This window comes from Zalophus californianus, chromosome 1 (genome assembly GCF_009762305.2).
Source record: "Zalophus californianus isolate mZalCal1 chromosome 1, mZalCal1.pri.v2, whole genome shotgun sequence".
In the NCBI taxonomy this organism is placed as follows: Eukaryota; Metazoa; Chordata; class Mammalia; order Carnivora; family Otariidae; genus Zalophus; species Zalophus californianus.
The window spans coordinates 179,146,658-179,218,746 of NC_045595.1; positions in this window are offsets into that span (position 1 = coordinate 179,146,658).

Here is a 72,089-nt window from a genome sequence, read left to right on the forward strand (position 1 = left end):
GCTTTTCTTTTTCCTAGAATGATATCCTTCTAATTTTGCCATTTCTGGTAATTATTTTATCATTCTGTTGGCTATAAGTCCAAAATGGGTCTTAGAGGACTAAAAATCAAAGTGCCAGAAGGGCTGGTTCCTTCTTGAGGCTCCATGGGACAATCTGTCCTTTGGCTCTTCCAACTCCTGGTGGAATCTGGCATTCCTTGGCTTGTGGCTATATCTCTCCAATCCCTTCTATCTTCATATTGCCTTCTTTTCTGTTGTCCAAACTCCCTCTGAATCCATCTTATGAGGACCTCTGTGATTACATTTATGTCTACCAAGGTAAACCAGGATAATCTTTCCATCTCAAGATCCTTAAATTAGTTACATCTTCAAGGTCCCTTCATATAAAGTGATTCACAGGACCCCGGATTATGATTTTGGAGCTGTTGTTTAGCCTACAGTAAGAGAATAGAAAAAAAATTCTGAGCTATTTGGACATCTATATTAAAAATAAATTAACATGAAAATTAGAAGTTTTCAAACTATTCTAACCCATATATGATTACCCATCATGGATATTCTTTAGTTTTTCTTGATGCTAACCTTAAAATTGAACTCAGTACTTATAGATAAAGAGATAATCAACTCCACAAAATATTAGTGATAAATGTAGATATATGGGATAGAATAGTTCAAAAACTTCTAATTTTCCTGTGTATGTATTTTATGTATATATATAAAATATATGCAATATATAGTATATTTGTTATTTAACCATATTATATTGTGGCATAATTATTATTGTGTTATAATGTTATATATATTATATATGTAATTATAATTATTATAATGTTATATATTACATGTATTATATATGCTACAGATACATACATTATATACATATGTATAATATACACATATTATATATTATATATGTATATATAGATACTTTTATGGGGAATTGACTCATGTGATTATGGAGGCTGAGAAGTCTGAAGATCTGAACGCCTAGGATAGTGTATATATTCTTCCACACTGAACCCAAAGGCCTGAGAACCAGAAAAACCAATGATATAAATTCCAATATCAGTGAAACCCTTTAGGCCGAAGACTGAAGAAGAGCTGATGTTGCAGTTCAAGTTCAAAGGCCAGAAAAGACGAGTGTCCTAGTTCAAAGCATGTAAGCAGGAGGAATTCCCTCTTATTCAAGGGAAGGTCAGCCCTTTTGTTCTAGTCAACACTCAGCAGATTGAATGAGGCTTATCTGCATAAGGGAGGGCAATCTGCTTTACTCAATTTACTGACTCAAATGTTAATCTTATCCATAAACATTCTTACAAACATACTCTGAATAATGTATGACCAAATATCTGGGAACCCTCATGGTCCAGTCAAGTTGACACATAAAATCAACCCTCGTGGTTGACAAAGAAATTCATACTTAGCCAGGTTATCACACATAAAATGGCAAAATAAGAATAATTGTACAAATGCAAGGTTATGAAATATCTTACCACATGCCCTTGCTAAGATATTTAAAATAATCAATAAAGTGTCTTCACTTCAATAAAGTAACAAATAAAAATGTAAAACTCACTTTTTCATGGTTTGAGGAAGATATTCTATCCCCAAAGTAAGTCACCAGTGAAATTAGAAAAACTTATGATAGCAGAATAATGGAAATTAATTCAAGCCCCCCATATTTGCAAAAAACTAAACATGAAACAAGAAAAAAATAAAATAATTTGCACCTACAATTCAAAATTATTAAAATAACCCAGGAGATGGACAGAAAATATGATGGTGTAGGTGGAGAAGCCTAAGCTCATCTCGTCCCATGAACACACCTAGATATCTCTCAAATCATCCTAAATACCCAGAAATCGACCTGAAGATTGATGGAACAAATTCCACAACTAATGAGAAAAGAGGCCACATCAAAGAAGGTAGGAAGTGTGGCGATGTGGTTTAGGGGAGAGACAGATCATGTGGGTGCTGTGGAGGGGAAAGGCCTGTGGTCATGGAGAGAGTAGAGCACACAGAACCTGGAAGGCAATGTGTTGATCCTGGAGAGAAGACAGGAAAAAAACCCAGAGGCAGACAATGTGGAAATAGTGATCTGAACAATGCCTGTGACACACAAGGGGGACTATTCGTTCTTCTCAGAGTGCTTCCCTATTAGACAGCATTCATGGAGATGTCTCTCTGGGGAACAAAGGAGCTGGCTGATAACATTTCCTTCCTCTGACCCTCAGAATAAACACAGAGCCACCTGTAGGAAGCAGCATAGCACCAGCACAGGCTGCCTCACTTATTTACAACAAGTCATACACCCCAGCTCTCTGGTGGAACTGTCCTTCTCAGCCAAGCTTACTTCAGTCACAGAGTGGCAGGCCCTTTCCCAAGAAGATCAGTAGGAACCCCTGCCTACACAGCGTACCCTGACCAGAGAGTTCTTCAGGACTTCAATTCTAGTGGAAGTAGTATCAGGTCACATTTAACAAGCAAACCAGAGCACCCTTAGTTACAATTCACCACCTTCTAGCCAAGGAGCAAGCACTGCCTACCACAGGCAAGGAGAGCTTCTGCAGGTGACTGGCCTGAAGGATAAAACAACCAAAACAACAGCAGAGCACACACAGCACATACCAGAGACACTCCCTGAAGTGCCAGGCTCTGGACACTACTTGATATCTTCTTCATAAAGCCATTACTCTCAGGAGCAGGAAACATAGAAGGCAGAGACTTAGATAAAATGCCAAATAGGAGGAATTCATTCCAAATGAAAGAATAAGATAAGGCCATGGCCAAAGATCTAAGCAAAACAGATATAAGTAACATCCCTGATGGAGAATTTAAAGCTATTCATAAGAACACTCACTGGGCTTCAGAAAAGAATGGAAGACATTAGGGAGACACTATGACAGAGATACAAAGGTTAAAAATGAATCAGTCAGAAATGAGAAATGCAGTAACTCAGATGGAAACAGGCTCGATGCAGTGAACAGCAGGCTGGAAGACAGGGGAATGCATTAGTGATATAGAAGTGATATTAGTGATATAATGGAAAACAAATGAAGCTGAACTCAAGAGAGAAAGAAGAATTATGGAATATGAGAATAGACTTGGGAACCCAGTGACTCCATCTAATGTAATAACATTCCTATTAAGGAGTCCCAGAAGGAGAAAAGAGAGAAAAAGGGGGCAGAAATTTTATTTCAGGAAATAATAGCTGAAAATGTTCCTAATCTGGGGAAGGAAACAAACATTTAGATCAGCGGGCACAAGTAACTCCCATTGAAATCAATAAAAGCAGGTCAACAAGAAGATATAATTCAATTTCTAAATGTAGTGATAAAGAAAAAATCTTGAAAGCAGCAAGACAAAAGGAGTTCTTAAGTTATAAGGGAAGACCCATAAGCCTATCTTCAGATTTCTCCACAGAAACTTGGCAAGCCAGAAGAGAGTGGCATGATGTATTCAAAGTGCTGAATGGGAAAAATCTGTAGCCAAGAATACTCTATCCAACAAGGCTATCATTCATAATAGAAGGAGAGATAAAGGGTTTCCCAGACAAACCCTAAAGGAATTTGTGACCACTAAACTGATCCTGCAAGAAATATTAAAGAGGACTCTGAGTGTAAAGGAGACACCAAAAGTGACAAAGACTAGAAAGGATCAGAGAAAATATCCAGAAAAAATGGCAAAACAAGTAATAAAGTCACACTAACTACATTTCTATCAGTAATTACTTTGAATGTAAATGGACTAAATGCTCCAATCAAAAGATATAGGGTTTCAGAATGGATAAAAAAAATAATACCCTTCAATGTCCTGCCTACAAGAGACTCACTTTAGACCTAAAGACACCTGCAGATTGAAAGTGAGGGGATGGAGAAACATTTGTCATGCAAATAGATGTCAAATTAATAAAATCATGAATGAAAGAGGCGAGATCACAACCAATATCCAGGAAATACAAACAATTTTAAGAACATATTATGAGCAACTGTATGCCAACAAATTAGGCAATCTTGAAGAAATGGATACATTCCTGGACTCTTATAAACCACCAAAACTGAAACAGGAAGAAATAGAAAACCTGAACAGACCCATAATGCAAGGAAATTGAAGCAGTAATCAAAAGTCTCCTGACAAACAAGAGTCCAGGGCCGGATGCCTTCCCAAGGGTTTCTACCAAACATTTAAAGAAGAATTAATACCTATGCTTCTGAAGCCATTTCAAAAAATAGAAATGGAAAGAAAACTTCCAAACTCATTCTAGGAGGCCAGCATTGCCTTGATCCCAAAACCAGACAAAGACCCCATCAAAAACAGGAATTATAGACCATTATCCTTGATGAACATGGATAAAAAAAATACTCACCAAGATACTAGCCAATAGGATCCAACAGTACATTAAATGGATTATTCACCATTACCAAGTGGAATTCATTCCTGGGCTTCAAGTGTGGTTCAACATTCACAAATGAATCAGTGTGATACATCGCATTAATAAAATAAAGGACAAGAACCATATGATCATCTCAATTGAAGCAGAAAAAGCATTTGACAAAATATAGCATCCTTTCTTGATTAAAACTGTCCACAGTGTAGGGATAGAGGGAACATACCTCAATATCATAAAAGCCATCTGTGAAAAGCCCACAGTGAATATCATTCTCAAGGGCAAAAAACTGAGAACTTTTCCTCTAAGGTCAGGAACACGACAGGGATGCCCACTCTCACCACTGTTGTTCAACATGGTACTAATAGAAGTCCTAGCCTCCACAATCAAACAAAAAGAAATAAAAGGCATTCAAATTACCAAAGAAGAAGTCAAACTCTCACTCTTCACAGATGACATGATACTTCATGTGGAAAACCCAAAAGACTCCACTGCAAAATTGCTCGAATTCATACAGGAAGTCAGCAACGTGGCAGGATATAAAATCAATGCACAGAAATCAGTTGCATTTCTATAGACTAACAAGGAAACAGAAGAAAGAGAAATTACGAAGTCAATCCCAATTACACTTGCACCCAAAACCATAAGAAACATAGGAATAAACCTAACCAAACTGGTAAAGGATCTGTACTCTCAAAACTACAGAACAGTTGTGAAAGAAATAGAAGACACAAAGAAATGGAAAAACATTCCATGCTCATGGATTAAGAATAAATATTGTTAAAATGTCTATGCTACCCAGAGCAATCTACACATTCAATCCAATCCCTACCAAAATACCATCAACACTTTTCACAGAGCTGGAACAAATAATCCTAAAATTTTCATGGAATCAGAAAAGACCCCAAGTAGCAAGAAGAATGTTGAAAAAGAAAACCAAAGCTAGTGGCCACACAATGCCTGACTTCAAGCTATATTACAAAGCAGTAATCATCAAGACATATGGTACTGGCACAAAAACAGACATATAAATCAATGGAACAAAATAGAGAACCCAGAAATGGACCCTCAACTCTATTGTCAACTAATCTTCAACAAAGCAGGAAAGAATAGCCAATGGAAAAAGCACAGTCTCTTTAATAAATGGTGCTGGGAAAATTGGACAGCCACATGCAGAAGTATGAAAGTGGACCTTTTACTTACACCATACACAAATATAAACTCAAAGTGGATGAAAAACCTCAATGTGAGACAGGAATCCATCAAAATCCTAGAGGAGAACATAGGCAGTAACCTCACCCACAGCAACTTCTTTCAAGATACATCTCCAAAAGCTAGTGAAACAAAAGCAAAAATGAACTTTTGGGACTTCATCAAGAGAAAAAGCTTTTGCACAGCAAAGGAAGCAGGCAACAAAACCAAAAGACAAACAATAGAATGTGAGCAGATATTTGCAAATGTCTCATCAGATAAATGGCCAGTAGCCAAGATCTATAAAGAAGTTATCAAACTCTTGGGGTGCCTGGGTGGCTCAGTCCTTAAGCATCTGCCTTCGGCTTAGGTCATCATCCTGGGGTCCTGAGATTGAGCCCCACATCAGGCTCTGCCCGGCAGGAGGCCTGCTTCTCCCTCTTCTACTCCCCCTGCTTGTGTTCCTACTCCCACTATCTCTCTCTCTGTCAAATAAGTAAATAAAATCTTTAAAAAAAAAAACTTATCAAACTCAAAACCCGAAAAACAACTAATCCTGTCAAGAAACGGGCAGAAGACATGAACAGACACTTCTCCAAAGAAGACATACAAATGGCCCACAGACACATGAAAAAATGCTCAACATCACTTGGCATCAGGTAAATACAAATCAAAACCACAATGAGATACCACCTCACACCAGTCACAATGGCTATAATTAACAAGACAGGAAACAACAAATTGTTGGTGAGGATGCAAAGAAAGGGGAACCCTCTTGCACTGTTGGTGGGAATGAAAACTGGGACAGTCATTCGGGGAAACACTATGGAGGTTCCTCAGAATGTTGAAAATAGAGCTACCCTATGATGCAGCATTGCACTACTGGATATTTACCCCAAAGATACAAATGCAGTGATCCGAAGGGGTACCTGCACCCCAATGTTCATAGCAGCAATGTCCACCATAGCCAAACTGTGGAAAGATCCCAGATGTCCATTGACACATGAATGGATAGAAAAGGTGTGGTATATATATATGTAATAGAATATTACTCAGCCTTCAGAAAGGATGAATATTTACCATTTGCATCGACATGGATGGAACTGGAGGGTATCATGCTGAGTGAAATAATTCGATCAGAGAAAGGCAATTATCATATGGTTTCACTCATATGTAGAATATAGGAAACAGCACAGATGATCATGGGGGAAGGGAGGGGAAACTTAATGGGAAGTCATCAAAGAAGGAGAAAAATCATGAGACTTAACTATAGGAAACAAACTGAGGGTTGCCGGAGAGGAGGTGGTTGGGGGATGGGGTAACTGGGTGATGGGCATTAAGGAGGGCTCATGATGTGATGAGCACCAGTTGTTACATGCAACTGATAAATTGTTGAACACTACATCTGAGACTAATGATGTAATATAGGATGGCTAATTGAATTTAAATAAATAAATAAATAAATAAATAAATAAATAAATAAATAAATAAATAACAGTTGTGAGAGGGGACAGCATTGTCTTGTTCATGACTCTAGAGGGAAAGCTCTCAGTTTTTCCCCACTGAGGATGCTATCAGCTGTGGGTTTTTCATATATAGCCTTTATTATTTAAGGTATGTTCCCTCTAATCCTACTTTGTTGATAGTTTTTATCATGAAAGGATGTTATACTTTCTCAAATGACTTTTCGGCATCAATTGACATGATCATATGGGTTTTATCCTTTCTTTTATCAATGTGCTGTACGTGTCATATCAGGGTTATCCTGGCCTCATAGAATGAATCTGGACGTTTTCCTTCCTTTTCTCTTCTTTGGAATAGTCTGAGAATAGTAGGTATTAACTCTTCTATAAGTGGTTGGTAGAATTCACCTCTGATGCCATCTGACCATGACCTGAGCCAAAGGCAGTTGCTTAACCAACTGAGCCATCCAGGCACCCAAATCTGTTGTATTTCTATACATCAATAATGAAACAGCAGAAGGAGAAATTAAGGTACCTATCCCACTTACAATTGCACCAAAAACTGTAAGATACCTAGGAATAAACCTAACCAAAGAGGTGAAAGCCCTGTACTCTAAAAATAGTAAAACACTGATGAAAGAAATTGAAAATGACACAATTGAAATCCTAGAGGAGAACACAGGTAGTAACCTCTTTGATATTGGCCATAGCCACTTCTTTCTACCTATGTCTCCAGAGTCAAGGGGAACAAAAGCAAAAATAAACTATTAGAACTTCATCAATATAAAAAGCTTCTGCACAGCAATGGAACAATCAACAAAACTGAAAGGTAATGTATGGAATGGAGAAGATATTTGCAAATCACATATCTGATAAAGGGTTCATATACAAAATGCATAAAGAACTTATAAAACTCAACACCCAAAAAACAAATAATCACATTAAAATATGGTCAGAAGATATGAATAGATATTTTTCCAAAGAAGACATACAGATGGCCAACAGACAAATAAAAAATGTTCAACATCACCCATCATGAGGGAAATACAAATCAAAACTCCAATGAGGTATCACCTCACACCTGTCAGAATGGCTAAAATCAATAACACAGGAAACAACAGGTGTTGGTGAGGATGTGGAGAAAAATGAACCCTCATACACTCTTGTTGGGAATGCAAACTGGTACAGCCACTCAAGAAAACAGTATGGAGGCTCTTCAAACAGTTAAAAATAAAACTGCCCTATGACCCAGCAATTTGCACTACTAGGTATTTACCCAAAGGATACAAAAATACTAATTCAAAGGGATACATGCCCGCTGATGTTTATAGCATCATTATCTATAATAGTCATATTATGGAAACAACCCAAATAAATGTCCATTGACTGCTGAAGAGATAAAGAAGGTGGTATATATACATATACATATATATGTGTGTGTGTATATATATGACACATATATATCATAATATACATATATAACAGCCATTAAAAAATGAAATCTTGCCATTTGCAGAGATGTGTGTGGAGCTAGAGAGTATTTGCTAAGTGAAATAAGTCAGCAGAGAAATACAAATACCATATGATTTCATTCATATGAGGAATTTAAGAAACAAATGAACCTAGGTGAAAAAAGAGAGAAGACAAAGAACTAGACTCCTAACTATAGAGAACTATCTGATGGTTAACAGAGGGGAGGTGGGTGGGGGAATGGGTTAAATATGGGGATTAAAAAGTGTACTTGTGGGCGCCTGGGTGGCTCAGTTGGTTAAACGACTGCCTTCGGCTCAGGTCATGATCCTGGAGTTCTGGGATCAAATCCCACATCGGGCTCCCTGCTCAGTGGGGAGTCTGCTTCTCCCTCTGACCCTCCTCCCTCTCATGCTCTCTGTCTCTCATTCTCTCTCTCTCAAATAAGTAAAATCTTAAAAAATAAATAAATAAATAAAAATAAAAAAGTGTACTTGTGACAATCACTAGGTGTTGTGTGTAATGTTGAATCACTAAAATGTACACCTGAACCTAATATAACACTGTATGTTAACTAGATGATATTTAAATAAAATCTTAAAAAAAAACATCAAAACAAAAGAAAAATGCACAAATGAATAAAAATAACAATTGTTGTAGAGGAGTAAAATAATGTTGCATTTCTTCTGTTAATTGGCTATGTTAAAATGTAGAATAATTAATCAGTAAATTGTAAATAATCTCTTACTGAAATAATATATTGAATCATTTTTAAATTAACTAATAGTGACAGAAAGGTAACTAGTAGTGAAAAAAATGATGTACAATTTAAAATGAACTAAAGAAAAATAGAAATGAAATCAAATCAAGACAAAAATAAAAATAGTAAGAATAAAAAGAGATAACATAGACTAAAAATTATAAAATATGTTGTCAAAAATAAGGTCAAATCTGTTATTAGTAAAAGTAACTAAAACTGGGTTAGGTAAGTATTTTGTAAAATCAATAAATCACATATTGGAGGAATAAACAGACTACTTTGCTCCAAAAGTCATATTTTTAAACCCCTTAGGAATATAGGGGCTGTGAAAAAACATTAAAACATAAATAAAAGAAGGTTAACTCTTTTTTTTAATTTTATTATGTTATGTTAATCACCATACATTACATCATTAGTTTTTGATGTAATGTTCCATAATTCTCTGTTTGTGTGTAACACCCAGTGCTCCATGCAGAACGTGCCCTCTTTAATACCCATCACCAGGCTAACCCATCCCCCCACCTCCCTCCCCTCTAGAAACCTCAGTTTGTTTCTCAGAGTCCATAGTGTCTCATGGTTCAGCTCCCCTTCCGATTTCACCCCCTTCATTTTTCCCTTCCTACTTTCTTCTTCTTCTTCTTCTTTTTTTTTTAACAAATAATGTATTATTTGTTTCAGAGGTAGTACAGGTCTGTGATTCAACAGTCTCACACAATTCATGACGCTCACCATAGCCCATACCCTCCCCAATGTCTATCACCCAGCCACCCATCCCTCCCACCCCCCACCATTCCAGCAACCCTTAGTTTGTGTCCTGATTCCATTTGAAAATCATAAGTATTTGTTAAATGATAGTGCTTATTTTCTGGGACTACCATAAAATAGTACCACAAACTGAGTGACTTGAAACAACAGAACTTTATTTTCTCTAGTTTTGGAGGCTGGACATCTAAAATCAAGGTGTTGGCATGGCCATGCTTCCTCTGAAACCTATAGGGGAGGATCTTTCCTTGCCTCTTAGCTTCTGGTGGTGGTGATCAGTCCTTGACATTCCTTGGTTTATGACTACATCACTGCATTATTTACTGCTGTCATCACATGGCATTCTCCCTGTTTGTGTCTGTCTTCTCTTCTTATAAGGAAACCAGTCTTATTGGAGTAAGGCCCAACCTACTGTATTCCAGTATGACTTCATCTTAATATGATCACATGTGCAAGGCCTATTTCCAAATATGGTTACATTCATAGGCTCTGGAGATTAGGACTTCAACATATCATTTGGAAGAATACAATTCAAGTTACTAACTTTTTTTTTGTATCTGTGAGATAATGAAAAAAATCTCTTACTTTGTTAGTATACAAAGGTAGACTTTACATGGGAAGAAATTATCATAGAAAAAAGTCACTTTATAATTTAAAATGTAAATTAATCAGGAAGATACAAAAGTTACAATTTATCTCATAAATATAGATGAATTTTTATATTTTGTTTATGCATTTTTCAATCCTTTGGAATTTTTGATGCTTTCTGGCCAGCATATAGTCAATTTTTATTAAAATGTTTACTTTTTTTAAGTTTTTATTTTAATTCCAGTTAGTTAACATCCAGTGTTATATTAGTTTCAGGTGTACAATATAGTGATTCAACAATTCCATACTTCACCTGGTGTTCATCATGACAAGTATACTCGTTAATCCCCATCACCTATTTAACCCATTCCCCCACCCACCTCCCTTCAGGTAATTATCAATCTGTTCTCTATAATTAAGAGTCCATTTGTTGATTTATCTTTCTCTCTTTTTTTTTCCTTTTGCTCATTTGTTTTTTCTTAAATTCCACATATGAGTGAAATCGTATGGTATTTGTCTTTCTCTGACTTATTTCGTTTAGCTTTATAGTCTCTATCTCCATACACATTGTTGTAAATGGCAAGATTTCATTCTTTTTTATGTTTGAATAATATTCCATTATACCACATCTTCTTTATCCATTCATCAATTGATGGACACCTGGGCTGCTTCCATAATTTGGCTATTGTAGATAATGTTGCTAATTGGAGTGCATGTATCCCTTTGTATTAGTGTTTTTGTATTTTGGGGTAAATACCCAGTAGTGCAATTAATGGATCATAGGGTAGTTCTATTTTTAACTTTTTATGGAACTTCCATACTGTTTTCCACATGGGCTACAGCAATTTTCATTCCCATAAACAATGCATGAGTGTTTTTTTTCTCCACATCCTCACCAACACCTGTTGTTTCTATGTGTCTCTGGTAATGCCTCTTGTCTTAAAGTGTACCTTGTCTGATATTAGTACTGGAACACCAACTTTCTCTTGATTAATCTTTTACAAGGTCCATCATTCTCCAAAATTTTATTTTCAAACTTTATCTTAATATTTAAGGTGTGTCTGTTTTAGACAATAATTTTTAATACAGTTTTAAATGAAATGCAGATTCTGTCTAGACTGAAGACAAGTAAAACATCTGAGAATTCACAAAACAAAACAAAACACATACTGGTTGGAAAGCATGGTTTTATGAGATACACACAACTGGATCAGTACTTTTTCCAATACTATTGGTTCTGATGACATAGAAACTTGATTTTTTTTTAGGCAGTGAGGCAGTCAATAATTTAACATAATATGAGATTTTATGAATATCTCTTATTGTACAAATAAACAGAGGGAAGAAATTGGTGCCATTGAGAAAAATTAAGAACTATTGCAGTGGGATCAGAAATGGTTTTATTTTATCAATGCACTACTGCAATGATTAAGATCATTATTAATAATGTGAAAGTAGAAGGACAGAAGAAATGATAAATCCATTCTGACACAGGGGAAACAGAAAGAGGGATTTATTATATATTTTCTTTTCCAAAATTTAGTGATTTGGGTAGAAATGATGATTTTGAAGATGGTAAGCACAATGTATTGAGTTCAATTTTAGTTTAGTTATTACTGACTGTGAGATCACCAGAAACAAACAAAAAGTGCAGATCAAGCAAAGTTAAGTTTATTAGACTTCCTATAATAAAGGAATACAGCACCTTAAATTTAATAGCACCTCAATATTACCTTAAATCAAGGAAATAAAAGGATATTTACAAGGTCTAGGATGCGGGCTGTGGTATTTTAATGTACTCTTAGATGTGAAAAAGCTGGTAGAGTTTGTCTATAGTTTATGGCATATTAGCTTTAGATTGGTGGGCATATTGAAGCAAATTCAGTTAACAGGCTGTTAGTAGATAAATGTTTAGTTCATTTATAGAAGTTGATGTAACTCAAAAAAAAAGAAGTTGATGTAACTCATTATATGTATTTTTCATTATTTTAATGCTTCATCTCAGGTGGCTACTGGTTTTCTGGCAAAAAGAACAAACAAAAGACAAACAAATGGAAACACATATACACATAAAAAAGAAACACAAACAGAAAACTTGCACATAAATTATTTTAGGACTCAAAATAACTCTTATCAGACCTAACATTTATTCTCAAAACAGCCAAGTTTGTCTTTTGCTGTGGCAAAGAGGTGTCCTAGAACAAAGAGAAGCCATGTGTACCACAGGGATGGGACACCTGAATTGGGGGGCAAAGTTTAATGGGGAAATAAAAAGGGCAAATAGAACTAGGGACTGGGGAGTCCTACAATTCTTAACTGTGGATTTAATGTGTGCTTTATTTTCCTATCTGATTCTCGGAATAGATTTACTGATGGGCAGGTTGAATTGAATGATAGGGCTTGATTTTGAAAAAAACTGAAGTTCTAACCTCCCCCCAACAATTGTTTTTTTCTTTTTTTTCTTTTCATTATCTGGTTTTCTACACTACAGTTAGTCCCATAATATAAGACATTGCCCTAGTCTAAAATGCAACTACCAAGGAAAAATGACACTTCATGCTTTATGATTTTTTTAATGTGAAATGTGAATGATTTTTTAAGATCCTTTTCTGGCAGAAAACAAATTATTCCATAACCTAGTAAGTGAAGTTCAAAAATTTCAATCACACAAAATAACAGTGTATATCACTTCAAGATTAGGGCGGGGGCGCTTGGGTGGCTCAGTCGGTTGGGTGTCTGCCTTCCACTTGGGTTGTGATCCCACGGTACTGGGATTGAGCCCCGCGTTGGACTTCCTGCTCAGTGGGGAGTAGGCTTCTTCCTCTCTCTGTCTTTTCCTCCACTTGTGTTCTCTCTCTCTCTCAAATAAATAAAATCTTTAAAAAGAAAAAAGAGATTAGTGCCATAAATATTGTTCATTCTTCAAGTAACTATGTTAAAAATGAGATTTATTTATTTGTTTTCATTTGTTAAACTATTAAGAAATAAATCTCTTAATCTCAGAATGTCAAAATTATCAGAGACCATCTTTTCTGGGGGAATCTTAAGCAGGCTCCAGGTGGAGCCTGATACAGGGCTCAATTTCACGACACCAAGACATGACCTGAACCAAAATCAAAAGTCCCATGCTTAACAGACTGAGCCACCCAGGCACACCCAAAGGCTATCTCTTCTTGACCAGACCCAGAAGATATCAACTTTAGTGAACCTCACCTCTGTTTGGTGATGGGATCTGGGAAGAGAAACCAGCAAATCTTATTATATGCAAATTAAATTACTGTGGAGTTCTGTTGAGAAAAGTTTATCCCCTAGCTACATAACTTACTATGAAAGAGCTGCTTAGCCATTCAGTTCTTATATTCTTCATCTATAAAATGCAAATAGTGTGAGTGATGCTGAACAATGGAACAGTTTCCACTGATGCTTATAGTAAGATCTTAGCTTCCAAACTCTTCCCCCTACAACCTTGCTAAACTCAAATTGACTAACCAATGGGTCTTGCTGTCCATGCATCCTGTTCTAAGATTAACAAAAACTGTTTCCACACACCTTCTGAGATATTTTTTTTAAATTGAAGATTAATTGACATACAATATTGTATTAGTTTCAGGTATACAACATAGTGATTCAATATTTTTATACATTTTAAAATGTCACCACAGTAAGTCCAGTTACTATCTGTCACCATACAAAATTGTTACAATATTATTGACTATATTCCTTATGCTGTATATTATGTCCCCATATCTTATTTATTTTATAACTATAAGACTGTACCTCTTGTGAGTCTTTTTCTATTTTTTTGTTGTTTGTTTTGTTTTATATATTTCACATACAAGTGAGATTCTACAGTATTTCACTTAACATGATATATTATAGATGCATCCATGTTGTCACAAATGGCAAGATTTTATTCTTTTTTTATGATTGAATAGTATTTCCTTGTATATATTAATTACATCTTCTTAATCCATTCATTTATCAATGGGCATCTAGCTGCTTCCATATCTTGGCTATCATATATAATACTGTGATGAACTTAGGGGTGCATATATCTTTTCAAATTACTGTTTTTGTTTTCTTCAGATAAATACCCAGAGGTAGAATTGCTGGATTGTTTAGTAGTTCTATTTTTAATTTTTTTGAGGATGCTCCATACCATTTTCCATAGTGCTGACATAATTTACATCTCCACCAACAGTGCACGAGTGTTCTCTTTCTTCTACATCCTTGCCAACACTTGTCATTTCTTGTCTTTTTGATACTCGGCATTCTGACAGGTGTGAGGTGATATCTCATTGTGGTTTTTATTTGCATTTCCCTGATAATTAGTAATATTGAGCATCTTTCTGTGTGCCTGTTGGTCGTCTGTATTGTCATCTTTAGAAAAATATCCATTCAGTGGACACATATATCAAACTCTATACAATTAAGTCAGAGCTTCCTACAGATAACTCAGAAACCACTAAAATACCTAAAAGACTTTTAAAGTAGGCTTTCTCTTACGTTTGATATTTGGAAAAATCTGTAAGAAATTTGAAAACATCTTACAGAAAAGCTGTTAGGTGTATGTAGGCCATTTAATCACTGAATATCTTGACCTGTCAACCTCTCATTGAGTACATTAACCATCGACAATTTGCCTATTTAAATGGTCCCTGTTTAAACTCTCATTCTTTGGGGACATACCTGTTCCAGAAGGTAGCATTGAAAGTGCCACATTACACTTCTGTGGGATCTCTGCTAATAGCACTTGGGAACTGTTTTAGTTAAGTCATTTTAGATAAAACATTTATTGTCACTGGATCCAATTGTCGGGTATTGAGTTATCAGTTCTTAGAAGATAAAGATTTTGAAGAGGTATGGGAGGAAAGAGTACATTTTATAAAATGTTACAATGAAGCTGAGAGTGACCTTTGAATAGTAGGAGTGTTAGTATGTTAAAAATCTGTAATGGACAGTTAAGGGAGTTACCAGACAGAGAGAGAGAGAGAAACATGTGAGCTTGCCAAGAAAGGATTGCAGTAGAGATTTTGTCTTTATCAAATAAACTTAAAGGAACAAGTTACAGTTAAAGTTTGAATGGGAGAGCCTGTCATTGTTGTTCCACATTGGATTGTTGCTGTTTACATTCCTTTGTTTAGCCTACATCTTCATAAGCTCTTTAGCAAGTGTATGTAGAACACCTACGTCTTCATAAGCTTTTTAGCAGGTATATGTTGAACACCTCTGTTCATGGTCAAGATAGCATCAGAAGCCATGGATACTGACAATTGATTTGTCTGTTTTCCTCTGTCTTTTTCCATGACTATATCTACTGCCTTGTCTTGATTTATAAACAAAACCTGGAAAATCTACAAAAATAAGTGTTTTGTGGTTTATCTAGGAATAATACAGAAAATACTGCTGTTATTTTTGTTGAAGAAAATCAATTTTGTATAGTTTATTTCAACCTAAATAAAATGTGAATTTTGTTAAAAAAAAAAAAAAGAAAAATATCCATTCAGGTCCTCTGCCCACTTTCTAATCAGATTTGTTTTTTCATATTGAGTTGCCTGAGCTCTTTATATATTTGGGAAGTTAACCTTTTATAAGGTATATAATTTGCATATATCTTCTCCCATTCAGTATGTTGTTGTCTTTTCCTTTTATTGATGGTATCCTTTGTTATGCATAAGCTTTTCAGGCTGATATAGTCCCATTTGTTTATTTTTGTTTTTGTTGTCTTAACTTGAAGACACAGATACAAAAAAATATTGCCAACACTGCCATCAAAGAGCTTACTGTCTGTTTTCTTCTAGGAGTTTTATGGTTTCAGTTCTCAATAAGTCTTCAATCCATTTTCAATTTATTTTTGTATGTAGTGTAAGAAAGTGGTCTAGTTTCATTCTTTTGTGTGTAGCTGTTCAGTCTTTTTCCCATAATACATTATATCTTCCTTCATCATAGATTAATTGACCATATGAGTATGGTTTTATTTCTGGGCTCTTTATTTGGTTCTGTTGATCTTTGTGTCTGTTTTATGTGCCAGTACCATACCATTTTGATTACTATAGCTTTGTAGTGTAGTTTGAAACCCAGCAGCATGATACCTCCACTTTTTTTTCCCCTCGAAATTGCTTTGGCTATTCAACATCTTATGTAGTTCTATACAGATTTTAGGATTATTTTGTCTAGTTCTGTGAAAAACTGTCATTGTTATTTTGATAGAGATTACATTGGATCTGTAAACTGTTTTGAGTAGTATGAACATTTTTTTTTGAAAGATTTTATTTATTTATTTGAGAGAGTGAGAATGAGAGATAGAGAGCACGAGAGGGAAGAGGGTCAGAGGGAGAATCAGACTCCCTGCCGAGCAGGGAGCCCGATGTGGGACTCGATCCCGGGACTCCAGGATCATGACCTGAGCCGAAGGCAGTCACTTAACCAACTGAGCCACCCAGGCACCCCGAGTAGTATGAACATTTTAACAACATTAATTCTTCTAATCCATGGGCACAGTATATCCTTCTATTTATTTGCATTACCTTCAGTTTCTTTCATCAGTGTCTTCCAGTTTTCAGAGTACAGATCTTTTACCTCGTTGGTTAAATTTATTTCACATATTTTATTTTTTTGATGCAGTTGTAAATGGAATTGTTTTCTTAATTTTTCATTCTGAGAGTTCATTATTAGTGTATAGAAATGCAATAGATTTCTGTATATTGATTTTTTATTCTACAACTTTTCTGAATTCATTTATTAGTTCTAAGTGAATAATTCTGAGAACAAAACTAAACCTTGGCTGACCTTCCCCAGCTTATAAATCTGTATGCTAATTATTCCTTCACAATATCCATCTTACAGTGTTCTCACATTGAAAAGTTTTTAATGAAGGCTTAAACTAATTGATTTTGATATAGTTTTTCTCATCCCATAGATTTAATGCCTAGGAAGTATTGATAAGGATAGGACATGCCAAAAACACTATTTCTCCCTTATTTTAGGCCTCTGTGGCAGGAAACTGGGTGAGTTCTTCACCTGTCTGGTCTACCCTTTTGTGTTAGTATGCTACTTAAGCCTTTATATCATCACTATTGTCATCATCATCATCCTTGAATGAGATTCCTCTACTTGTTTTTTTCACCGCTAGGACACATTAAGGTGAGGCAAGAGTGTTAGGATTTGATTAGGGGGAGCATACTTGTATTTTTCATTTCTCACCACTGGAAGGCAATAGACAATTGTCAGCTGGAATGCTTACACCAAGCTGGTGCCCTATTTGTATAGGTGCCCACACCCCAATTATTGAATGCTTCAAGGCATTTCACAAGAAAATTTAAAATCAAAATAACCACTGTGAGGAACTTTTGGTGTAAAAAAAGTTTTGTTTATTTGAGAGGCATCTTAAGACAAAAATGGTAGAAATCTGGTGGGAAGATTGCATAGCCAGATGTATCCAAAAGATAGATCACTTGAGAGATTATTTTACTTAAATAAGCTCTAATAACTCTTCTGTATGAGTCAGTTTTTGCGTGTGTTCAGGTTTCAAAATAGGCTTTCTGCTTGTAATCATTCTTTCTTGCAGAGGGAAGATAATTAGCTTGTAACAATGATAATTCCACATTTGTCTAAAATAAGATCCTTTATTTTCCTTATCTTTGGATATTTTGAATATTAATCAGATTCTTTTGTTATTATGGTTATAAACTAAGGATATATACATATTTAGACACATTTAAAAGTTTAATAAAGAAAACAAAATTATTTTGCTGTTATATTTTGTTTAAAAAATGATCTCTTTAAAAAAATCTTTAGCTGAGCATGTAATAGATAGCCTTGTTAGTTACTAGATGAGAAAAAGAGCTCTCTATCTAAATAAGAGTACTTTTAAACATGATGTAAAGTGTCACTCACTTTAGTTTATGTATACTTGTAAATTATACTAATAGTTTGCATCCTATTTCTGATAAGTATATGAATCTTTGAACAAATTAGCATTATTTAATTATATTGATGTAAAGATTGCTGTCATCTTCTACATCTTATGTAAAACTAATGTCAACCTACTTTTCTAGTATATGCAACACCAAGATTAAAACTCTTATTTAAATTTAATAAATTTTGTACAATGATTTCTGAGAATCTAATGAATTGTCATTTTTTCACAAATATTTAAGATTTTGGAACATAAAAAATTTTGTTCAAGTAAACTTGTGAAAATGGATCTTTTAAAAAATAATCTCAAGGCTCCTGGGTGGCTCAGTTGATTAAGCATCTGCCTTTGGCTCAAGTCATGATCTGGGGTCCTGGGATCAAGCCCCACATTGGGCTCCCTGCTCAGCTTCTCCCTCTCCCTCTGCCTGCTCCCCCTGCTTGTGATTTCTCTCTCTCTCAAATAAATGAATAAAAGATTTAAAAATAATAAATTAAAAAAATTTAAAAGGTTAATTTCATGAATAAATTCTTAAAACATTACAGATAAGAGCAGAACTTTTTATTTCAATTATAATTTTCATATTTTAATTAATTTTAAGTCATTACACTAATGTAACGTACTTTCTTTCAAAGTAAGAAAAGCATTATAAACTTAATGTCTCAACTTTTTATTTACCCTATTCTTATATATTGTAGAACATGCAAATGCCTTTTGATAATGCTATATTTGTGTGTTTATTTTTCTTGTCACCTTAACATTTGTATAGTTGATTTAAAATGTATGGTCACAAAGATAAAAAATAAAGGAATTTTTGATTTTCTGTCTTCTAGTTTTCTCTGTCTTTGATTGGAAGAAACAAGAATTGATAACTGGATAAAGGTGTTATTTAATAAAAAGTATCTGAGACTATGCTTAGTATAATAGTTACAGAGAGACATGAATATATGCAAGATAATAGATATGGTTTGTATATTTCTCAAAGAAATCATTACAGTTAATTGATATGGGAATTGTACTATAAATATGCATTGCTTTAATATGTTGATAAAGTCATTTATATGTTAAGCTAAAAGTATGATTTACAAAGGTATGATTAATATACCTTAATATAAAAACCATGAATATGGGCACCTGAGTGCCTCAGTTGGTTAAACGTCTGCCTTCGCCTCAGGTCATGATCTCTGAGCCCTGGGATCGAGCCCCACGCTGGGCTCCCTGCTAGGCGGGGAGTCTGCTTCTCTTTCTCCCTCTCCCTTTGCCTCTCCCCCTGCTCACGCTCTCCCCCTCTCTCTCAAATAAATAAAATCTTTTAAAAAAAGGAATATGTTAAAATTTTGATTTTTTTAAAGATTTTTTTATTTATTTTACAGAGAGAGAGAGAGCAAGTGGGGGGGAGGAGCAGAGGGAGAGAATCTTCAAGCAGACTCCCCACTGACCACTGAATCCAATGCAGACTCCATCCCACAAACCAAGAGATCATGACCTGAGCTGAAACCGAGTCAGTTGCTTAACCAACTAAGCCACCCAGGTGCCCCTAAAATTTTGATTTATTTTTATTCAATATTATTATCTTTATTCATAAGGATAAGTATATATTTTTTTAATGTAAAATATTTCTTGATATATAGAAAAGATTAGAATTTGTTTCTTTCTGTAAAACAAAGTTATTCTCTGCCAAGAAAATAATGTTGTTTTTTAAAGTTATGTTCCTAATAATCATTGTTCCCAATGCTGTGATTTTCCAGTAACTATTTATTCTAGTTAATTTTTCTCAAATATTACTTTCCTATACTCAAGACTAAATTCAAAAGGGTATGAAGGGTAGTAGAGTATGTCACCCCAAAATCTGACTGTAGGAGTTCAGGACATGCCACCCTACAATATGCCACTTTGGTATATTATTTTCAGATGTGGGTCTTGGAAAACAGCAAATGCGGGGAGAGGCTTTCTCTGAATTCCACTTATCTGCCTAAAGACAGCACCTCCAAAAGGAACTCAATTGTCAGAATCCCCTCCTCTGGAGATTGTCAACCAGGGAAGACTGTTATCAAAGGAGAGGAGACTAGAAGTCAACACTGTCCTCAGACAAATACTGTTACAAACTATCATATTCCCCATCTACTTCTCCAAGGGCCCATTCAGTTTTCCTAAAAACCATGTCCTCTCTTCAAGAAGCCTATACCCACCCCCCACTTTCCTTTCCCTATTAAGATAGTAAATACTATCCTAAATTTTAAAGCTATCTCTGAATTATTCCTTTTTTTTTCTGACTATCCCCTAGTGTAGACAAGTGGTATACATGTTATTAAATTTCTGTTGTTTTCCTCTTATTAATCTTTTTTTTTTGTAGGAGTCTCAGCTAAGTACTCAGAGAGTAGAGGAAAAATTATTTTTCCTTCCCTATTAAAGGTACAACCATTAAAATACTCTTTATTTATAAATCTCTTTTTGGGTTTCCTGAAATAGTCACCAGGTAACAAGAAGATTTGCTTCTTTGCTTTTTAAAAAGAAGATTAAAACGATTAATTTGTTTGTTATTCTCCAAATTTTAAGTAAGTTCTAACTATGGTGAGAATTCTATCTTTACTAAATGGGGGGGGACTAACAGATGATGAGAGAAATGCAGTCTTCATAGTTTTATTATGTGAAAGTAAGATATATTAATATAAGTATGTTTCAATAATTGTATATTTCAATAAGTGTATGCTTCCCTTAAGTTAAAAGAAACATACTCAAATTCAAGTATACAAACTGGTACAAAAACTGTCTATAAGTTAAATTTTGTTTCTAAATATTCATAATGTATCGTGTGAACAATAGTGACAATTATTTATGTATGTTTTATTATTACATCAAAGGCCCTGGAGATTGGTCAGTGTCTTCCCTGTTTATACCTGATGACTTCCAGGGTAATTATTGACTGAATCATAATAAGTTAATTGCATGTTATTCCTCTACAGAGGATTCCTTACTTCTCCATGCTCTTAATGCTGGATAACAAAATAATAGAAGGAAACTGGCTAAAATCTTAAATTAGCATTGATAGGGCAGTTTCACTTAAAAATTTTGAGACTAGTTCTACCAGGTTTTCCATCTACCAAACTTACCTGACAAAATTGTCAAGATGAGACATAGTAAGAACCAATGCATAAAGATCATTTGAACATTTGCAAATGCATTTTAAACAATTGCCTTCATCCAGTGGATTTGTTTTCTAGGTTGGGACTAGGAAAGATAAGTGGGAAATTAAGGTGACATGTCAGGGTCTATTGATGATCCTACTTCTAATGTTTCTTAGCAGAGTAGTCCCATATTTTATGCTGCCCAAAGTCTTAAATGTTTCTGTGTGACTGCTAACTGCTAACTCAAGAGATGATCTCGCCACCATCATAGAAAATCAAAATACCGTATTTGAGTCATCCCTCAAGAATCTTAACATCCGACTGCTTCTCCTTATCTCCTATTCCTAAATGCAAATTAAGTAGCCAATAGTTGTTAAACTAAGGTCCCATCTTCCTGTTCCTACATCCTGTGTCATGACTAACATAACTCATTTTCCCCCTATTTCCCAAGAATCTGAGCAGTGAACAACTCTCAGTACAATATTAAACTTTAAGTGGCCCTTTTCAATCAGCCCTGTAAAATCTTTCGGCTACTTGCTCCCTGAAAAATATTCATTTTTAGCTGCTCTCCATTTTGCAGCATTCTTAAATGCTTGAGTTAATGACTTTTATTTGTTTCTTTTTCTTCTTTCAGTGTAATATTTACCTTACAGAATTGTTGTAAATGTAAAATATGTATACACATTATTTAGCACAGAAGAGGCTTTATAGATGATCTTCCAAAGACGGTAGTAATACCGTTGCTGCCAATAATTAAAACAACATCCGTAACCTGATTTCATTGGATGGTGATGATGATGGTACCAATGAAGTCTAGAAAGGTAAACAGTAAATAATTAGGTAGCAACTCAGAACAGTGAATTTTTTGAGTATAAACCAAACCCAAAAAGAGGGCAACATTGCCAACAGCAAATTGAAACATAAAATAGCAGATTACTTAGGAGATTTTAAGTAATTACTTTCATTAGTAATATTGTACAGTGTTGCAGATTTCAAGTCATTGTTTCTTTACTTCACTCCTCCCTAAGTGTCCTGCAGACATTTTTAGGGAGAGTGAATTTTATAGATTTGTTTCCATGCCAAACCTGTAGAAGCAAACCAGGTCTTTTCTGCCATTATAAGCCTCTGACATTTGATTAGAAATAATAACAAAGCAATTTTTTTTCTTCATTGTAACAAGGAAAGTCTAAAAATTTGTAGTCTTGTCCCTGGATAACAAGTTTTGTAGTGTTCAGTAAAGGACTTGCACATTTTTGAGAAAATGTTTAGATTCAGAGAGTGGATTCATTTTTTAAAAAATTCTCAAGGAAACTTAGTCTGTGAAACTCCAAACCACTGAAAAGTCAACCTTGCCTTGAGGGCACAGACCCATTAGCACTTGTTCAGGATCCCATTCTTTTCCCAGGAGATCAGGCTTGGCAAAGAAGAAATCAGTGATCATTCTTTGCATTTGTAAGAGAAATTGCTTCTGAACTTCATTCTTAACTCAATCCACCTGAGATCTAGATTTCTTAAGTGAATTGACCTTTAGTGTGGTAGCCAGTCTTTAAAGAACTGTATACCAGTTCAAGTTTTAGAGAGGTTGGATCTGTTCTTAGTGGAGTTATCTCTTGACTTCAAGAGGTAAATGTGGGTTAAAATTTACTAGGGCAAGCAGTTTCTAAAGGACCTTTTGAATTTGATTGTCTGAAGATTTACTGGGAAATGTTACCCATATCTCTTTTTATTATAAGTTAATTGAACCACATATGTAAGTGGATTGAGTTAATTCATATTATTCAAATTATTCAGATAAAGTGATTGCAAATTAAACAGTAAGGTTTTTGTTTGTTTATAAGTACAAAATTTTGTTTAGGTTTTTGATGCCAACAAGATTTGTTAGCTTCTCTCTTACATGACTATAATTAGTTACCTTCTTTCCTGTAAATGCATACTATTCCTTCATTGAAAGGGTGAGGTATTTTTTTTGTTTTTTGTTTTCTGTTTTTTACCATCTTTGAATGTAGACTGACCTTGGCAGCTTGCTGGACCAATAGATTCTGCAGAATGACAGTGTAGCTAGGTCATAAGCAGTTTCACAGCTTTTGCCTGGACCTCTTGGAATGCTTTTTCTTGGAAAACTTGTACTAGGAAACATAGCCAGCATATTAAAAGTTGGAATCATTCAGGCCATTTGGAAGAAGAGATACCATGTGGAGAGAGAAAAAAGCCAAGAGACAACAAGGCACTAGATATAAGAGCTAAAAAGTTCTCTTATTTTTTTTTTAAGATTTAATTTATTCATTTGAGAGCAGGAAAGAGAGACAGAAAGAGCACAAGCAGAGGGGGAGGCAGAGGGACAGGAAGAAACAGACTCCCTGCTGAGGTGGGAGCCCAACACAGGCCAGGATCCCAGGACCCCAAGATCATGACCTGAGCCGAAGGCAGACGCTTAACCATCTGAGCCATCCAGGGTCCCCTAAAAAGTCCTCTTTTAGGTGGATTCTGAAGCCTCAGCCACAACAGAAACCCAATCCCTGAGCCACAAAATTATGAGCAAAATAAAATAGTTACATAGAATGACTAAATGTTGGGCTGATTTAATGAGATTGATAACTGTAATAGAATTTGGTAGTCAGCCTTATTCTATAACAAAAGCTAAAACAAGTTGCATTGCTTTGAGATTGTCAGTCAGAATTTGTGGGCACTTTGAGGATGCTTCTGATGATTATTTTGAAGATGAGTGAGGAAATGTTATTGGAGACTGGAGAAAAGGGGACCTTACAATGTAGTAGAAGGAATTTTGGCAATACTGTCACCTGTGGTACAGTGGAAAACAGAAAGGGTAAATAATAAACTTTTGTTCTGGCTTGGGAAATTTCCAGGTAGTATCTAGAAGGTTCCAGTTGTCTCTTCTAGATGCCTGTTTATAAAATAGGGATGAGAGATCAACTAAAGAAGGAAACGTTCCATTTTTGAGGAGAATTTTAAAAAAAATATACAGAGGACCCAGGACTTGTTTGTTTTAGAAAATTTTCATCTCCATTACCTCTTAGCTAAAAATTATCAAGGTAAAAAGTACTCTCACAGAAAGAATCAAATTTAATATGGTACAAATAGAGCAGGCTTCGGGGTCAATTTTATAAAAGAATGGCTCCAAGATCCTGTGTTGATACCTCTGGAAGATGTAAGGCCATCCCTGTTAGGACTTCTTAGAATCTTACAAGAGTATTCTTAGGCCCTCTTTGCCATTAAAGCATGCCTCTAAGAGTCTTAAGGACATGCCACACTGACCCTTTTAACTAGACAAAAACAATTGTAAGAATCTTAAGGAAATATTGCATAGCAACTTGACTTTTGAGCTAAGGCAGAGCAGAGCTTGTCTTGAAAAGAAATGTGGATATGATTTTCATATAATGGAGTAGATTAAAATCTGATACACTACAAGCTCACAAAGTCTTAAACACATTATATCAGCTTAGATGAAAAGGAGCAGAGATAATATAAAATTCAAATAAGTCTTTGAGCTCTTAAACTTCTTTATGCAGGAAACAAGTTGAAAAGCTTATTTCATTATGATTATGGTCTCCATTTCTTATGGAAAAGGACAGAATCAAGAACTCAGAACATGGAACAAAGAAACATGGAAAATTGTCACTGGAACCATAATCAAGAAATTGGAAACACACAAGATTTGGAGTAATTTATTATACATCAATAAATAAATATGTAATTGGAGCTTTCCTTTCTTCTTCCTCTCTTCTACATTTAGTATAATTAGTATGATTATGAATTAATCTGGGTTTCTCCCTTGAATTAGTAGAATATAAAATTTAAATCAGAGCTGTAATCCTCAACCCCCCTCAGGGTTTCACAGCATAAACAAAGTTACTATATGTTCTCAACAAAGGAGTGTTAAATGAATGAGCTCCTTGAACTTCTGCTTTTGAGAAGACATTCACAGCATAGTTATTGGTTGTTAACTCTTATCATCCTAAAGATAGGCCCTTTGATAAGTCATTGGGAATTTGGTGCTTACTATGTTCCAGGCACAGTTTTACTATTATCCTCACGGTAACCCTTGTTGACATTATTATTGTTGAAAGTTACGTTCCTTGGGCTAGGTTAGCAAGACGGATGTCTATAAAAGACTGTTCTTAAGATCAGCATCTCTGAAAGGAAGAAAATTGAAGCAGGAGTGAAGAGAGAGAGAGATGACATATACTTTCACCAGCAGTGTTGGTTCACACCATGGAGAGCACTGGAGTTGACTTCATCTAGTCAAATCAACCCAGTGCTTTCTGAGACTATTGTAATTATTTATTATAATTATTTGTGAATACCAAATTAATTTGACAAGACCAACCAGCATAAATGTTATCAGAAAAATTGATAAATTCCAAAAAAAATCACAGAAAAGTCCCAAAATATGCAAGTGAAAAGAACAATTGAATACCAAGATTCATGGTTTTAAAATAACTTCTGTATAATATTTTCTAATTTAAAAAGAATTAATAAAATTGCTTGCCATCTGGAAAGCTTCATCTTATTTGTAATAAATTTTAAATTATTATCACTTTCAGTCAATTGTCTCTATATTTTTTATAATTGATGAAACAGTATGTAGTTCTGAATTACCTGGAAATCTCAGGATTGTGCTAATTAATAATTGTGCTAATATTCTCAATCCTAATTTTTAATCATACAGAAATGCAAAAAATTCAGCTCAGCATTTTCAGGCTTTTTACCTTTATTCAGAGAATCTTTTAAAAATGGTATATTTTCAACCTAAAATTTTTTTAATAAGCTGTTTTTTTAATATTTGTTTTTAAAGTGTTGCCAAATTTGGATGTGACAAGTTTTGGGCCACCTCAATAGAATTCTGTCTTACTAATATAAATTTATACAGTTAAAAACTAGAACCTATATCAAAGTTTTTTTCTCAAAATATATGGCAAAGAACAGTTATGGAATTTCAGAATTAAAATTGTATCTTATTTAAATTCTCATCAATCATTCAATTTGTTTCCTCTCTTACATTTTGTGGCAATAAACTTCAGTGTATTTCTATAATACAGTCTTGTTTACAAGCTTTATTTTCAATAATTAAGTCTCTAAAACTAAAAAGAATGACTTCTTTTGATTTCTTATTCATTGAATTCTTTGAAGATTTCCAACTGATTTTGAAACAAATGTGATCAAATGTAGAGGACTCACTTATAAAAGGTTCAATAGAATTATTGTCTACTCAAGTTGATTTACAAAATACCTTTTTGCAATTTCGAACCTTTCTAAAATTTAATTGATGCCAGGAAGTGAAGTGTTAAAGTGTATTGGCGAGCTAAAGAAATGATGATGATGGTGATGATGATGATGATTAAACATCAGCTTCATTACAAAAAGTTACGTATTTCAGTGACTTGTATATGCAAATTTTAACAATTATAAGATCTGTTTCAATTGCAAAAATATCACTGCTCATTTGGATGTAGTTATGAATTATTCATTCACATGACCAATTTCAACAACATTGGCCACATAGAATTTGTAATTTAGAAAAAGAATGTTCTTACCATAATTCTGTGAGTCACCAAAATTTGTTTTGTTAGTGTCAATATTATTACTGATAGTGTTACTACATATACAATGAATTTTATTCACTGTACAACTTTTTACTGAATTTATACAACTTTAAAACCATGCTCAGTGAATTTCCAAAAGTTTTACTTTTATTTAATTTATTGGATAAAACATTAAATTATTATTTGAATAATCTTATATGTTTTTCTATTTGAAACGTCTATTAATATGAATCTGACACAATTTAAGTTTTGTGAATAGCTTCTGTTGCTAATATAATTGATGCTATAGCAGTAATTAAGATTTGTATTTTTACTTTCAAAAAAACTGGGAGTCAAAAAGACCAAAATTAGTTTGGAAGAATAATTATTTATTAAGAAATAAGTGATAATTTATAGTGATACAGAAATGCATATTCTGCAATTGCATATGTTAAAATATCATTTTTCATGTTTTCAGGTTTCATACATTTCTGTTTAGTTCTTAATTTTTATTTGATTTCATCATGTTTTTTAACTACTGACACTTGAAAGCCAAATTAAAAAAATGACATCAAACATAAAACATTGCAGATTTACACACTCATAGAATTGACTAAATTGCTTTTACAAAAGCATTTGTATTTGTTCTATGGTGGTACTACTCACTTTGTTTCCCACATATTTTTCACATATGTCTAATGTATGATTTTCCACATTTCCTACTGACTGCACTAACTGGTAGCTTGGCAGCTTCCTGCATCTCACAAGCTGTGGCATAGGCCATGGCAGAGTTGGCTGGTACAGGTGGTTTACAAGGACATCGTGTTTGAATCATTTTCCTACTGCTATATAAGGAATTGGCTGCTCCTAGCTTATCCTATCACTTAGCACTATATTTTTATCAGCAAGTGCCCTCAGGAAAAGAATGATGAGTTATCTTTGCTCATTTTTCAAATTTAATCACGCTAAATTGATGACTCTTACTGCACATGTATCATATACACTACTAGATGATGCCATTTGATGAGTGGAATAATTAATGGTCTACTAAGCCAATTCTGGATAATTTTATCTAATTCTTAATACTACTACTTCATTTTTTTAGAAAATGAAAAATTTGGGATAATTCCTAAGGTGGACAAATGCTCTTCCAGGAAAACAGACATAAACTAGGACTTTACAAGGCAAACAGAAAATCCCATCAGACTATTTATAAAAAACCTGCAGAGTATCATAACTATTTGTAAAAGTATAATATTGAAGAGAGATGAGATTTAGTCAATGTATGTTCTCAGACATTGAACAAAGGGGAAGGGCTAGGAACTATGTATTTAAGTTTTGGTTAAAGGAATGAAATACATTCTAATAGTTGGAGCTATCCGAACATAAAGTTTAATATGTTGAAAGTTAACATTTTATATTTGTAGAAATATTCAGGTAGAGGATACATGAACATCTACTATCAATGCTGTGGAGGAGATTACTAGTTTGGGTAGGAGTTTGGAAACGGTGCCCTCTGCACAATCTACAGGTTTTTATTACCTACAATGAATAGTAATGTGCATTGGTATCCCACTACATTGCAATTTACTTTACAGTAGATTCAGTAAAAGTTATTCAACTATGGCTTCATGCTAAAAGGTAATGAGGCAATCAAATGAACCTATTCTAATTTGTCCTGCTTATAGAATCACCTTATAGCATGGAAAACCAAGGACAGAAAAAGGGCATGAAGCTCCGTGCAGGAAATGGCAGAATTAAAGAGGAATACTGGTAGTTGAATCATTATGAAATAGTGAACTGCAATTTTTTTTACTATAAAATGCAATTCAAATTTTGTAACTTTATTCTCAGTGTCAATATGTAGTCATCATTATCTTTGTCAAAATTATTTATTTAGCACCCACAAGTACATGCCAGGTACTAGGTCCTGAATGAAGAAAGTTGTACATATATATATTTTTTTCATATATATATATATTTTTTCTATTGTCTTCTAGGCTCTCTCCCATGTGGTGCTCTTTGATTTTCAGATAGAGCATATGAAAATTTGAGGAGAGAGAGAGAGAGAGAGAGTGTGTGTGTGTGTGTGTGTGTGTGTGTGTTTTACTTTCCTCAATATGGATACAAGAAAAGATATGTTTTGTTGTTTTAATTTTGGATTTTTAAAATCTTTGTTAAAAAATGTGGACATTTTGGTTTATTCTAAAATATATTGAAGATTCAAATTGATTTAAGTACCATAGGTCTAATATGTTCTATTATATTTATATTCCTATATATACTAATGGTTATGTACTGAATGTGTCCTTACAAAATTCATTTGTTGAAACCCTAACCCCCAAATGTGATGGTATTAGGTGTAGAGCATATGAGTGGTGATTAGTTCATGTGGATGGAGGCCTTATGAATTATTAGTGCCATTATGAAAGAGACCCCAGAGAGCTTTCTAGCACCTTCTTGAATGAAGGACACATCTAGAACTTGGCAGTCTGTGAACCAGGAATCAGACCAACAGACAACAAATTTGCTGACTCCTTGATCTCGGACTTTCCAAACTCCAGAACTATGAGAAATTTCTGTTGTTTGTAAGCTATCCAGTCTAAGCTAATTTGTTATAGAAGCCCTAATGTTCTGAAGCACTATCTTTTTATCTATACCATAATTATGGTATAGAAATCACTTTTTCCTCCAAAAAAACTTTTGTTCTTCCCCTCCTAAATCATCATGCAACATATGATATTAGAAATCATATTTATAGATACTAAAATGTTTATTTTTTTAAAGATTTTGTTTATTTATTTGAGAGAGAGAGCACACAAGTTGGGGGAGGAGCAGAGAGAGAGGGACAAGCAGACTCTCTGCTGAGCGGGGAACCCGACAACACAGGGCTTGATCCCAGGACCCCGAGATCATGACCTAAGCCAATGCTCAATCGAAGAAGTCACCCAGGTGCCCCATAAAATGTTTCTTGAACAGTTATAGCTTTTAGGTTTGTTGACTGTATGTTTAATAAGCTCATGAAAATAACATTTGTATATATATAAAAAATTGTCCTTATCTAAGCAAACATGGAATGATAGTTATTTAGAAGATGAATATGTTTAAAATAATAGATTAAATGATAACTGCCTTCTTAAGTCATTTCTATGGTGTTATTAGGTCTATTGATATATTTAAGCCAGTTTCAAATAGAGGCACTGACATGTGAGGGATAAATGGAGAAAATTTTTAAAATAGCCAATTCCCAGACTTCAAAAAAAAAATCACTTTAAAGACAGTATACAGAAGTGAAAGATAAAACTTTAAGGAAACATATTTTCTTCAATTTAAAAAAAATGAAAAAAGAAATTACCTGCTAACTTCAGTCTTTTCCTAGACCCTCTTTCTCCTATTATTCTAGGCATTCTACACTAACAAATTGAGTCTGAACTTACTCTTGAAACATAACATATATAACTTACCTCATTATATCATATTGGTTACATGAGTATAATTATTATAAATAGGTATCTTCCCACCGTTGCTTATCTTTGAAAATAGATGATTATGGCTAAGTATTTAATGATGAGTTCTTAATATATGGTATAGAAATGCCTTTCTGGTTATCCGTTTTGCTTTATTCTTGAAAGTTAAAATTTTAAGCTCTATTTTTATACATTACAAACTTTTGACATTACAGAAAATTGTACCCATTGGCAAAATTTCTCAGAAACCTGATCACGTGAAATGAAGTAATTCTAACACCTTTATTCATATTCCAGTAGAAGAAACTTTCTTTACCCTCTCTACAGCTAATTCTGCCATCTGTACAATGAATTCTTTCCTCTTCCTTTATGTAAAGGACAACACATCATGAAGTACCTGCCTTCCTTTTTTCTATAATTTCTTCTTCCCCTTCAGCACATAAACCTGCTTTAAAAAAAGTATTGTTTTAAAAGCATCTGTTCTTTTAATTTAACTTCCTTTGAGATAACCATGTTCACTTTCTTCTTAATTAAGAATCTTCTGATAAAAGTGCTCTATATCTAGTATTTCTGCCCTCTCTATTGCCTTCCATTCTCTTCTTTGAACTTTCTGCAATCTAATTTTTATTATTTCAGCTTCACTGACAAACCTCTCATAGGGCAACTGGCATCCTCTTCTTGTTCAAATGAATGGAGATGATAACTCTCTGTACATCTTATTTTCTTTTCCAAAGCTTGTCCGTTCATTCTTTAAATTTTGGTGTTAGTTCCTTTATTCCTCTAAACTTTTTCCTTTATTTCTGTAAAAACTCTTCCTGGATGATCTCATATACTTGACTGTCAATTTGCTGAAGGTCACTTACATAGAAGATGTTGAAACAAGATCTGTCCTATTTTTTTTTTTTTGCTTAACTTCCTATGAATTTCAGTAAATTAAAGGAGAGATAGAATATGTTTTTCTTTTAATATCAAAATATTGGAATGTGCCTCTTCAAAACAAATATGTGGAATAGTTTTTCTTGTTCTTCCTTTTTATTACAAGATTCAGGAAAATTAGCTCAGAAAAACATAGAAACTTGAAATCACAACTAATCTAAACATAATTTTGAAGCACATGGAAAGCATTACTCCAGCTTCCCTTCCATTGCTTGACCTTCCTCTTCAACATCCAAATATGCCCAAAGATTTTCAAAGATGGGGCTCTTTCTTGGACAACAAATATTATGTTATTTAACTAAACAGCTTTCTCTTTGAATATTTAATTTTTTGATTTTTAACATTTTTGAACTTAATAAGTGCCAAACAAAACAAATCTAATTATTTGTATGAAATTTTTAAATAGTTGAAAACAGAATAGATGCTGCTTTCTCAACTCATGTTTGGTTCTTCTGTTGATGTTCAATCAATAATTTTCCCATGGCACAATTTTTGGTAAGCCACTAAATTTGTGGTAATTTATTACACTAGCAATAGAAAACAAATTCAGTCTACAAAAGCTGGATTCATATTGAACTGTTCTGTTGTCTACAAATCAATGATTTTTAATAGTTGACTTCATTTTATTTTATTGACACATCTAATAATCTTATCCAAAATGGACATTAAGTTTTCCAATCAATATTTTATGTAATCCACTTTATTCCCTTGGTGAAAATTGGAACATTTGCTCATCTGCAGCTTTTGTTACCACTTTTTCTTGACCTGGCAAGCCTTAGATGATGACAACAATAATTTGGCCATTTTATACACCTAGTTCAGTACATTGGGGTCTAATTTGTTGAGATAAATAAATGTACTTTGATTTAGATTCATTTTATAATCAATATACTTAAATTGGTTTCCATAAACCAATACTGCTTCAAGTTTGGGTTTTTTTTGTTTGTTTGTTTTTTGTATTTGTTTTTCAGGATAAGTATCATTCTTAGGAAAAAAAGAAAAGAAAGAAAAATAAGTGTTGAGTCATTCATCTTCCACCATTTTCCACTGTCAGCCACACACCACTTGTAATAAGCAATCAGCCATTCTTTCCTTGATATTTTTTTCTTCTAAATTTAATCAATTACTTAATTTTTCTATTTGAGTCTTTTTCCATTACCTATTAGGCTTTAGTAATTCTTACATTGTTATTAGATGTCTTATCAGCTCTTTTATTTTATTTTGGAAATATGTGGATTTTTAAATTTTATTTTATTTTTTTCCAAGTAACAGTTAAACTAGATAGGTTCTTCTGTGTCCATATTGTGTTCTTCCTATGATGGATTCAGTCAAAATTTTATAGTCTCAATTTCACATTTAGGACTTCTCTCCCTTAACTTGTTAAACTTGTTTTTCACTTCTGGAGACTATATTATTCTCGAAAAGTAAATTTCAAGCTCTATTTTCTGGCTGTCCCAAACAGAATACCACTACATTATAGTCATAATAGTTTTCTCCTTTGTGTAACATTATTTATTAAATGTCCTTTGTTATTAGAACACATTAATTATTTAAATAAGATAAATATAGTAAATTTAGGAAAAGTGATGAGCAAAATATGTACAGGAGAAACTTTGAAGACTATGAGTTATCCACCCTGCCTGCTAGAATTAAAAACATAGTTCTATTTAAATTTTCCAAGAGTGTTCACAGTTTTCATAGCTTTTGTTTATGTTTTTGTCCCTCCCAAATCTAAAAGAAACACTGAGATCGTTTTTTTTTTTTTGATCATGAAATTATTAATGTTATTTACTGTTGCAAATCTGTGAAAATTTACAGAGCGTTTTTTTTTTGTTTCACCTTGTTAGGTATTTCATGAAAATATGTTTGTTCTTCTTGCTGTTGCTGCTATTCTTTTTTTTTTTTTAAGATTTTATTTATTTAACAGAGACACAGTGAGAGAGGGAACACAAGCACAGGGAGTGGGAGAGAGAGAGAGGCAGGCTTCCTGCTGAGTTGGGAGCCCGATGTGGGGCTCGATCCCAGGACAGTGGGATCGTGACCTCAGGCAGATGCTTAACGACTGAGCCACACAGGCACACCCGTTGCTGCTATTCTTGATACTGCACGAATTTAGCCACTCCTGAGAGCATTCTCAGAAGTTGCTGCAAATTTTTTAAGTATAAAAATTACAGAGCAATGCAGGGTGATAATCATGATTTATTTTCACTTTTCTAAGAAAAACTAAAAAATACCACCAAAATTTCAAGGTCACTCAGCAGTCTTTTCACATATAATAATATTACCTCTAGTGTTGGAAAAACAAATATGTGATAAATTAAGAATATGACTATAGTCATATTTTTCAACACTAATGTTGAAATAATGTTGCAGATATCTCATTATATCAGTCATAGAAATATATATTTTAAAATTTATATCTGTATTTATTTTTGCAGTAATATGAAGCTATTATAGAAGTTTGTGTTAAATTTCCATGTCTCTGTCCAATTTCAGAGACACTGTTACATATTTGGAATATCTTAGTACATAAACAGTGCTATTCATCGGGCTAAATATTGAAAACATTGTCTAACTCTGTCAGTTGTTTTCTTTCTTTGAACTTAGAGGAAATATTTCACATCTCGTCATTTCTAGTTGCCCTCTTGAAGAAAACCCAAAACTTTACTTACTAGCCAAAGGTAATATTGATTTCTTTAAGTCTAGATTTCTATGTCAGTTTTTATATTCAGCTTATTTCCTCAAAGCATACCATATTTTGGATATCCCATATCCTATATTTGAAAACTTCCTCATGGTGATCTACTGAAAGTCAGCTCTTGACACAAGGATTTCTAAAAATAACAATAAATAAATAATAAGTAAATAAATATTTAGAAAATAAGCAAAAGTTTTTTTCTTTAAAAACACAAAATCAAATTTAACTATAGCAAAGATCAGAAATCAAGTGTACCCACTTCACAATAACTCCTACCCCTATTTAAACTCTTCCTTTATAATAGCTGCATATGCACATATATTTATCCCATAATTATATTATTAACACTAATTTCTAAATTTTGAATTCTACTTTTTCAAATATTTCACGATCACTTTGAATATATAAACAACATTAATAGTTTATGTGTTCATCATTATGCTTGACATTATTTGAAAGAACATAAACAGATATGTCATCTTTTCTAAAAATATTACTATATTAGGCATTCTGGGTCCCAGTAAGATAATATAAGGATCATCCGTCAATGCTATGATTACCTTAAATTTGAACTCTCTCAGATCCTTTTGGCCAGCACTATCTGTTTGATGCTTTGTTTAATTCAATGAATTAATCTATGGTTTTAAGGGAAGTTAACTATGTATAAATGGAAATTGACTACTTTGGAAATCTATACATGCTACAGAGTCTATGGCTATAATGTCAAAATGAGATATAGATGTGTTCACAAATAGAAGAAGTAAGTATGTAAGTTTGATGATGAAATAACCTAAAATAAACCTCCATGTGTGTCCATGTGCATTAGGTTAAAATGAGATCAACTCATTTTAACATTCTGGAGTCTAGTCTCACAAATTTAATTTACTTCCAAGTTGCACTAGATTCCAACTAAGCACCATTTGTTCTGACAACCAAGTGGGAAAAATCAATCCTTTTGAAATAATGGAGAAGACCATCTTGAAAAAAAAAAAAAAAGGCTGTGTGATATCTTTATTTCTACCATTTTTACCAGGTGTTGCTCTAAAAGATGTTATTTATAGTGAAATAATTATTTCACTTCCAGTGATGAAAATTTAGCTTTTTATTATCCTGGACACTATAGCTCATCTCCTATTTCCTGTGTTGGCTCAATTTTCATGGTAATATCTTTATAATGATCAAAAGAAATGGCTCAGTTAATGGGGTTATCAGTACAATTTTAGACTGTTGCCAAAATCTTTTGGCACAAAATTAATTGCTATAACTGTGTCCAATATCTTTTCATATATATCATAACATATAAAGGAAAAGAGCAACACTTTTAAGATCTAGAAATAAAAGGACTCTATAGCATGATTATACATGCAAAACTTTAATGTATAATTGTTATCTAAAAAGTTAACTATTTTTTCCTATTTACACATAACCACCTATTTCTTTTCAAATGAATCAAGGATTAAAGTATGTGAGGATATTTGATATCATAAATAATCAGATAAAATAACACTTACCTAACTCTATTAAATATTAATTAGAGGGAAATATTTTCTTATTGAATAAACTGAAAAGAATTACCATATTAACAGATTCTTTTGTTAATCATTTTCGAGAAAATAAGAAATAAAAGTTTATCTCCCTTAGGTTTTATCAAGCATGGGCGGAACAGAATCGAAGAGGCTTTCCACCGAAAGCATAGGAAGAAATCATTCCTGTTTATGTGATTGATGTTTTAGGATCCAATCAAGAATAAAGAGTCTTAAGTCTAAGAAAAAAAAAGGTGAGAATAAAACCTTTTCAGAAAATGTAGCAGATATTTGTTCACTTTGAACAAATAGGAAAGCAAAATCTTAGGGGAGATATTGATAATAAGTTAGTTATCTTAATTTTATCTTAGATCATTAGGTTTAATCAGGCTAGTTGCAAGGAAGGATGCTTTCTTTTTGTGCGTCCTGCTGATCTGCTGAATCCTTGTAATCTTTTTTTATGCCACAACTCAGTTGGAATTCTTGTCTGAAGCCATATTACTTGATGCAGGAACGGGCTTTTGAGAAAATAGGATAATGTTATTCACATTGAATCTTTGAACATTTTTTTTTCAAGAGGGAATTATTGATTCTGTCAACATCCTTCATACTGCATTGCAAAGATTCAATGTGGACCAACGATTCATTCTATAAAGGAACACAGGACATGATTGCCCTGCCTCCCACCCTATTAGTACTTTAACATTGGACTTCATTACCTAGCTGTTTTGACATACAAATTATCCCAATTGGTTTCTAACAATATAAACTATATTTTTGTACACTGCTGTCATATTATTTTATCCTATTACATTCACAAACCTTATTTAGGTATTGAAGCTTGTGACCGGATCTCTTGATACAAGGTTAATTAGAAAACAAAAACAAAACCAAAAACCCAGGAAACAATACCTATCCATGATCTGGTTCAAAACTAGAGCTTATTGTAGCTTACATGAGAGACCATTTTTGTGTGTGAATATAAACTCAACAACAGAGTGCAAGATTGAGGGCACATAAAATCTGCATGCCAGCGATAGACATTTCTTGTCTATCGTTATGTGGCTATGTGGCTATAGTTCAAGATTTTTTAAAGTATGTGGTCATACTTTGAGTAAATGATAACAAAAAAACTATTTTGCATTAAAATGTGTATTTGTAATAGCTTGTATGCAACATAGAAAATTAATTAAAACCTATTTCTGTATCCAAAGTATACTGCTCAATGATGGTAATGAAAATTCAAAATAAATTTTAATTGATTTTTCTACAGAGGATTCTGTTTATTTATTAGTTATATGTCTACATGGTTTTAAAATTGAAAAAACCCTTTATATTCCAGAATTTGAATCACTGCTTTTCAAAGGCCCTTTACATATTTCCTCTTTATATAGGACAAAAATTTATTAACTTTCACATGTTTTTATACTAATTCATAATTTAACATAGTATCATCAATTCTAGTAGTGTTTTACAAAAATACATTATCATACTAATATCCCAGGTAACATAAATAACAAAGTTAAACAGAAAATTCCCACTTCCTCTCATGGGATATATGAAGTCATGAAAAAAAATCAACAGTATTTGTAGACTTCCCCAAAAATTCACTCAAAAATTCAAGATTAAATGGTTAGTTTGAATAAAAAGAGTGAAGTGTTGGAGGAGTTAGTATATGAACCTTCTTTTAATCATATAACTATGTATTTGATCTTATAAAATAGAATAAGTAATTTCAAGAGATACAATTTCAAGAAATACTTTCACTACTCATTTTTGGTTGTGTATATGCTTCTGCTTGCATATGTGAGAAGATGTTAAAGACTTCAGAGACTATGAGTCAGATCAAGAACACACTCTTGCTAGTAGATAGGACATTCATTCTTGAGACAGCCAACTAAAATATTTTTCAGGAAGTATAAAAGCTTTATTGGGAAATTACTATTTCTTTTTTAAAATTTAATTAATTTATTTGTTTTAATATTTATTTTTATTTTAGGACAGCTAGTAATATTTAATTTTGCTAAAGAAAAGTAGCATTTTATTTTACTTCATGTGTGTGATGATGCTCTACAGTAAATGAACTACAGCCAAAATGATATTCAAAATGACTACTGTCATAAACTTATGATTCTGGATCAAGGTTCTATTTATGATGAGGAGATACAGTCTAGTTCATTTAACAACATGCTCAACACAGAATTTGCTTCGAAGCTTTAGCTAGCCCAAGGGCAAATTTATAGAATTTTTTGTGTGTGTGTGGTAGGGAAATATACAGTTTCTGTTTTAACACCTCCAAAGACAGAAACTATTTCACAAAACTGTCAGATCCTTTTCAAATATTCTAATAATGATTTCTTCCTACATGTGAATCACATAAAATCTTAGTTCATTGTATTGAATCACAGCTTCGACTAAAGTGCACTTCTCACCACATTTTTACATGCACCTTAAAAAACCTTAGTTTTGGCTTAACCCAAACTGTTTTCTTCATACATGATATTCTTCTAATCTGTTCTACATGTTTCCATAGATTCTTCTATTTTTATTATTAATCTAGAATGTTCATGTATGGATTGATGTATATCTAACATAAGATTCAGAAGTCAACAAATCCAGGAAGACTTCCTATCAACCTCCTATACCTAGGTACGCCCTGAGGCAAGGCTTGACACCTGGTGTGAACTGTGTAGTATACATGGGTGTACCACAAATGGATTGCAATTGTGCTGAGCTAATCTTTTTCTTAGCATCCAGATGGAAACTGGTATGGCCACAGGTCCTGGACTGGTTCAGCTGCAAATTGCCACTCCCTACTTTTATGTGCCATAAACATCATCTTACATGTGTGTTATGTGAAAATATTTTGAATATAGTGCTATAAATACTTGGTCATATAAGTTTCAGCGACTTTCATTTATTTTATTGAATGTTTAAAAACAGCTCTTCCTTTTTTCCTGATACATATATTTTATCTCCCTAAAAAAATGTAAAGATCACAAAGGGTGGAAACTTATCTTCTGTACTTTTGTATATATGGGAAGATCATGATAATGCTCATTTTAGTTGTTAAATGCAGTTTTATATTTCGTGAATGAAGAAATGAATGGAAGAAGATTCGAATAGTGGAGATGAAATGAAACTTTTATACCACTCTTTATATTCAGAGAAAACATTGGAAATATCTTAATTATTTGTATGTTTTTCTAACCTGGTGTCACCTGAGGATAATAGTACGACTTCAAAAGTTATTCATAACTGAGAGAGGAAAAATATTCTGCAGTTCAGATTTTTATGTGTTTGTAGTTCTTTCTTAAGTTGATTTATATAGAGTTAATCCAGTTTAAGATTTTATGATTGGGTATTTTCTTTATTTGGTATCCTAAAATAGCCACAAATCATTATCCTACTTTGGTAAAATAAAGAATCAGAATTCCAATTTTCACTTCCTATGTGCAACCAGAACTAATTTACATTCTTAATACCGAATTTATTTTTCAACTTATGCATTTTTAAATTTGATTATATACTCCTTTCTCTTTTTGATGATGAGCAATTTAATCATGTGAAAAGCCTAACTTTGCAGCAACTCTCTTTAATTTTCATTATTTTCATATTATTGAATATATTTTCAAAGATGAAAAAGGGGGTCAGTTGTAAGAATTGAACTGTATCAAGTCTTCTGAGATGCATTTAACACCTTTGTTGGAAGTCTCAGTAGAGAGGCATATCATTTGATGGGTATGTAAACTGGCATTCTTCCCTTCTCAGCCAGAACTGCAAATAGTTTTTGTCTTACTGGTGTGGTTGCTTCCTTTATTAAGTAAAAGGAAATTAATACCAATTATATTTGAAAGAATAGTTGATGTGTGACCACTGACAACTTGGAAGTTTCATGATTTCAGGAGATTTTATTTGTACTATGTAAAAGAATTACAAATATGATGTGAGAAGCAATATCTCATAATTGTTCTTTCAAGTCTAGGATAAGAATTGGGAACTGACTATTAATTCTTGGCAGAAAGTTATACTCAGCCACAATATTTACCAAAGGTGAAGCATGCCAGTGAGGGAGAAAAAAAATCCTAGAAATTATATAAAGAACTTTAGACACAGAGACCTCAACTCTTCTTAACTGTTGGGCATCAATTGAAGTAACTGTTAGCCAGTTAGAGTAAAACAAAACAAAAGATAAGTCAAAAATAAATGAAAGTATTATCCTGTGATAGTCGTGGAGGCAAGCATATCTATGAATTAATGTGTTTGATGTTTTATTGATGCTTTTGATTTATGTCTATTTTTATTTTGAGAGGTTTCTTTTTTTTTTTTCATTAACAGAATGCATCTAATAACCAAATCCAAAGTTACCTTCCTGTTGCATAAAACTCTGCATTACCAGACCTTGCAATATTTGCTCCTTGTCAAAGAGTTTCTGGGAATAGATGGTGAAAGAAGAAATTGAAATAATTGTCTGTTTGTAAACCCCGATTTTTCTCTCTCTTGATCTTTTCTCACTTCTCCTTCTTTCTACACTCCCATCCTCCATCTAGCTGCATTTTTGTGTTTTCTACACACAACTAGCCATAGTTAGAGGGAAGTAGATAAGAGAGAATGAAGGGAAAAGAAGTGATGTTCCACAAAGTACATAACAGCTGGGGCAAAGTATATGTTTAAAATGGTGGTGGGATGGTGGATATGCTAAATCAAGTTTGTTAAAATGGGCAGATGAGAAACGCAGATGAGAAAATAAAAGAATTGAGTACAATTGTTCATGACGCTTTACTAATTGGATTTTTTAAAGTATGGTCTTTGTTTATACAGTAATTAATTCAATAAATTATTTATTCAGTGAATATTTACTAAGATTAGCCAGATATTTTCAAGGTATTGGAGATAGAATGATAAATAAGACAACGATTCCCACAGGAAACTAACATTTTAGCGAGAGCAACTGAAATTAAGTATTAAGTAAACAAATACATAACAATGATAGCTGTGTGTTATTTATCTAAAAGTATTATTATATATCTTTAAAAATTAATTTAAAAATTTTAAAATACTTTAAAAATTAATTTACAAAATGTCATATTTTAATAAGATACTATTTGCAATATCACCAACAATATTAATCTAGGAAACTACGTAGAACTATCAAGAGAAAAGATAATTAAATGGAGAGATAGACCTTGTTCATGCAACAGATTATCATTACTTTAAAGATGTAAGTTTTTCTTCCTTGATTTATGGATAAAATACAATCACAATTAAAATCCCCCCCCCAAAAAAAGCTAAACATGGTGATTGCAGAATTCACATGGAAGTGCAAATGACCCTGAATAGCTAAGACTGTCTTCTAGTAGGAAACAAGGAGGAAAGATTTATTTTACTTGATATCCAAATTATAATAAAGTTATAGCAATTAAGATATACTGTCTGAGGATAGGAGAATAAACAAAAGTAACAGAACAGAGAGCCCATAAACAAACTCAAGCACATTGTGATTTATGACCAGCATGGCTCTGCCTGGTAGTAGGAAATGGAATATTATTTTAATAACTCATTCTAGGGAAATTGAGTAGATAGAGAGGAAAGAATGAAATGATCACTATCTCACACTCTACAGAAAAAATAATTCTAGGTGGAATGTAAGTCATCCATACACATGATACATCTGTCCATTTATTTATGTCTTAATAATTATTGTCAAATTATTTTCATTTAATGAAATTATATTCTAATTTTACTTTTTTTTGCTTTCTTAGTGTTAGTTTTGCTCATGTTCTTTGGATTTTTGTTCTCAGGTTTATCACGAATTAATGTTTTTCTCTTTCCATTGTTTTATTAGTTTATTTTTTTGTTTTGTTTTACTTTATTTTTTTTTCCTATAGCCTCTCCCTAGCTTCTGATAACACTAGTAAACAATGAGTTGATTTTTAGGTGCTTTTACATTTCTTGCAGTGGTAAGGATATATTACTGAAGATATACAGTAAGCTGAACATGGCTTCTTCCAACTCATATAGGCATAGGTTATAGGGACAGTTGCCTACAAATTTTTTGGACTCCATTATGAACAAAGTTCAACAGCAGCCTCTGCTTTAAAAGTGGTAATCCTGCTTCCAGTACTCTGAATAATTAGAAACAGTTTTATGCCAAAGGGAATAAAACTCTTAACTATTTATGTATGAACCCAGGGTCTGACAAATCTACGGCTGCTATCCCAGTTACTGCTTTCATTTTCATTCTGAATCTTTGCCACAAAGACATTTATTTTGTGTTTGTTGGCAGCAACATCTTTCTCTCATCCCTCCCTCTGTCCCTCTCTCCTTCCCTCCCTTCCTCTGTGATGTGTGTGTGTGTGTGTGTGTGTGTGCATTTTTCTAGCATCATTGTACTATCCACATGTCTAAGCAGTTTCATCAACTACATTTACCTTCACAGACTTCTGTTAAGCAATGACCTGGATAAAGAAACCATGTCACTGATCATTTAATATAAAATTAAGGCTCTGAAATGCTATGGTGTTCAAATGAAAAATCTAAGTACCTCAGGTATAATAAAAGACACATTATTTTTAGTCTTCCATTAAAAAGCCAATACTAGTTTGTTCTTACCTTAGTTTAAAATCTCAAGTGCTTTCTGTTGATACTACTGCCTTTTGGATACCTCAGATTTGAATAATAGCATATCAATTCTTTCTACAATAGGATTTGACTTGGAATTTATATTGCATAAAAAATACACCTAATTTAATTTAATTTTTTCAGTATTAATTTGCAGATTATGTCAAGAAATAATAAATAATGATCAAAGCTCAGCTTTTTAAAATATTATCTATAAATATAGTTCCACCTTAAAATGAACTAGGTTATAAATATATTTGGGTAATAAGGTATTAATAACAAGCAATAGAAAACTTTAACTATGGTCATTATACTTTATTATTTTCTTTTTAAAATAAAAATTTTAATTTTTTTTAATATTTATTATCTGGACAAGTTTTCAATTTTCACACTCATTACATTACTATAGCAGATAATCTGAGCTAAGCTAAAATAGTCATTATCTATTTAGGAATTCTAAGAATAGTGTGTGCATGCTTTCCTTCCTAGAATCATTTGCCATTTCAGTAGAGCCTTTATTTTATTCTTTATTTTCTAGGACTTCATTATCTATGCTAAGCCTGACATTTTCCAGATTAAAGATACTAAATTTGTCTTTTTTGACCATCTGTGTTAATTCTTGTGCTATAACCATCACTTATCACTTTGCCCTAATTAAATCCAACTGTACATATCATTCAATGCCCTAATAACTCCTTCTCTGCAATCGTTCCTCCGTCTTTGACAAAACCAAGTTGTATCTAGGCTGGCAGTGACTCTAGCTCAGTGTCTCCAGGATAGATGAGCACATGTTGCAAAAAGGAAGCTGCCTTGAAAAGGGCCTTTTTACTTATCACCTTGATTGAGCTTTTCCATTTTTATCCACCATAACGAGTTTTAATTTTGAACTTCCTCTTTTGCATTTCTAATGAAAGTATATAGCTATGATCACTTTCAACTTTGTCTCATTTGCAGTTCTTTATCAGTGCCCTCTGTAGTCTTCTTTCACACATTTTACTTTGGAATTGTTGTCTTTTGTATTCCATCTACTTGACTCAAATATCCAAAAGGCAAAGTGCCTGATTTTTTAAAATTTTATATGTAATGGTTTACATGATATTCTTTAAGAAGTGCAACTCACTTGTGCAATGATTATTTTTCATGTTCGCTAAAAATTTCCAGATAAATAACTCTCTGTAAGAAATATTATTCTTTCTCCACTACCTCTGATCCCCTCATAGCCTGCCTTTGAACACATGGTTGCTGACTCCCTGCTCTGATGTGTAAAGAATCATTCCTATACCAACATGTAAAATAACTAATCCCACTGACTTTCAAGTCATATTGCCTTTTTTTAGGTTAAGCATTTTTTTTTAGAACTGTTCCATTCTTGTTTGTATGTTATCAGTTTTATTTTTACTTTGACAAAGCAAAATTGTACCTATGTTGAATGTGATTTTATTTGTCCAGCAAACCCCAATTTTCTTTTTTAATTAATAGAATTTTTTCAAGCAGTTTTCGGTTTACAGAGATAATGTGTGTAGAGAGTATAGAGAGTTCCCTTAATACCACTTCTTCCCCATCTCATTTCCCCTTTTATTAACATCTTCTATTATCACTGTTAAAATTGAGAAGCCAATACTGATACTTTATTATTAACTAAAAACCATAGGTTACATTAGGGTTCACTCTTTGTATTGTGCATTCTATTGGTTTTGACCCATATATAATGGAATGTATCCACTATCACTGTATCATATACAGAAGTTCCACTGCCTTAAAAAACTCCTTTGTTTTACTCATTCATCCTTTCTTCCCTCCCCCAGAGCCCTGGCAAACACTGATCTTTTTACGGTCTCCATAATTTTGCCTTCTCCAGAATGGAATATAATTGGAATCATGCAATAGATAGCCTTTTCAGATTGGCTTCATTCACTTAGCAACATGCATATGAGTTCCTCCATGTCCTTTCATGGCTTTATAACTCATTTCTTTTTTATACTGAATAATGAACCACAGTTTGTTTATCCATTCACCCACTGAAGGACATCTTGCTTCCAGGTTTTGGCAATGATGAATAAAGCTGCTTTAAACATCCATGTGCAGATTTTTATGTGGACATATGTTTTCAACTCCTTTGAGTAAATACCAAGGAGTATGTTTGCCGGATCATATGGTAAGAGTGTGTTTAGTTTTTTTTTTTTTTTAATTTAATTTTATTATGTTATGTTAGTCACCATACAGTACATCATTAGTTTTTGATGTAGTATTCCATGATTAATTGTTTTGGTATAACACCCAGTGCTCCATGCAATACATGCCCTCCTTAAGACCCATCACTGGGCTAACCCATTCCTCTACCCTCCTCCCCTCTAAAACCCTCAGTTTGTTTCTCAGAGTCCATAGTCTCTCATGGTTCATCTCCCCCTCCGATTTCCTCCCCTTCATTTTTTCCTTTCCTTCTCCTAATGTCCTCCTGCTATTCCTTACATTCCACAAATAAGTGAAACCATACATATGATAATTGACTTTTTCACTTAGCATAATCTCCTCCAATCCCATCCATATTGATGTAAAATCCCATCCTTTCTGATGGCTGAGTAAGATATGCACCACATTTTCTTTATCCCTTCGTCTGTTGAAGGACACCTCGGCTCTTTCTACAGTTTGACTATTGTGGACATTGCTGCTATGAACATTGGTGTGCATATGGCCCTTCTTTTCACTACATCTCTGTCTTTGGTGTAAATACCCAGTAGTGCAATTGCTGGGTCATAGGGTAGCTCTATTTTTACTTTTTGGGGCACCTCCACACTGTTTTCCAAAGTGGCTGTACCAACTTGCATTCCCACCAACAGTGTAAGAGGGTTCTCCTTTCTCCAAAACCTCTCCAACATTTGTTGTTTCTTGCCTTGTCAATTTTAGCCATTCTAACTGGTGTAAGGAGGTATCTCAGTGTGGTTTTGATTTGAATTTCCCTGATGGCTAATGATGATGAACATTTTTTTCATGTGTCTGTTAGCCATTTGTATGTCTTCTTTGGAGAAGTGTCTGTACATGTCTTCTGCCCGTTTTTTTTTGACTTGATTATTTGTTTTTTTGGGTGTTGAGTTTGAGAAGTTCTTTATAGATCTTTGATACCAGCCCTTTGTCTATAGTGTCACTTGCAAATATCTTTTCCCATTCTGTGGGTTGCCTCTTTGTTTTGTTGACTATTTCCTTTGCTGTGCAGAGGATTTTTATCTTGATGAAGTCCCAATAGTTCATTTTTGCCCTTGCTTCCCTTGCCTTTGGCGATGGGTCTAGGAAGAACTTGCTGTGGCCGATGTCGAAGAGGTTACTGCCTATGTTCTCCTCTAGGATTTTGATGGATTCCTGTCTCACATTGAGGTCTTTCATACATTTGAGTTTATCTTTGTGTATGGTGTTAGAGACTGGTCGAGTTTCATTCTTCTGTATATAGCTGCCCAATTTCCCAGCACCTTTTATTGAAGAGACTATCTTTTTTCCATTGCATATTTTTTCCTACTTTGCCGAAGATTATTTGACCATAGAGTTGAGGGTCCATATCTGGGCTTTCTATTCTGTTCGATTGGTCTATATGTCTGTTTTTGTTCCAGTACCATGCTGTGTTGGTGTTCATGGCTTTGTGATGTAGCTTGAAATCCAGCAACGTGATGCCTTCAGCTTTGTTTTTCTTTTTCAACATTTCCTTGGTGATTTGGGGTCTTTTCTGATTCCATACAAATTTTAGGATTGTTTGTTCCAGCACTTTGAAAAATGTCATTGGAAGTTTGATCAGAGTGGCATTGAAGGTATAGATTGCTCTGGGCAGCATAGATATTTTAACAATGTTTGTTCATCCAATATATTACCATGGAATGTTTGTCCATCTTTTTGTGTCTTCTTCAATTTCTTTCATGTTCTGTAGTTCCTAGAGTATAGATCCTTTACCTCTTTGGTTAGGTTTATTCCGATGTATCTTACGGGTTTTGGTGCTATTGTAAATGGAATCAATTCTCTAATTTCTTTTTCTACAGTTGCATTGTTAGTGTATAAGAAAGCAACTGATTTCTGTGCATTGATTTTATATCCTGCCACATTACTAAATTGCTGTATGAGTTCTAGTAATTTGGGGGTGTGGTCTTTTGGATTTTCCACATAAAGTATCATGTCATTTGCGAAGAGAGAGAGTTTGACTTCTTCTTTGTCAATTTGAATATGTTTTATTTCTTTTTGTTGTCTGATTGCTGTTGCTAGGACTTCTAGTAATATGTTGAAAAATAGTGGCGAGAGTGGGAATACTTGTCGTGTTCCTGATCTTAAAGGAAAGGCTCTCATCTTTTCCCCATTGAGGATGATATTTGCTGTGGGTTTTTCATAGATGGATTTTATGAACTTGAGGAATGTTCCCTCTATCCCTATACTCTGAAGAGTTTTAATCAGGAAAGGATGTTGTACTTTGTCAAATGCTTTTTCTGCATCAATTGAGAGGACCAGATAATTCTTCTCTCTCCTCTTATTAAAGTGTTCTATCACACTGATTGATTTGTGAATGTTTAACCACCCTTGCATCCCAGGGACAAATCCAACTTGGTCATGGTGGATGATGCTTTTAATGTATTGTTGGATCCTATTAGCTAGGATTTTGTTGAGAATTTTGGAATCCATATTCATCAGGGATATTAGTTTGAAATTCTCCTTTTTGATGGGGTCTTTACCTGGTTTGGGGATTAAGGTAATGCTGGTCTCATAGAATGAGTCTGGAAGCTTTCCTTCTGTTTCTATTTTTTGAAACAGCTTCAGGAGAATAGATATTATTTCTTCTTTGAATGTTTGGCAGAATTCCCCTGGGAATCCATTAGGCCCTGGCCTCCTGTTTTTTGGGAGGTTTTTGATCACTGCTTCAATCTTGTTACTGGTTATTATTGGCCTATTCAGGTTGTCAATTTCTTCCTGTTTCAGCCTTGGCAGTTTATAGGTTTCCAGGAAGGCATCTTTTTCTTCCAGGTTGCTCAATTTATTGGCATATAGTTGTTGATAATAATTTCTAATAATTGTCTCTATTTCCTTGGTGTTAGTCCTGATCTCTCCCCTTTCATTCATAATTTTGTTAATTTGGGTCCTTTCTCTTTTCTTTTGGATAAGTCTGGCCAGTGGTTTATCGATCTTATAAATTCTTTCAAAGAACCAGCTTCTAGTTTCATTGATCTGATCTACTGTGTTTCTGGTTTCTAGTTCATTGATCTCTACTCTAATCTTAATTATTTCTCTTCTAATGCGTGGCTTAGGCATCATTTGTTGCTTTTTCTCCAGTTCTTTAGGGTGTAAAGTTAGTTGGTGAATTTGGGATTTTTCTTTTCTTTCTTTCTTTTTTTTTTTTTTTTTTTGAGTGAGGCTTGAATGGCTATGTATCTCCCCCTTAGGACTGCCTTTGCAGTATCCCATAGGTTTTGGACTGCTGTGTTTTTGTTCTCATTGGTTTCCATTAATTGTTTAAGTTCTTCTTTGATTTCCTGGTTGACCCAAACATTCTTGAGCAAAGTGATCTTTAGCTTCCAAGTGTTTGAATTTCTTCTGAATTTTTCACTTGTGATTGAGTTCCAGTTTTAAAGCATTATGGTCTGAGAATATGCAGGGAATAATCTCAATCTTTTGGTATCATTGAGACCTGATTTGTGACCCAGTATGTGGTCTATTTTGGAGAAAGTTCCATGTGCCCTCTAGAAGAATCAGTGTTCTATTGTTTTAGGGTGCAATATTCTGTATATATCTATGAGGTCCATCTGGTCCATGTGTCATTCAAAGCTCTTGTTTCTTTGTAGATTTTTTGCTTAGATGATCTGTTTTTGCTGAGAGTGGAGTATTGAGGTCTCCTACAATTAACATATTATTATCAACATGACTCTTTATTTTGGTTAACAACTGGCTTATGTAGTTGGCTGCTCCCATGTTGGGGGTGTAGATATTTACAAATGTTAGATCTTCTTGTTGGGTAGACCCTGTAAGAATGATATAGTGCCATTCTGTGTCTCTAACTATACTCTTTAGCTTAAAATCTAATTTGTCTAATATAAGAATTGCTACCCCAGCTTTCTTCTGAGGTCCATTGGTGTGGAAGATGGATTTCCATCCCTTCACTTTCAGTCTGGATGTATCTTTAGGTTCAAAATGAGTCTATTATAGACAACATGTGGATGGGTCCTGTCTTTTTATCCAATCTGCAAACCTGTGCTGTTTTATGGGAGCATTTAGGCTGTTACGTTGAAGAGTGATTATTGAAAGATATGAATTTACTGTCATCATGTTGCCTGTGAGGTCCTTGTTTCTATAGATTGTCTCTCTAAATTTCTGTTCTGTATCACTCTTGGGGTCTTTCTCCTTTTATAGACTCCCCCTTATTACTTCTTGCAGGGCCAGCTTATTGGTCACATATTCTTTCAATTTCTGCCAGTCTTGGAAGCTCTGCATCTCTCCATCCGTTCTAAATGAAACCCTTGCTAGATAAAGTATTCTTGGCTGCATTTTCTTCTCATTTAGTACCCTGAATATGTCTTGCCAGCCCTTTCTGGCTTGCCAGGTCTCTGTGGATAGATCTGACATTATTCTGATATTCCTCCCTTTGTACGTAAGGAATCTCTTCCCTCTAACTGCCCTTAAGATGGTTTCCTTGGTTTTAAGATTTGCAAGTTTTACTATTACATACCAGGGCATTGGTCTGTTTTCCTTGATTGTGGGAGGGGTCCTCTCTGCCTCTGTTTATTTCATTTCCCAGATTAGGCAAGTTCTCAGCTATGATTTGCTCAAATATATCTTCTAGTCCTCTCTCTCTCCATCCCCTCAGGGATCCCAATAATTCTGAGATTGGAACATTTCATGGTGTCACTTATTTCTCTAATTCTGTTTTCATGGATTTTAAGCTGTTTCTCCCAAGCCTCCTCTTTTTCCTTCTTTTCTATCAATTTGTCTTCTAGAACACTAATTTGTTCTTTGCCTTGTTTACCCTAGCTGTTAGAGTATCTAGATTAGATTGTATTTCACTAATAGCATTTTTAAGTTCTGCCAGTTCAGCTTTCATTTCTGCCCTTAGAGACTCTTTGTTGCCATTAATTGATTTCTCCATGGTAGCTATCGTCTTCATAACTTTTACCCTGAAGTCCATTTCCGACATCTTGCTTATATCTGTACCCATTTGTAAATCTGTGGTAGAAGTCACCATCTCTGAGTCTTTCCTATTTTGGGGGTTCCTCCTGCTAGTCATTCTGTTGAGGAGTGGTTGAGGGAATGTACAGAGTCCAAATTATTGACCACAAACCAAGCAAGATGCACCTATTTTATAGGGACCTGAGGGTAGTTGGCCTCTTGTTCTCCCAGCCTGTCTTCTGGGGGAGGGGCCTGCTGTGCTGTTACTCAGGCAACCCTGTTTGGGCAGAGTTGCCCTGCCCTTGGGGGGGGGATGGGCTCAGTGAAAACACGTTTTTTTTTGGGTTTTTGTTCTCTGGTGGCTTTCTCTGGTGGCTTTCCCTGGTGGCTTTCCATGTCTCTTCCAAGAGTCAGAGCAGAAGAGACTGTTTCCAACCCTCTGCCTCAGAACCGAGAGATTGCAGTCTGTTCTTCAATGATCTCTCCAGGCCACACTATCTCTGTTTCTGTCTGTGCTGCTAAACACTGCAGTTTCCTGGGTTGTGCGCCCCTTTCCTGCACACCGAGTCCTCGCTTCCAGGTCCAGGCATACCTCTGTCCTTTGTGCTTCTTTTTTTTTTTAATGTTTTATTTATTTATTCATGAGAGTCAGAGAGAGAGTGAGGCAGAGGCAGAGGGAGAAGCAGGCTCCCCGCCTAGCAGGGAGCCTGATGTGGGGCTCGATCCCAGGACCCCAGGATCATGACCTGAGCCAAAGGCAGACGCTCAACCATCTGAGCCACCCAGGCGCCCCTGTCCTTTGTGCTTCTAAAACCACCAGCCACCCCAGTTTGCACGCACAATCCTGCAGCTCCAGGGTTCAGCCCAGGGGACAGCCCTAAAGTCCTTTCCGCACTGCCACCGCTCTGCGAGTCTGTGCCCCATCTCCAGTGTGGGAAGCTTTCGAGCACTGGTGGTGCAGGATCCCGAAGTCTCCCTCCCCCTTCCATTTATCTTCCAATATCTGCGCATGGAATCATGGCTCCCCGCTTCCTACTGCAAAACCAACTGCTGGCGATATTCTGTTTGTAAAGATCCAGATATATCTTCTTACATTTCAGGCTGATTTCATGGGTGTTCAGAGTGGCCTGGTAGATATCCAGCTCAATTCAGAGGACCAGTTGGAATAGGGTACCCTCCTCCTCCACCATCTTTTCCTCTCTAAGAGTGGTTTTAGTTTTATAAGAAACTGACAAACTATCTTCCAAAGTGGCTGTACCATATTGCATCCCCAACATCATGAATGAGAGTTCCTATTGCTCCACATCTTTGCCATCATTTAGTGGTGTCAGTGTTCCAGATATTGGCCATTCTAATAGGTGTAAAACTGTGTACCATTGTTTTCTTAATTTGCTTTTCCCTGATGATATATGATATTGAGAACCTTTTCATATGCTCATTTGGCCTCTGTATATTTTCTCAGGTGAGGTGTCAAGGTCTGAGGTTCATTTTTAAATCAGGTCCTTGTTTTCTTTCTTTTTCTTTTTTTTTTAAGACCATATTTATTTATTTGAGAGAGAGAGAGCATGAGCAGGAGGGAGGGGCAGAGAGAGAAGCAAACTCCCTGTGGAGCAGGGAACCTGATGAGAGGCTCAATCCCAGGACCCTGAGATCATGACCTGAGCCAAAAGGAGCCACTTAACCCACTGCCCCACAGGTGCCCCACTTCTTTTCTTACTGTTGAGTTTTAAGAGTTCTTTGTATATTTGGATAAGAGTCCTTTATCAGATGTTTCTTTGCAAATATTTTCTCCCAGCTTATCTTTTCATTCTCTCAACATTGTCTCTTACAAAGCAGAAGTTTTCAATTTTAATGAAAGCCAACTTATCAGTTATTTCTTTTGTAGATTGTGTCTTTATTGCTGTATCTAAAAAGCATCTCTATACCCGAGGTCATCTAGGTTTACTCCTATGTTATCTTCTAGTAATTTCATAGTTTTAAATTTTATACTTAGGATTGTGATCTGTTTGAGTTAATTATTCTGAAGGGTATAAAATCTGTGTCCAGATTATTTTTCTTCCTTTTTTTTTTTTTTTTTGCATATGGATGTCCTGTTTTGTTAGAACCATTTGTGGAAAGGACTGTCTTTGTCCACTGTACTGCCTTTGCTCTTATATCAAAGATCAGTTGACTATATTTGTAGTGGTCTATTTCTGAGCTCTCTATTCATTCCATTGTTTTATTTGTGTATTCTTTCACCAATACCACATGTCTTAATTACTTTAGCTTTATAGTAAGCCTTCAATTCAGGTAGTGTCAATCCTCCAACTTTGTTCTCCTCCTTCAATATTTGGTTGGCTTTTCTGGGTCTTTTGCTTCTCCATATAAACTTTATAATTAGTTTCTTGATATCCACAAAATAACTTGCTGTGATTTTGTTTGGGATTGCATTGAATATATAGATCAAATTGGGAAGAACTGACATCTGGAGAACATTGAGCCTTTCTATCCAAGAACATGGATATCTCTACATTTAATTAGCTCTTCTTTGATTTCATCATAATTTTGTAGTCTTCCTCATATAGATTGTGTACATTTTTTTATATTTATTCTAAGTATTTCATTTGGAGAGATGTTAATGCTAATGTATGTAGCCTTGATAATATGTGATAAAAGTAGCATTTTACCTCTATAATCTTCCTCCAAAAAGCCCATAACCTCAGTCTAATCATGTGTAAAATATCAGACAAATCCCAATGAGGGACATTCTACAAAATATCTGACCAGTACTCTTCAAAACTATCAAGGTCATCTAAATCAGGAGAAGTCAGAGAAACCATCACAGCTAAGAGTATGATAACAGAATGCAGTGCCATATCCTTGATGGGATCCTGGAACAGAAAAATAATGTTAGGTAAAAACTAAGGAAATCTGAAGACTTTAGTTAATAATAATGTATCAATATTGGTCTATTAATTGTAGCAAATGTACCATACTAAAATATGTGTTAATAATGGTAGAACCTGAGTATGGATGTAAGTGGAAATTGTTTGTATTTCTTTGCTACTTTTTAGTAATTATACAACTATTCTAAAATATGAAGTTTATTAAAAAAAAATTCACATTTGATCCCAAGAGCAGTAAATTTGTGATTGGAGGTTCAATTTTTCAAATACTAGTTACAAGAAATTTGACAAGGTAAACAAAGATTATAAATATATCATAGTGCTATTTGTCTATTTATTTGTTTATTTATTTTCTGTTCTCCCTTCTTCCCCCAGTGAAAATATAATATGTCTTGTTGACCACTAAATCTCTTTCTTGGGCTAGAACACTGTCTAAATTATAATATATCTCCAGTATCTATTGGAATGATAGAATGGTTGTAAAACTGAGGGAGTGTGATAAAAATCCAGTGAGGATGAAATAGAGAAATTGTTTGTTGAAGAAAAGTTGATGTTTACAACACATATGTTTACCCTAGATTTTTGTAACAGAAGTTCACCAGGATTATGGGTTGACTCTTGTTAGAGATAATGACTGTCAAACTTATGCTAATATCTTAAATGAATTGTAAGCGCTAGTCATGAAATAGGTAGCTGACACTGAACATAAAGAAAAGAGGATAATATTCTCAAAGTTGTTTATCTCAAAACGAGGTTTTAAAAGGAGGATAAAAATCCCTGGATTCTTATTGCCTCATAATTTTTGTTCACATGTGAATCCACATCTCTTTTGAAAGAAGTGGCACATTGCACTGTAAGCTGTATAATGAATGCAGAAGAGGAATCAGATTTAGTGGAAGTTCTAATATGCCATGCCATAGGGAAAGTACAAGACTTGGCAATAATTGACTATTCTATATGGGAGAAATGAGGCTAAGTGTTAAGGGATGGTAACATTAATATTTTTCTACTCTAATTTGAGTATAAATTTTGGAGGTTCACACAGTAAGAGAAATGGTAAGCCTCTGATATTGTATTAGTTGTTTTTCTTCTCTTTGGCTTATTGGTGAGGTAAGACCAGAAATGCTTTGCTTAGGATGTGATCTGCTAGATATGCCTCTAGAAAAATCAGATTACATTTTTATTTGGTTCAAAACAATACTGTATTTAAGTTTCAAGATCATACCGACCGAACTTAAAATTCAATCATCTAATTTGGCTTCTAAGTTAAGTGGCTATACAAGCTCATGATATAGTAAATAAGAAAATACATATATTTTCTTTTAATGCTGATCTCAACTCTTTTAAAAGAAATGATGTCAAGAGAGAATTGATTTTAAACTCCCTCAGAAAATAATATGGCAATATTCATACCTCTGTAAAATAATAATATTAAAACTGGATAACCATGAACGTCTCACAAAAATTATGAGATTTGGACGAAGTTGAGATTAAATGTTTGTTGCCAGTCAGATAACAGAAACAAAGGAAGGATTTATCTGTAAAGGTTTTTGTTTTTGTTTTGTTTTGTTTTGTTTTCCTGATGAATCCAGACAACTGTCACACTTGCAGCAGCAGGCATATGGAGTAAAAGTACAAACCATGGACAGTGGAAAAACAGAAAACCCTTCTATTTTTCTGTTAGTGCCCTGAACACATATATTTTGTAGGAATATCCAGCCTCAGTTTCGTTTTGTTTTGTTTTGTTTTAATGTATGATATGCTAAGTAAAAAAAAAAAAAAAAAAAATCTCAACACATCTCTTTCATTTCAAGGGACAACTACTACCTTCAATAGACTTTGTTGTCCATGAAAACAATAAACACATTATTTCCCATAGTCCATTGCATAATCCTACAGCCAAGAGTCCTATGATCAAGCAAAAAATTTTATAGAAAGTATAAACTTTCTAATTCAGAATTCTACCATATCTCTAAAATGTACAATACCAGGGGAAAAAAATTTTGTCCTTTTTCAAAATTAGAAGACAAAGAAAGAAGGAAGTAGGGAAACTCCAGATAGATATATAAAAATATTTAATTTTGAAAAGATAAGAATTTCAGTCACCTATAAAGGTAGATTTACTTCATCATCAGGAACTAAACTTGCAAAAATTTATAAACCATATTTTATTGAAACTTGGAAAAACTAAATTTATCAGAGGGAAAAACCCTCCAAAATTACAAAAGGCTACATTCCAAAGTAAAATTTTGAACAGAAAATTATGCAGTTTATTTATTAAAGCAGATAACTGAGAAATTTAGTCAAGTAGTTCAAGAATGTTTTAGCCTTCTGAGGAAAATTAAAATGGTGATAACTGAGGCAATAACAAGTTTATATGAAAGAGAGAAGAGATCTAATATATGTCTAATTAGAAAGACAAATAAGAATAGTTAAGAAAAAATAAAAGTATATCAAATATTCAAATTAGAATTTAATTTAAAATTAAAACTAGAATTCAAATTAGAACTAGAATTTTTCAAATTTGAATTACATTCAAATTAGACATAGATTTCAAATTACAATTAGAATATTCTAAGTAGCATTTCAAATCACTAATTTTTTTATTAACATATAATGTATTATTTGTTTCAGAGGCACAAGTCTGTGATTCATCTGTCTTACACAATTCACAGCACTCACCTTAGCACATACCCTCCCCAATGTCCATCACCCAGCCACCCCATCCCTCCCACCCGCCTCCACTCCAGCAACCCTCAGTATGTTTCCTGAGATTAAGTGTCTCTTATGGTTTGTCTCCCTCTCTGGTTTCATCTTGTTTCATTTTTCCCTCCCTTTCCCTATGACCCTCTGTCTTGTTTCTCAAATTTGTCGTATTAGTGAGATCATATGATACTTGTTTTCTCTGATTAACTTATTTTGCTTAGCAAAATACCCTTTAGTTCTATCCACGTTTTTGCAAATGGCAATATTTCATTTTTTTGATTGCTGCATAATATTCCATTGTATAAACATACCACATCTTCTTTATCCATTCATCTGTTGAATGACACCTTGGCTCTTCCATAATTTGGCTATTGTGGACATTGCTGCTATAAACACTGGGGTACAAATGCCTCTTCTGGATCACTAGTTTTGTATCTTTGGGGTAAATACCCAGTAGTGCAATTGCTGGGTCATAGGTAGCTATATCTTTAACTTTTGGAGGAACCTCCATACTATTTTCCAGAGTGGCTGCACCAGCTTGCATTCCCACCAGAAGTGTAGGAGGGTTCCCCTGTCTCCACATCCTTGCCAACAACTGTCTTTCCTGACTTGTTAATTTTAGCCATTCTGACTGGTGTGAAATGGTATCTCATTGAGGTTTTGATTTGTATTTCACTGATGCTGAATGATTTTGAGCCTTTTTCATGAGTCTGTTGGCCATTTGGATGTCTTCTTTACAGAAATGTCTGTTCATGTCTTCAGGCCATTTCTTGATTGGATTATTTGTTCTCTGGGTGTTGAGTTTGATAAGTTCCTTATACATTTTGGTTACTAGCCCTTTATCTGATATGTCTTTTGCAAAAATCTTCTCCCATTCTGTTGGTTGTCTCTTGGTTTTGTTGACTGTTTCCTTTGCTTGCAAAAGCTTTTTATTCTTGATGAAGTCCCAATAGTTCATTTTTACCCCTTCTTCCCTTTCCTTTGGCGATGTGTCTAGGAAGAAGTTGCTATGGCTGAGGTCGAAGAAGTTGCTGCCTGTGTTCTCCTCAAGGATTTTGATGGATTCTTGTCTCACATTTAGGTCTTTCATCCATTTTGAGTCTACTTTTGTGTATGGTGTAAGAAAATGGTCCAGATTCATTCTTCTGCATGTGGTTGTCCAATTTTCCCAACACCATTTGTCGAAGAGACTGTCTTTTTTCCATTGGACATTCTTTCCAGCTTTGTCGAAAAGAATGAGTTGAGGGTCCATATCTGGGTTCTCTATTGTGTTCCATTGATCTATGTGTTTGTTTTGGTGCCAGTACCATACTGTCCTGATGATTACAGCTTTGTAATAGAGCTTGAAGTCTGGAATTGTGATGCCACCAGCTTTTCTTTTCTTTTTCAACATTCCTCTGGCTATTCAGGATCTTTTCTGATTCCATAATTTTTAGGATTATTTGTTCCTTTTCTTTGAAAAAAGTTGACAGTATTTTGATAGGAATTGCATTAAATGTGTGGATTGCTCTAGGTAGCGTAGACATTTTCACAATATTTTTTCTTCCAATTCATGAACAAGGAACGTTTTTCCATTTCTTTTTGTCTTCCTCAATTTCTTTCATGAGTATTCTATAGTTTTCTGGTACAGATTCTTTGTCTTTTTGGTTAGAATTATTCCTAGGTATCTTATGGTTTGGGATGCAATTGTAAATGGGATTGACTCCTTAATTTCTCTTTCTTCTGTCTTGGTGGTGGTGTATAGAAATGCCACTGATTTCTATGCATTGGTTTTATATCCTGCCACTTTATTGAATTCCTATATGAGTTCTAGAGGTTTTGGGGTGGTGTCTTTTGGGTTTTCCACATAAAGTATCATCATCTGCAAAGAGTGAGAGTTTGACTTCTTCTTTGCCGATTCGGATGCCTTTTATTTCTTTTTGTCTTCTGATTGCTGAGGGTAGGACTTCTAGTACTATGTTGAACAACAGTGGTGATAGTGGACATCCCTGTCGTGTTCCTGACTTTAGGAGGAAAGCTCTGTTTTTCCCCACTGCGAATGATACTCACTGTGGGTTTTTCGTAGATGGCTTTTATGATATTGAGATATGTACCGTCTATCCCTACACTGTGAAGAGTCTCAATCAAGAACGGATGCTGTACATTGTCAAATGCTTTTTCTGCATCTATTGAGAGGATCATATGGTTCTTGTTCTTTCTTTTATTAATGTATTGTATCACATTGATTCATTTGTGGACGTTGAACCAAACTTGCAGCCCAGGAATAAATCCAACTTCTTTGAGGTGAATAATCTTTTTAATGTACTGTTGGATCCTGTTGGCTAGTATTTTGGTGAGAATTTTTGAATCCATGTTCATCAGGGATCTTGATCTGTAATTCTCCTTTTTGATGGGGTCTTTGTCTGATTTTGGGATCAAGGTAATGCTGGCCTCATAGAATGAGTTTGCAAGTTTTTCTTCCATTTCTATTTTTTGGAACAGTTTCAGAAGAATAGGTATTAATTCCTCTTTGAGTGTTTGGTAGAATTGCCCTGGGAAGCCATCTGGCCCTGGACTCTTGTTTGTTGGGAGATTTTTGATTACTGCTTCAATTTCCGTATTGGTTATGGGTCTGTTCAGGTTTTCTATTTCTTCCTGGTTCAGTTTTGGTAGTTTGGTAGTTTATGCATCCTTTTCTTCCAGGTTTTCTAATTTGCTGGCATATTGTTGCTCATAATATGTTCTTATAATTGTTTGTATTTCTTTGGTGTTTGTTGTAATCTGTCCTCTTTAATTCATGATTTTATTTATTTGGGTCTTTCCTCTTTTCTTTTTGATAAGTCTGACGAGGGGTTTATCAATCTTATTAGTTCTTTTAAAGAACCAGCTCCTAGTTTCTTTGATCTGTTCTACTGTTTTTTTGGTTTCTATTTCATGGATTTTTGCTCTGATCTTTATTATTTCTCTTCTCCTGCTGGGTTTAGGCTTTATTTGTTGTTCTTTGCCCAGTTCCTTCAGGTGTAGGGTTAGGTTGTGTATTTGAGACCTTTCTTGTTCCTTGAGAAAGGCTTGTTGTATTGCTATATACTTTCCTCTTAGGACTGCCTTTGCTGCATCCCAAAGATTTTGAACAGTTGTGTTTTCATTTTCATTTGTTTCCATGAATTTTTTTTAACTCTTCTTTAATTTCCTGGTTGACCCATTCATTCTTTAGTACGATGCTCTTTAGCCTCCACGTATTTGAGTTCTTTCCAACTTTCTTCTCGTGATTGAGTTATAGTTTCAAAGCATCATGGTCTGAAAATATGCTGGGAACCATCCCAAACATTTGGTACTGTTTGAGACCTGACTTGTGACCCAGGATGTGATCTCTTCTGGAGAATGTTCCTTGAGCAGTAGAGAGGAATGTGTATTCTGTTGCTTTGGGATCGAATGTTTTGGGAATATATCTGTGAAGTCCATTTGTCCAGTGGGTCATTTAAAGTCTTTATGTCCTTGTTGATCATTTGCTTAGATGATATATCCATTTCAGTGAGGGGGTTGTTAAAGTCCCCTACTATTATTATATTGTTGTCAATGTGTTTCTTTGATTTTATTATTAATTGGCTTATATAATTGCCTGCTCCTATATTAGGGGCATAGATATTTAAAATTGTTAGATCTTGTTGGATAGAGCCTTTAATGTGATGTAGTGTCCTTCCTCATCTCTTATTATAGTCTTTGGTTTAAAATCTAATTTTTCTGATTTAGGTATTGCCGCCCTAACTTTCTTTTGATGTCCATTAGCATGGTAAATGGTTTTCCACTCCCTCATTTTAATCTGGAGGTGTCTTTGGGTCTAAAATGAATCTCTTGCAGATAGCATATCGATGGGTCTTGTTTTTTTTTTTTAACCAATCTGATACCCTGTGTCTTTTGATTGGGACATTTAGCCCATTTACATTCAGGGTAACTATTGAAAGATATGAATTTAGTGCCGTTGTATTGCCTGTAAGGTGACTGTTGTTGTATATTGTCTCTGGTTCTTTCTGGTCTATTTTACTTTTAATCTCTCTCTTTACTTAGAGGACCCTTTTCAATATTTTTTGTAGTGCTGGTTTCATGTTTGCAAATTCCTTTAGTTTTTCTTTATCCTGGAAACTTATTATCTCTGCTTCTATTTTCAACAACAGTTTAGCTGAATATAGTATTCTTGGCTGCATATTTTTCTCATTTAGTGTCCTGAATATACCAGGCCAGTCCTTTCTGGCCTGCCAGTTCTCTGTGGATATGTCTGCTGCCAATCTAATGTTTCTACCATTGTAGTGTATAGATTTCTTGCCCTGAGCTACTTTCAGGATTTTCTCTTTGTCTCTGAGACTTGTGAATTTTACTATTAGATATCGGGTGTTGATGTATTTTTATTAATTTTTAGGGGTATTCTCTGTGCCTCCTGGATTTTGATGCCTGTTTCTTTCCCCAAATTAGGGAAGTTCTCTGCTATAATTTGCTCTGGTATACCTTCTGCCCCTCTCTGTCTTTCTTCTTCTTCTGGGATCCCAATTATTCTAATATTTTTTCATCTTATTGTATCACTTATCTCTCGAATTCAGCCCTCATGATCCATTAGTTGTTTCTCTCTCTTTTTTTCAACTTCTTTGTTTTCCATCATTTGGTCTTCTATATCACTAATTCTCTCTTCTGCCTCATTTACCCTCACAGTTAAAGTCTCCATTTGTTATTGCACCTCATTAATAGCCTTTTTGATTTCAACTTGGTTAGATTTTAGTTCTTTTATTTCTCCAGAGAGGGATTCTCTAGTAGCTTCTATGCTTTTTTCAAGCCCAGCTAGTGTCTTTATAATCATCATTCTGAACTCTAGTTCTGACATCTTACTAATATGCGTATTGATTAGGTCCCTGGCAGTCAGTACTGCCTCTTGTTCTTTTTTTTGAGGAGAGTTTTTCCAACTTGTCATTTTGTCCAGAGAATAGATGAATGAGAGAACAAAATGCTAACAGGGTAACAACAACCCCAGAAAAATTATACACTAAACAAATCAGAAGAGACCCAAAACCAGTGGGAAAAGAAAGGGAGAAAAAAAAAAGAATATGATCTGGCTGGTAAATAGAACACAGCCACACACTAGATTTGGGGTGTATTTTGGTCTGTTAGAAGAAATCACCTCCCAGATTTTTAAAGAATGAAAAATATATATACACAAAAATAAAGGTAAATACAATGAAGGGATGGAATATGACTATAAAGATGAAAATTAAAAAAAACATTTAGAAAAGGAATTGATAAGTAGTTGATTGAAAAAAAGAATGAGAAAATTAAAAAAAAAAAAAAACGAGAGAGAGAATGTGATCAGGCAGGAGACTAAGACAACATCATACCCTTGATGTAGGATATATTTTGTCTTTTGGAAGAAACTGTATCCAAAAATTTTAAAGAAAGCAAAACTTACATATATACAAAAAAATAAGTTTAATACAGTGAAGGGATAAAATATGACAGTAAAAATGAAAATTAAAAAAGATTTTTAAAAGGGAATTGGTAAGATGTTGGTTGAAAAATGGAAGTAGGAAAATTCAACTAAAAAAATAGAAAAAGAAAAAATCAGGAAAATTTTAAAAATTAACTTTGAAAGACTAAAGAATCATGAAAAAAAAAAAAAAAAAGCCGTGAATTCTATGTGCTGTATTCCCCTAGTGCTGGAGTTCTGCACTTCTCATTGATTGATCGGTAAACTTGGTCTTGGTTGGATGTTCTTGCTGATCTTCTAGGGGAGGGGCCTATTGCAGTGATTCTCAAATGTCTTTGCCTTGTGCAGAATTGCACTGCCATTGCCAGGGCCAGGCTAAGTAATCTGCTCGTGTTTGCTTTCAGTAGCTTTTGTTCCCTGAAAGCTTTCCATACAGCTTTGGAGGACGAGAATGAAAATGGCGGTCTCCCAATCTCTGGCCCTGGAGGAGCCAAGAACTCGGGGTCACACTCCTCAATGAGCCTGCCAAGAAAAGCAGTCAATCACTCCTGTATCCCTGGTCTCTGGCCTCACTCGTGCTCACCCAGCCTGTGACCAAGTGTTTCTATCTCTGGCACACAACCTCATTTGGAGTCTCCAAACCCAGCAGATTCCTGTGGTGTCCTCCTGTGCTGCTCCTCCTGGGGGAGTAAGGGGAGTCTCCCTGGATCTGCTGCTTGTTGGGTCCCTGATCAAAGAGTAGTGGCCTGACTATGATGCAGATCACAGTTTATGGCAACTCTGAGCTGAGAGCCCACTCCTTGGCTCCATCTTTGCAGCCAGCTTCCCTGCTCCGATACCTGGGAGCTCTGCAGCACTCAGGTACCCCCAGTCTTTCTGTGACCCCGAGGGTCCTGAGACCACACTGTCCCAGTGAAGGTTCCACCCCTGCTTAGCCACTGGAGGGACGTCCCTCAGTGGAGCAGACTTTTAAAAGTTCCAACTTTGTGCTCCATTGCTCTATTTCTTGCAGGTAGCTGGCTGATGGAGGCTCCCTCCCCCATGGCCTATCGTCCCAAATATCGCCTTGGATTCACTTCTCTGCACATCCTACCATCCAGAAAGTGGTCACTTTACTGTTCATAGAATTACTGCTATTCTTCAATCTCCTGTTGAGTTTATAGGGGTCAGAATAGTTTGATAACTATCTAGCTGAATTCCTGGGACCATACAAAATTTAGGTCTCCTACTCCTTTGCCATCTTGTTCCTCCCTCCTCAAATTACTCTAATTGTTTTTGAACTAGTTAATCACTTGAATTACATTTGAGTTTATGACTCAATTAGTTATTGGTCAACAGCTTAAGCTTGCTGCATTGTTCATAGATTATTCATTAATGATGACATGTCATATTTCTAATATTCTTGCATCTATGAACAAGCATTTTGTGGGTATCTATAATCAGCTCTCTATTACATTACAAGAAACTGGATCCAGTGGGTTTAGCCAAAGTCCATCATAAAATGTTAAAGTTAAGATGCTCAGTTTCAGTTATGCTATGAGGAAAAAAATTCATTTATAAGAAAAATCAGCATGTATGATATTTTATAGCACCATAAGTTTTCACTTATCTAGGGTAAAGACATAAGTGAGTAGAGAATAATATCCAACATCTAAATTTGAAGAACTCCTATAGTTAGCCTGTCACTGAGGATGTTTCTCAAGAAATATTCATGAGTATTTATTTTCTGCCAGATATATCCTAGCACTATTACAGCACTAAGCAAGAAAACAATTATTATCTTCAAGAAACTTTTTAGTTATAGATAAAAAGAGATTGGGCTGGGGTTATAAGAGTAAAATCCAGAGAATGTGGCATTGTTTAACTTAAGAGAAAAATTGCCAACTCAATCTATGCCATGAAAGTTCAAATAAGGTGAAGATAATAGATATCTATTAGTTTCAGTAAAATGATGACCGTATCAGATGAGCTGAATAACTTTATTTTATAACCATGTATAAGTCTGTGATGTCCTGGGGGTCTAATTTTTACTTATATTTTGAATAAAATTAGAGCAAGATTTATGAATTTTCTGATAACTTTTATGAAATAAAAAGTCCTTCTGTAATTTTTAGTTTAAAAAACTGCCTTAGTTCAGTAATTAATATATCTAGTCCAATGTATTAAAACAAAAATCCTCCAATTTCATTTGAATTATTGACTTTCCCTTCTATAGCTATACCCTATATTGGACAGACAAATGCTAATGATAAATTCAAAGGATGTTGTCAGCTTTTTTTTTTTTTTTTTTTTTTTTTGTGCCAAGAATTATTTCTCCTCCTTCAATACTGCCAATACTGCCTCAGCTTCCTTGGAGAATAAAAAAAAAAAAAGCAAATCAAACAAGAATGAAAAACAAGAAAACAAAAAGTGTAGGGTTGTGAAGAAGAGATTAGGAGAGTTTCTGTCTTACTGTTAAAATTATTCTTTTGTTGTGGATTGTACCTAGTTATACACAATATATAGTAATTTCGCTAGCTGTCAATTTGTGATATATGTGCTTTTCTACATGCATTTATATTAAAAGTCAGTAAAATACTTACCAAAAAAGTACAGTTTCCTTATAAAAGACACACTGCTCAAATGATAAGGAAATTTGGAAATTTTTTCAAATATATATTTTCACATATATTTCAGGCAAATTTTCAAATATAAATCAAGAGTAACATATTAATATCAAATTAAAATTAAAGCAAAATCATGAAATGGTTCAAAAGTCTAGTGGATTTTGGGAAGCTCCTCCAGATCCCCTCTTTACTGCCAATATATCTTTCTCACAATTCCTGTGAATATCATTTTCTAACTTCTCACTTAAGGGTTCATCATTAGAAATTGCCCTCAACTGCAGAGAACTGCTTTGCTCAATTATGTTCATCCTCAGAGGTAGCTGATTGTCACTAACTGGTTAACTGAGGTGTATAAATGTCTAACTCTCTTGTCTCAATATGGGACAACTCTGAATGGACATCCTAGGTTCAGAGCTCCTTCAAGATTGGCTGAAGCCTCATCTACAGTTGCATTGTGAGTTCATGTCAATCTTGACCATATACTGACATTCTCACTTTCATACTGGCATATCATTGAGAACACTCCCCTATAAACATTCTGTACAGAACTGTTCATCTCAGTATCTGCTTCAAGGAACCCATGCTAAGATGGAGTGACTGGATGATTTTTGAGTGTAAATAAATAGGACCCCAATACTCCACAAGAATCTGACCAATTGAGAAAGACACTCAGGTGATTGATATAAAAATATCAGCTTTATTACTGATGAGCTTTATTGGAAGATGTGACTTACAGATACAACTAAAATGGGCACTTTGGATTACATTGATTTACTCTTAGCCCCCTCTTTCCCAAACTCACAGTCATATTCAGTGTAGAAACCTACAGGCATTCCACACATAAGGCTTGTCATTGTAAAATGTCATAAAGGCAAAGACCATAAAATAAACCTCTATGAAGACAAGCTGGCTTCTAAGGAGGAAAGAGAGGAAGAGACAGAGGTCTGCTTATTCCTGTTCCTTAATCCAAACACACTAATGAAGTATCATACCCACTACCGGGAAGGCATGAGTAAAGCTGAAAGAGAAGACTGGAGTGTTTCCCTAAAGAAAAAAATGTTTCCTTCCCTAACATTGTTGATAAAAGGTATAAGCAACAATGATGTGCTAATTTGAAAGGGGGAAAATGGTGGAGTACTATGGCATTGAGATATATTTGTTCATTTATTCATGCATTCCTTCAAGCAAAAATGTTATTGAATGTCTTCTACATGTCAGACACTTTAAACTATTGGTATTTCTGGAACTTAAAGGTAAGTCTTGCAAGAATGAAATCTCCATGAAGGCTGATATATTGATTAGTTCTATTGAGCGAGAAGCTCAATAAATGCTAAATTAATAATTAACAACCTTAAGGGAAAATAATCTTTTAAAAATATAATTTTAATGAGAATTTAAAAACACTTTTTTCAACTTTTACCAGAGGAAGTAAACAAAGAAAATTACATATTAATTAATGGAGCCATCATAAAATGTGTCTCATAATTTTGTATTTAGAAATTAAATTTTTTTGTTGAAAATAAAACATTTATGAACACTCATTTCCCAGATAGAAAAGCAGATTTCTCTGTATATTAAAAAGTACCAATTATATTCCACATTTTCTTATTAAAATGGCAGTTTCTTAAAACAGAAAATTTTGTGAAAAGAAACCAAAACTAGATGTCCAAATATAATATGCACACCATCCCACAGAAACATAAAAATGTGATATTTTTAAAAAGTAAATAAATGATGAACCTAAAAAATTCATTTTCCTCAAAATATCTTTATAAAGACAAACATGAAATTTGTCTATATGCTCTACTTTAGAATATATTAACTATGGCACTTCATCAATATTTATGTGATACAGTCAAAGCTGTAGTCAGGGGAGAACTTATAAGATTCTGTGTTTGAACTTAATAAACAACAATATTATGAGAAATAAACTTATTTTTCAACTCAACAAAATAGAAAAAGAGAAAAAAGCACATGGAGAAAGATAAATGCAAAAGTCCTAGAGAAGGGATATAGGAGAAAAAAATGACATCATAGTAGAAAAATGAGGAAGAAATGCAAGAATTAAAAAAATTGATCATAATACTTAAGGCAAATCAGGAAAAACAGTGTTTATACCCTAAGAATGAGGGTAAGACTTTATCAGCATATAATTAGGAAAAGTAACAAAACACAAAGGAATAGTGATATATATATATGTGTGTGTGTATATATATATATATACACACACATATATATGTAATTAATTATGACATATCTTAAAATTTCCGTTCAAATAATTAACATACAAACTACCAAAATTGATTCAAGAAAGAGTATAAGTGTTGTCTTATATCAATTAATTATTATGGAGACATTGATAAAGGTGGCAAAGACTCTCCCAATGGAATATACCTTCTTTATATTGACTAACGTGTGAATAAATTCAAATTTGAAAGGCCTAAACAAGACTAAGTGATTTAAAATTTTCCAGACCCCAGGAATAAAAGAAATATTTTTGTTACTTACAGTATCTTCATGATCCCAAAACCTGAAAAAAGAGAATCATAAAAGGAATCACATGTTACTCTCACCTTGCAATATAAATGTGAATTCTTCAATAAAATGTCAGCAGTAAAATATTCAAATAAATTAAAATAATATTTAAGAATAATATAACTCACCATCCAGATTTATAATATGAAAACAGGGATAATTTAACATTAAAATATTTTAGATCTGATATAAGTAATCTTGATTTTAATATCCTGTAGAAAAGGGCCCAGTGACTATCAGGAAAGTAGACTAACAAAACTCTAACATGTCTTAGAAGTCATAATGCAGCTTAGTTTGATTTAGAGAGCAAATAAGAAATAAGCCTCATTCTGGTCGTTTAGATATTACATGGTTTCACAATTAAAATTTTACTAGTTCTGAACCCAAATAGATGTCTTTTAATGTGGAAGTTCATTTATAGAAAAAATTTGCATACATTAGTGGTTTAGGCTCAAAACTAGAATTTTCACACAGCTCTTGCTATCTTAAATAATCCAATGTTACCCTCCAAATGACTACATTCTTCAAGGTTATAAATTATTTCTCTATTTTCTTACCGATGTTCATCTTTACTTATCTTCTGTTTTCAATACCATTGATTTTATGTACTTATTTTTGTTAACACTTATTGTTTAGTGATTATAAAATGTTAACATTTTTATAATAGACAATTTGGAAAAAATAAATTGCGTAAAAAGAAATTTTATATTTTACTTTTCTTTTCATCTACTATGTTGGGTCTATGTGTCTACTCCAGGCTTTCAGTTGAGACTACAAAAATCCATAACCTACTTTTAAGGACTATACCCTATGAGTAAAGTTTTCATACTACAAGGAAAGTCAAAATTAAATAGTCTATATCTAAGTAAGCATGAAAGTAGATCTTAATATAATCAGGTTATTGAGTAGTTTAAATAAAATATATTGAGATTCACATGTGTTATCATTAGATTTATCAGAAAAGGACTTTCAAATAACTATAATTAATATAATATATTCAATAAATAATGGAAAACATAGAGAAAATTAATGAAAAGATGAGGACTTTTGAAAGGGAATTGGAATATATAAGAAGGAATCAAATGGAGATGCATAATAGATGATATATATTTTTGCCCAGAGCAAATTATGTAGTTCTAAATATATCTGTGAACTTACACAAATTGTTATTTCTTCTTCTTGAAAAGTAAACATTTTAATTTTAATTATAATATCTTGTGTCAATCATGACCTTTCTCCTTATTTTCCTGCCACTTATGTATGTAACTTGGTTTAAAATTGAAAATAAATAGGGCTACTGGGTGGCTCTGATGGTTAAGTGTCTGCCTTCAGCTCAGGTCATGATCCCAGGGTCCTGGGATCAAGTCCTGCATCGGCCTCCCTGCTCAGCGGGGAGACTGCTTCTCCCTCTGCCTCTCTCTCTCTCTTCTATGAATAAATAAATAAAATCTTTTAAAAAATTGAAAATAAGTAGAACAAGGACACATGGCTAATATAAATTACAAATATAAAAATAAATGTATCTTTAATGTTGACATTATCTGAACCACTTTTAGGGCTTCAAAAATCTCATTGATAAAAATGAGAATTGACAGTCTTTTGATCACAATAAAAATCTGATTATTAATTTGTTTAACAAAACAGTTCGATCAAACTTAGAAATAATGAAAAAAAATTAGTAGGGTTCAGAGTGTCTTCTAATAGCATTACAGTTGCTGAGTAAAGCAATTGTCATAATTATTATAATCACAAATGTGATTACTAGGCATTTTTTTAGCTCTATTAAGTTCACTTAGCCAATTCCAGATGGGTGAAATATTTATATAGAAGAAGCATTATCCAATTTCTACCACCAAATAGATATATACTAAAATCTTTCATGACAAAGTGGCTTTTTATTGGTTGTACACTGTTTCAGTATTTCTCAACAATAGTATTTTGGAAAAAAAATGGGTATGGTGTGTTCTGGTTTTTGAAGGTTTTTTGTTTGTTTTTGTTGAATTTATAAAGAGTTAAAGTAACAAAAAGATCGGGTCACATTTTCACATTTTAACTAGTAATCATAGAATTTCTGCTTGGGTGTGAGAGTTTCTACCACAGGAAGAATCCTCAATAGATCGAAAGCTGAGGTACTGTAGTCAAATAGGCAATCCATATTCAGAAGACACATTAATCCCAGTAAGAACATTTTGTTATGCTCTCCAGTACAAAGACAACAGATGCAGTCAACTTGGCACCAAGTGGCTGGTTGGTTTCCTTGAGGAATGGCGCTCTATTGAAGCTTCATGTGGGCTTTGATGTAGAGAGTTTGGACAAGACCAGTGGCATTAGTTAAATCAGAATTTGTGAGAAGAAGCTCATGGTGTTGGGCTAGTGCACAGCCTCCATCCTTGCAACACGGCTATTATGTTCATATGGACCTCAGACAAGCACTAAGATGAATAAGGGGAGAGGATGGCTGTCCTCCAGTAGATAAGGTATTCTGTCAACCTGGCCACCTCTGGAGTGAGCCAAGGGGATATGGATGGACACCAATAGTGTCTGTTATACCCATTGCTTTGAAGAAAGTCACATCAAAATGTATGTACATGCGTCTCATAAAGATACATTTTATGTTATGGTAAAAAAATGGAACCTGTATTGCTGGCAGAGTTCCATAACAAACAAGTGTTCAGATGTTTTGCTTGCTTGTTAGCTGTTTAAAGTTACTGCTTACATTCAGAAAGAGACTTTTTAGTAGATTTTACTTTATATAAGGTAATGAATAATCCTTTATTTTCTAGGATCTTTGAATATAGACTTTTGCTGCATTTTCTATTTTAAAAATGCAAAAATTATGTCTAGGCCAAAAAGAGGCACCATCTACACAAGGTTCTGTAAGATAGCACAAGGATAAAAACAGAATAGCTCTGATTTTTTTCTCAGATAAATCTTATAAATGGCTAATTCCAGCTCATTTTCTGAAATAGTTGTGAGAACCTACTTAATTTTTAATATCCTATCTACAGCTTTCCATTTGGGGTCCTTATCGCCACCCTGTCTATCTCCTTTATCAGTCCCATGTTCTAAAATCTGTTTCTCCCAAGAAGAAATACTTTCATTACTCACAATTTCTCACATGCGTTTCTTAACTTTATATTATTTGCTAGTTTTGTTCTCCCCTTTCCTCTGATTACATTAACTCTGATGGTACCTGCCAGTTATTCAAATATCCAATATTGACTCTTTATAAACCCTAAACAGATTAAATTTACATAATCCAAAATGGCAAGCCTCCTTTATTGCCCCAAGCAAACAAAATCTGGCTTCTGAATGCTGCATATGAATTCCAATCTCCTCAGTGCCATCCATTCACTATAGGATACTAAGGCAGTTCTTCATCTATGGGTTCTATGTTCTTAAGTATCTTTAGAATAGGGTATTGAAATTTTTGTATAAGTAGAAGTGTCTCTACTTAAGATTTTTTTTTCATTTTTTTGGTCTATTTCTACTGTGGCATATATTAACTATATTTTTTTGAACTTCTGTAGCTGTTGAAGGTAAAGTAAAACACTGATCTACAAACACATGTGTTTATTTCACTAGTGATTTTTTTTAACTTACTGTGTTTTGTGGACTAACATTAGTAATGTCAAGCATGATTCTTTCCTATAATATCTAGTCTTTAATTTTTTTAAGTAAACTATACACTTAATGTGGGGCTTGAACTCACAACCCTGAGATCAAGGGTCACAGGCTCTACCAACTGAGGCAGCCAGGCACCCCTCCTTTTTTTTTTTTTTTATCCAGTCTTACAATAACCAATCTCAGATTAAAAAAAAAAAAAAGATTTTAAATCTCACAGCTTTCTCTAAAATATCTCTCCAAGAACCCATTATTCCAAACCCACCTTTAAATCTACACCTAAGATATTGTGTTGGTATCCATGGTAAAAATAATCCATGGGAATGAGCGCTGACAAAATTTTGGTTGGAAGCTGCCTAAAATTAACCACAATAGGATAAGGGAAGACAAGACAAACAAACAAATAAAAACCAGGAAAACCTGAGGCAATATAGGCTTCAGGTATGTAGAGAACAGCTACTCAGTGGTATAATGAATAAACTCTTTCTTGAAATTTATCTATCTTCAGTCTGGTACTAGCAGTCATTTCCATTCATTTTTATTTCCAGAAAAACTTGAGAGACTATCTCTGCATTTATTTCATTCTTTTATGTTGTTGATTTTCTTTTTGTTTATTTTTAATATTTTTATTGAAAAATCATTGACATAGAACATATTAGTTTCAGGTGTACAATATGATTCCCCATTTGTACATATTGCAAAACAATCACAACAATAAGTTTAGTTAACATTGTCACCATATATAGTTACAAAAATTTTTTCTTGTGATGAGCTCTTTTAAGATCTATTCTCTTAGCAACTTTCAAATATACAAGATATTATTATTAAATATAGTCACTGTTTTTTCTGTTTTATTTCCTTTTCTTGTTATTTATTTTAATTTATTTAAATTCAGTTAATTAACATATAGTGTATTATTAGTTTCAGAGGTAGAGTTCAGTGATTCATCAGTCTTATATGACACCCAATGCTCATTATATACTGCACCCTCCTTAATGTCCATCACCTGGTACCCCATTCCCCCACCTCCTCCCCTCCAGCAACCCTCAGTTTGTTTTATATGATTAAGAGTCTCTTATGGTTTGTCTCCCTCTCTGATTTTGCCTTGTTTTATTTTTCCCTCCCTTCCCCTATGCTTTTCTGTTTAGTTTCTTAAATTCTACATATGAGTGAAATCATATGATAATTGTCTATTTCTGATTGACTTATTTCACTTAGCAAAATACCCTCTAGTTCCATCCACATCATTACAAATGACAAGATTTCATTTTTTGATGGCTGAGTAATATTCCATTGTATATATGAACCACATTTTCTTTATCCATTCATCTGTTGATGGACATCTGGGCTCTTTCCATAGTTTGGCTATTGTGAACATTGCTATTATGAACATTGGGGTGCAGGTGCCCTTTTGGATCACTGCATTTGTATCTTTGGGGTAAATACCTAATAGTGCAATTGCTGGGTCATAGGGTAGCTCTATTTTTAAAATTTTGAGGAAACTTCATACTGTTTTCCAGGGTGGCTGCCCCAGATTTCAATGCCACCAAATGTGAGATAGTTCCCCTTTCTCTGCATCCTCACCAATATTTGTTGTTTCCTGACTTGTTAATTATAGCCATTCTGACAGGTGTGAGGTGGTAACACATTGTGGTTTTGATTTGTATTTCCCTGGTGCCAAATAATGTTGAGCATTTTTTCATGTGTCTGTTGGCCATTTGAATGTTTTCTTTGGAGAAATGTCTGTTCATGTCTTCTGTCCATTTCTCAATTGGATTATTTGTTTTTTGGGTGTTGAGTTTGATAAGTTCATTATAAATTTTGGATACTAGCCATTTATCTGATAAGACATTTGCAAATATATTCTTACATTCTGTTTGTCTTTTGGTTTTGTTGACTGCTTCCTTTGCTGTGCAAAAGCTTTTAATCTTGATGAAGTCCCAACAGTTCATTTTTGCTTTTGTTTCCCTTGCCTTTAGAGACATGTCTAGCAAGAAGTTGCTGTAGCTGAGGTCAAAGAGGTTGTTGTCTGTGTTCTCTTCTAGGATTTTGATGGATTCCTATCTCACATTGAGGTCTTTCATCCATTTTGAGTTTACCTTTGTGTAAACAGGGAGTGGACATCCCTGTTGTGCTCCTGGTCTTAGGTGAAAAGCTCTCAGTTTTTCCCCATTGAGAATGATATTCACTGTGGACTTTTCATAGATGGCTTTTATTATATTGAGGTATGTTCCCTCTATCCCTACACTGTGGAGAGTTTTAATCAAGAGAGGATGCTGTATTTTGTCAAATGCTTTTTCTTTTAAAAAAAAGATTTTATTTATTTATTTGAGAGAGAGAATGAGAGAGAGAGAGCACATGAGGGGGGTGGAGGGTCAGAGGGCAAAGCAGACTCCCTGCTGAGCAGGGAGCCTGATGTGGAACTCGATCCCAGAACTCCAGGATCGTGACCTGAGCTGAAGGCAGTCGCTTAACCAACTGAGCCACCCAGGCGCCCTCAAATGTTTTTTCTGCATTAATTGAGATGATCATATGGTTCTTGTCCTTTTTTTATTAATGTGATGCGTCACACTGATTAATTTGTGAATGTTGAACCACGCTTGCAGCCCAGGAATAAATCCCACTTGGTCGTGGTGAATAATCTTTTTAATGCACTTTTGGATCCTACTGGCTAGTATTTTGGTGAGAATTTTTGCATCCATGTTCATTAGTGATATTG